Source organism: Scomber japonicus, chromosome 10 (genome assembly GCF_027409825.1).
Source record: "Scomber japonicus isolate fScoJap1 chromosome 10, fScoJap1.pri, whole genome shotgun sequence".
NCBI classification, from domain to species: Eukaryota; Metazoa; Chordata; class Actinopteri; order Scombriformes; family Scombridae; genus Scomber; species Scomber japonicus.
The window spans coordinates 16,300,058-16,372,146 of NC_070587.1; the positions used below are offsets into that span (position 1 = coordinate 16,300,058).

The window sequence follows — 72,089 nt, forward strand, 5'->3', positions numbered from 1 at the left end:
TCCCATAAAGTGCACTATGGTGGAAGAGCCACCAGCCAACAGCCATTTGGCCCTATTAATGGCTGTTTAATATAATTATTATTTGTGTTTTTGATGGACAAAATCACAGAGTGAGGGGCTTAGGAATATTGTTTGATTTGCAGGTGAATGAAATTCAGGGTATTGTTTTCAGTTGTCAGTCATGATGTGACTAAAATCATAAGCAAAAACAAATCACTCATGTAAAGGGAAAATGCACATACTTAATCCAAAGGGTTAGACTACAAACAGAATAATACAACACACTCAGTGATTGATTGAATGAATACAACCTTCACTTAAACCATTCTTATATTACAGAATAATTATGACAAATGCATTTGCTTTGCTTTCTGTAAGAAATTATTTCAAATGCTGAACGTTATGTAAAATATATTTAAGGTGACACTGTTCAACATTGGATTAAAATAAACTACATTCTCATGGTCTAGTAAAATGACTGTGGACAAGGGATCTTAAATCGGGCATTTTGAAATGGATAAATAAGTAATAAAACTTTATACTCATGTTTATTCCAATATAGAATACCTTTCTTATCAGCTTCTGGCATACCGGACAGAAAAGATGTCTCATGTCCCAGTGTAACTGCTGAGTTGCTGCTTATGTAGGTCACAATGTCCTGCCAGGCAGTCAGGTAGCATTGCCCTAATCTAGTCTCTGTCCAAATGTTCTGCCAACCAGGAAAATAAGTCTTACCTAACAGAAATATAAGCAGATAATTATAATAATAATAGATTTTACTAAGTTAACTAGATGCCTACTGTGGCAGAATTTTACGACTTTATGTGTGAATGATGTGAGTGTACTGAACCTTATTTCCCATTAACTGTGTTGTATGTGGGATTAGCATTTGAACAGCCTGTGAGCCCAACACACTCACATAACTGAGATACACACGGTGTGTAAGTGTGGCATGCCATTAGTATAAATGTCCTATTGTTTCTTTGCTCTATGACTAATACTCTCTCCCAATTCCCCCACTCTCTTTTTGCTCTCTAATGAGCTGTGGTCTGTTATCAGTCATTACAGGAAGCCTGATTATCCGACTGGCATTCTGCACACGCTTACAGAGAACTTCCTGAAGGTGACCTTTTCACGTCGCCATAGAAACCGCCTCTCTCTGCTCTGAGATGCTCAGCTAGTATACAGAGTGTGAGAGTAGGAGAAAGAGAGAGAGATAACAGAACATCTACTTCCAAACAAAAGTGTATTACTATGCTGCCAATGAAAGCAAAGGCACAAGTTTTTTTAAAGAATTGATTATTGTGTTAACCAGTAACACATATTTGATCTCATCTGATACAAAACATAGGACACTCTAGCTGCCATTTCTTACACTTTATTGCATCTATTCATCTTAAAGTAGGATTGTAAAGATCCATTATCTCCTCTGGCCAGAAGGCAGTTCTCACAAATACCATTATTGTTTGAGCTAATGTAAATACATCCTTAATCTTAAGTATATATGTATATACCTCCAGGAGTGCCATACAACAAGATTTAAGTGATCGGTGGCTTAATAACACAAAATAAATACTAACTTGAATTAGACCTGTCTAGACCATTCATTTAACCATAAAGTGTCTTCTTCTTGTCCCTCCTCTTTAAATACTCTCAAATCCATTGTGAAACATGTTTTCCTCTGTATGTGTATGTTTTGTGTGTGCACTATTTTGTGTGATTAAACACACAAATGCATGTGTCTGCAATTGGCAGTTAAGTTAGTGCTATGGAAAGTATTCTTGAGTGTATTCCAGAAGCAGTAATACACAAGCTTAACAGTTTCTACTTACTAATATGTCATATTGCCGCAGTGGTCCTGCCTATATTCAGCCAGCCTTCTGAGTCCTTTTTTGGGTCACAGATCTGTGAAAAAAAGGAACAAGTGGAAATGCCTAATTTCAGAGAGGCAGTAGTACTGTGTACTGTATATGAGGCAGTAGAAATAAATTGCGAAGTCAAATACAAAATAGGCCAATATTTCCATAGACATCATATAAAAAATGTATGGAACTAATCTGCTTACATTGATGTGTGGTCCTCCATTGCACAGTATAGTGAAGTTAGTTTAAACTTTAGTTCTAGCTTGATTAAAGTTTAAAGTTCTAAAACAAAGATTTTTGTACAGAGGGATTCTTTCTGAAAATCTGAAATAATACCAGGGCTCATAATATAATACTACAGTTTCAAACTAGTCAACTCTTACCACATAATCTCAATCCATTCACTCTCCATAATTTCCCATAGGTCCAGAAAGCTGAACATTTAGAAAGCTGACAGTATAAGTGAAAAAATTAAATTTTTAGAGGTACTGACTCGAGTACTTTGACTTTGAGCAGCGGTTTCATTCTCATTATTTATTGAATGGGGATTTCGTATTTGAGTCGTGATGTTGCTTTTTTCATTGGGTCATACCTTCCTCAGGAGGAGTACTGAGGCAGTGACTCCACGGTGTACGTCACTGACAATGCTAAAAATAGACTATGCTGGAATGTGACTGGAATTCTGGAAAATGTGTGTGTGTGTTTGTGTGTGTGTGTATGTGTGTGTGTGTGTGGTGTGGTCACATTACTGTGTACCTGTTGTGGATTTGGAAGTGTATGACTCAGATTTGTCTCTTCCACCCTCACTTTGTTTCCCCTCTGGCTTTGTTCACTATCTTCATTTGTGAATCTGTGACTGCATTACATCGCACTGAGCCACGCTTTAAGTGCAATTTATTTTGAGCTACCATCTGCGTCATTTAAGGCTGTCTGGTATACTTGCATCAGTTAGTTAAAATGGCACTGATACTTGCTGTAGCAGCTCTAACATAACTCTGACATAACATATTACTGCAAACAGGGGACAGCATTCAGGGGACTATAGTGAGGTTTGCAGGGACCTTTTTAAAGGTCAACATCCATTGTCCGTTTTTCATTTAAGTGCACTAATCTGTAAATAATGTGATAAAGCCTTACACGTTGTCTAGGCTCATACCTGTCCCTGGACTTATTTCCACTGACACTGTCGTTGTCACCTCCCCTGAGAAACAGTAATTGTTTTTGCTCTCTGTTACTGTGGAAACATGTCAACATATATATATATATATATATATATATATATATATGTTGACATGTTTCCATGTATATATATCCGTTCACACGTCTTTCTGTTTAGCTTCCAACCATTCTCCCTGGTTATATATATTCGTCATTGAATCATATATTGTCATGGATGTGACGCATGCGCAGTAGACAGCGTGCAAATCTGAATCATCGATAGAAAAAAAGATAGAGTGAGGCAGTGAGAGAGGGGGAGACAGAGAGGGAGAGAGAGAGGTGACTGTAGAGTGATGGGACCCGGCTGAGGGAAGAGCAGCGAGTGATCACTCTCCGAGCTGGTAATGACAGGTAAAATGCGATTTTATTGTTTTTCAAAAATATGTCTGACATTAAGGCAGCTCCTTTTCACTGTTGCCTTTGCAAATAATTACCGGGAATCTGTATTTCCTTCATATATTCTTTCAACGGCATCATCTGTGCACAGAATATCATCTTGCACATCTGGAAGTCGAGTTCATCTGGGAAAAATGGTCAAAAATGTTTGCACTAAACTTATTCTTGTTAGATTTACCCAATTACCTGATTGTCGTTGATGTCAATGTTCATTTATAAGCATTTTGGGCGTTGGTATACAAATCAAATGAAATAAAATTTAATCCAAATGCTTGTAGCTTACCAGCTAGTTACAGTTTTATAAAAATTACATTTTCTTTTCTCTTTTTTTCATGTCAGTCGACCGGATTTGTTAAAAAGACGCAAAGTCTCTATCATTCTTAGTTTAATTGTTGTGTGTCTATTTACGTCTCATGGGGGGCTGGGCTGGACGAATAGATGAGGTCTGTTCTGACTGGCGTCACCTATTACGTCTGTGTGTTTTCCTGCTGTGATGAGGGCTGGATGGTAATAATGGCGTTCAGCACCATGGCCAGCTCCCGGTTAAACGGCTGAAAGGACATATTTATTGGTTGGGTCACTAAACCGTTTGGGCATTTTTATCTTGATTTTGATGATTGATTGTGTTTATGTATCATCATCATCATCATTATTATTGTTTAAAAAACGTGGGTTGATTTAAGATGTAGGTCGAGATTTTAGTTTGTTTGATTTGGATAGTTTAGTTTTATTTTAGTTACAAATCACTTTATATGACGTGGATAAGGAAAAACGTCATAATACGACAGCATGCACCCGTATGAGAAAGGATACCAGAGTGATACCATATACTGTATCTTTGAGATGTTAACCTAATCTGAATTTTACATTTGCAATGACTTCTAGCATTTTGTTTGACTGGATCTCTCTTTCTTTATGTATGAATGTTTTGAGCATGACGCAAATGTGCTGTTGCTAATGCAAAATAATAACAATAACCATATACAACATTTAGAAATTACTTAAACACCATTACATATGTTTCCCACTCAAGGTTAGGGTTTGGGTTAAATAATCAGATGTGGTAAAGCCTCTTTGGCCTCTTATTATCTAAATAGTTAATAATAAACAGTCATATTTTCCATATTTGCATTTTCCATTATTTGGCTGGATGATGAATAATTAAACTTCCTCATATATATAATATATGCAGATCTGGGCAGAGCCAGATGTTCATGAGAGTCTTCAGCAGGTACAAATTAAGCAGTAATGTGATTAACACAGGGTAGCAGGGAACAGTGTGCCTCATGTTAATGGAGCATTTCACTCATCTCACAAGTATTATGTAATCTGATTGTGACCCTGGCATATCCCATAATACAGTGCGTGAATCCATGCTTTGTAATTTACAGAAATGAGACAGATAATATACTTTTCAACCCTCTCTACATATTTACAATTTTTGCATTTCCAAACACACGTCCGAAGGAAGACCATGAGATGAGACTGAAATCTTCTGAAATAGTTTGTGAGTTGTCATTGTGTGAAGATTTTGTTTGACTGATGTTTTGAAGGTCGAACATGAAATATGATGCTCAAGTTATAAGTATAGCCAGATCATATAGAGACAAGTGGCTGTGGAATATAATTATAAGATGTTACAGCTATTCTGAAACTTGTATTTTTTTACTTAGAAACTGTTAACATTTGTTCAAACTAATGAAATAGGAAAATCCAGGATCACAAGAAATTGTACTTTTGAAATTGTCAGATTCTAGTGATAAGCAAAAGAAAAGGCAGTTGGCACCAATTTGCTTCGTATAAATTGAAATACATTTTTGGAAGCATTTTCTTTTTTTTTGGCTTCAAGAAGTAAAGGATATAATCAGTATAAAGTCATATTCTTATACTTGTCTTATGTACACTATGTGTTTTCCTTCTTTACTTACTGATTAGTTTAAACAGCACTACCCTTGTAGATCTATCTGGTTTATACTGTATATCTATCCTGAAAAAACAAAAAGCAAATGAACCTGCTCGTTTCTTCAAGTTTTAATTTAGTGTAGATGCTTCAGTTAGAATTATTGCCTATTTGTTTAAGGCAGTTTTAGCTTATGTTTCCCATTTGTATCATGAGTATGATCTTTTGATAAGTGGTTCCATTACAAAGGTGCACTTGAACAATAACATAAACATGTTGGGATGTGTGTCTTGCCTTTGTGTGTGTGTGTGTGTTTTTTTTTACTGATGTTGGCATTTACAAGAAAAACTTCAACACTGGAATCATTGTTTTCATTCCCACTTCTGGTCTCCAGTCTAATTCAGTTGTGGTGCAACATAAACCAGAAAAACAGTTGAGATGCAGTGCAAGCTGACAACAACTTGAAACATTGCTATGTCTTTGTGTTTGTGTAGAGGCACTGAGCCATGAAATGCCTCTGGATCCCAAACAGATTCAGAAGGAATTACAAGTGTGTGTACCATCATATTTCACAAAGCAGATCTTTTGGTTTTTATGTGCATTTTCTTTTAGAATGCAACAGATTCATAGCAACATAATAAAGAATATTTAGGAGGTATGTGTGTACTGTATATGATGAAAATGATGGATACTGATAATGAGCTTTATATGAAACATTTTAGACCTGTGAAATACATGGGTTTGTGTAAGTGAGTTTCAACTGCTCATAACTGATCTATTAGATCTAGATAGCATGTAGAGTGTTATGAGCATTATGAGATGTATTTCTCCATTTGTAAAAAAATAAAAAATAAAGTAATTATTGTTGTCCAGTAAGGGATAAACTTCCGAAACCTTTCCTATATCCTTAATTTATGTCTTCCATGAAAGCTTTGAAGCATAATATAAAATATATTACTTAACATGTTCAAATAAATGTGTTACACAGGTTGTTAATACTGCAACTTTTGTATGAAACACAATAAAAAAAGAAACGTACACTAATTCTGTGCATCTCAGCACTCTGTATTCAGCTGACACAATATTGAATCTAAAGAGGATGGCCAATGTAATATTTCATGGCTTATTTCATAACAGTGCAGCAGGAGAATGCATCATTAATCTCAATGTACTGTACTGAGGCATCCATGCCTTCAGTACAATGTTACATAACTTTCTAGCAGTGTGTGTGAGGGTACATGCTTGTGTGTATGAATGTTTAAATGGATGTATGTATGTGTGTGTACTTGTATAAGCATGGGTTAGAGCCAGAGAGACTTTGTCTGCAAATTCTGTGGGTGGTTTCTTAATGTACAGTAAGTGTGAAGTCATGCATTCATGCGTGTGTGTGTGTGTGTGTGGGTGTGTGTGTGTGTGTGTGTGTGTGTGTGTGTGTGTTTGTGTGCCTGTGTCCTCAAGCAGGCAGACAGATGTGAAGGATGACGTCTTGCTCAGAGATTTGTGGGTCGGAGTATGGTGAGCAAGCCCAAGCCAGCAAGAACTACCAGCAGTATGGAGTCCGCTCCTACCTACACCAGGTACAGCACAGACACAAACACACATTCTATATTACACTTATTCACAAACAAGAGAGAGAGGGTATTGTGGAAATACCAACAATTCTCCCCTATTACAAATCCTCCTTGAGCCTCATATCATAATCACACAACTGTTTCTTTTTGAAAGGTCTCTTGTGGGTTTCAGCTTCCATGAATTGTTAAAATCTCTTTTATGTTATCCAGTTTTATGAGGAGTGCACAGCTTCTATCTGGGAACGTGATGAAGATTTTCAGATTCAGAGATCGCCTAGCAGGTGGAGCTCTTTACTCTGGAAGGTGAGATAACCCTTCGGCTTGCTCAGGCTATATTTTACCCTAATGCTATATGGATAATCATAGTGCAAGTGAAGATGAAAAAGCAAGCGATATAATCTGTAATAAAAAGAGGACTTCGGTTTCCTTTTTCTCTTCAGGTCTGTCTCGCGTTTGGAGCCCTGATCTTGTTTGCAGGACTTATTGTCATCATGGTGGGTTACGCTACTCCAGCCAGGATCGAAGCATTTGGCGAAGATGATCTACTTTTTGTTGACAGGTATAACAATACAGTATATGAATGTAATATACTAAGCAGCTATACCATGGATTGAACATTAACTGGTGTAATCTGAACTACATTTGCATTTATCTCAAGTCAGAACATTGCCTCTGAGACATGACAATAAGAAAGTACAGTTAGTATGTTTTACATACATGCACAGGTTTAGATTGTAAATGTGAACCTTATCCTCTTTTTTGCTATTAATTGTATGCTCTGTAGCATTTGACAATGATATTGTAGAAAGTCTTTTGAGTTTGAAGCAATTGTCCTCTTTTTTAACAGCCACGCTGTCAGTTTCAACAGTGCACTAGATGTTTGTAAGTTGACTGGTGCTGTGCTGTTCTGTGTGGGAGGCACCTCCATGGCTGTGGGTCTCCTGCTGTCTGCCTTTGCCAAAAGCTACTCCAAAGAGGAATTGTATCTGCAGCAGAAGTTTAAGGAGAGGTTGGCAGATCTGCATGCAACAGTTGGTAAGGACTCATTTGATACCTTCCAATACATTATGGAATGGATGTTGGAAGTAAACTTGTCAAGGAGCAAGTTTAGCAAGAGCAAGGGTTAGTTTTGTTTACTTTGAACAGTGTTTACTGTTCTGTATTAACTGAAATACTATTTTTGTCACAGGTACCCCCATAATGAGAGCACCAACCCCTGGGGAGGGAAAGGTGCCAGTCACACTCTCCAAAGTCCAGAGTATCCAGCCAGTGACCACAAAGTCGGAGACCTGACAGCAATCTAGTTGGAAGGGGATAAAGTGAAGAAGTGTGTGTGTGTGCTGACTGATAGGTGTGCAGACTGTGAGTGAGCGCTCTAACCAATGTGTGCATTTTCTCTTTTGAAAGGTCAGCTTACATGACTGATAGTATTGGTTCCTCATCTTGCTGTGCTTGCTGTGTTTGACATTAAAGCTTGACTTTAGGGTTATATACATGAAGAGCTAATATAGCTGGACAAAGTTTAAGGCTTTTGTTTAAACATCAGTTGTATGAGATTTACTCTAATCTGACAAGCACATGCCGGTCTCGAGCCCTAACCCGAAAACAAATCAATAGAACGCAGCCGCTGAACAACATCAATGTCTTTTTTTTGTTTTGGTTTGTTTTGTTTTGGGTTTTTTTTGTAAAATTTTGTAAAAGAGGAGAGCGTTATTGCTGGAGGGTGCAGATGTAGCAGCAGATGCACTGTTGTTTGGCGGTATTGATGATTAGCCCCTGTTCCCAGCAATGATCAAAAGAAGCACTGAACACAAACACAATTATCTCTGCCCAGTCTCTAAAATGATATCAGAGGATGGGTGTTTCTATGAACAGAATACTGTATGTCTGTGTGTGCATATATGCAGCTCAGCTGTATGCATCCAAATACTGACAGTGAGAGCTGTCAATCACAGCTGCACAGTATACAGAAAATACACATGATTTACCTTATGAAGGCTTCTTGTAAATACTGTTTACATGCAAGAACAAGCCAAGAGAAGTCTCAACCGATAGTCTGTAAGACATCTGCACATCATTAGAACAGATTAGACCAAACAGAGATGAGAAGAGACATAAAGGGTAGATTTCACACACTGACATTTTCTTCTGTCTTCTTATGCCTCTCTGACCTTGTCTCCTTCAGTAAATATTCAGACAGGATCGATACATGAAACTGGACAGACTGATGAGTGGTAAGTCGAATGAGACAGAACATGAGGAACAGCATAGCCTGTCACTTGCAAAAACACTTAATAAGACATATTACTTTCTAGATAACACAAAAAAGCCATTCATCATATCTTCTGTCTTTTAAAATTATTATTTTTTGCTTTCCTAAGCAATTCAATACTCATGCCCTTCTGTTCTTTGCCCCCCTCTCTCCTCGTGACAAATGCAGGCATGTACACATACTGTAGGTGCATCCCTATCTATCAAAGCAAGCATATTGCCTTACATTCTGAATCAAAATGCTAAGTTGAGAAGCTGTCACGCAGCTGCATCAAGAGAGGCTGTCAACATGACAGATATGTTACATAACAGGAGGATGAAGACAACACATTCATCTTCATCTCTCCATTGAAACCACAATAGAGCTCCTTGTTTTCACTTTGTCAGGATCCAGAGATGTTTCAGATACAACAGCTGCCTTCCTTCACTAACACACAAAACTTGAAATTACTAAGACATATACAGTACAGTATACATTATGTAATACTGACAATATGGTGAGATGTTGCATCATTAAAGCTATTCTTTCTCTTTTTACTTGCATATTCACTTGCAGTCTGTACCTGAAACAGTACATAAGGGTTTTTATTTTATTTATTTTACAGTAAATAAGCTTAACACTCTCACTTACCTGTAACTTACAAGCACAATAAGCTGTCAATAATCATGTTTGACTCCTTTTCTTCAAATCTTTTTGTCTACATGAATATCTCTTTTCAATATTGTGACCATTCTGCTTATAAATTGTGACCATATTATATTGTTAATCTTTTGAATTAATTACACACAGAACAACATATTTTTGTGCTTTACTTTGTTAGAACAATGTTACAGTGGTCTCTGTCAAAGTGCCATTAAGAAACATGCCTCCTACTGTGCATCATTGCTGCAGGTCTTTTCAAACAACTTCTCCTTTTCAAATCCATGCACCATATTTTTCTGTTTCAAAATGAACTGCTATACTGGCTATTGTACATAAGCTTGTGCAAGTTGACCTTTTAATACCCTTCCTACAACCTCCACTCTCCTCTTTATCTTTTTCATTTACTTTGACAGAAAATGTGCAATGTTATTTTAACACACCTGGTCTCAGAAAAATGCATAGCTATGATTATGAAGAACAACATACTAATAATAAAGACCATTTTAAGAAACTTATCTCAACCACTTGTAAGCTGCAAACCTACAGTACCAGAAGATGTTCAACAAGTTGTTATATACCAACCCTCCAGTGTGGTCAAAACATTATTCAGTGATCAATAAATGTGACTTGTAGTTCCATGCTGTGAATTGTGAGTTTATTTTTATCCTTTAATTGACCAAAGTTCTTTCTTAAAATCCCAAATCTACATTTTTTTCTGAGTTTGACCAACAACAACAACAACAACAACAAAAAAAGTATCCCGGGTTAAATGTTTTATTCCTGTGATTTTAACTTTTAAGTGTCTCATGATGTAACTGTGGAATCTCCAAGTAAAATAGAGAAAGTATAATATATACATAAATATTTAAAACAGTATAAAAGTATGTCTATTTTTTAAAGAACACAATAAAACTGAAATATCTGCAGCTCAAAAAGTGTGAAAATTGTATTTGTACTAGTATCTGTAATGGCAGAGCAACAGTAAATTAACATTTGCTTTCCGGTCAATATAATGTAAATGTAAAGGGCATGTTCTGTTTTTAATCAATATACTTTGTGTATAAAAGCATAGGGGAAAAGAGTAATGCATACATATTCATTCATAAAAGATACCAAACTGTCAATGGTGTTCCAACACAAGCCCTCATTACACCATGGAGGAGATCTTACTGTCAATCAGGGGAGTTATTTAGGTAAAGGACGTGCAGAAAGGTGTCTGTGCTATTCAGGGCCTTATTAACACACAGCCACATGCACACACCCACCCTCTGAAAGGGTCCAGAATTGATGATAACTCCAGAAATAACACCTTGAGGATCATCACCTCGACCAGTCAGGGTGTATGACTCATATACACACTCGCCCCCTCCCCCTCCCCCTCTGCCTTTCTCTGTGTCTGCTGCTCTTTGGCGCTCTCTTCCTCTTTCACCCTCTCTCTCACCAATGTTCTCTTTCTCTCTTGGGACGGTGACTCACACACACATTGACTACATGAATCCCAATTTGAGCAGCTACAGGGATGCGAGGGTGCGTTAAGGCCATCATAGACACTGGATTTGATCACAGTTCAGGCTACAGTTTCCTGCTTGTGGGTGGCAGTTTGTAGTGGCTTTATGCAACCTTGTTCCATGGAAAATGAAGCAAAAATACTAAACAAAAATGAGTGCCACAAAGGTCAAAGACCCATGCTAGTCTTTGAATCTTGGTTCCTTGAATACAGACTTGCAAGCCAAACATGTTATGGTTTGTAGAATTAATGTTATATGACTTGGTGGTGTACAGTAAGAGCTGAATTTCACAGTGAAGTTGCAAATCTCCATAGTACATCTGATTATTGGAGAACTGATGAATAATGATGACATGGTCATTATGTTTCTAACATTTACTCACCTTTCACTCCATGGTTCTGTTAGGCCAGCAACATGAGCACCATCACTATTTCTGTTTCAACTGGAACTGAAGCTGTTGACGTGTTTAGCATTTGTTTGGGCCCGATAGCTGCCAGGGCCTTTACTTACCTACCATTTAAAGGTGTCATTCATTTTCAGCCAACATTAATAAATATTGTATTGATATGTAGTTTGAGAAACTCAAGAACTGTTCTTAATTAACATCTCCACTTTATGCAACTTGTAGTTTGCATGTTAAATATACGATAAAGTCATTTTGATACTTAAAGTACATTCTTCTGTTAGTGCTTTTTCATAATGGTCTAACTGTGATGGGGTAGTAATTTTTCATCCAAAATGAAATGAAAAGCACTTAATTAAAACAACTGAGTAGTAGTGAAAGTACAAGTTTTTGAAATAAAAAGAGGCATTCAACATTTCCCATAGGAGTATTGCAGTACTGCAGTAGACGTAAATACCTTACTTTTCATCCCTTCACATAGATTTACCCAGTTTGACAAACACTGTCTATAGTCATTTACACTTTTCCGCTGCATCAAAAAATTACCACATTTTCAGGATCATTTTTATTTGCTTTTTTTGTGGTCAATTTGATAAACTCATTTGATAATATAATCATAAGGATAGAGAAGAACAAAAAAGATTATTAAAAGATTATTTCGAAAACATACATATTGATAATATAAGCTCATTTCTTTTCAGGGGGCTACATGACATAGGCTATAATTGAAGTATACAGCAGTGCTAATGGCTCTGTAAGGTATAGTAGTGCTTTGAGCTAAATGCTAATATTAGCATGCTAACATGATCACATGTTGATCACATTAGACAAACATGTCTAATATTTATCAAAATTACCATGAATGTCATTGGTTGTTGACCATGAATGTCATTGGTTTTTCGGTTGTTTTCGTAATAAATAAAAATATCGAAAAAATGAAAAGCTTGACCTAATGATGGTGCAAGAAGGGTCAGAGGAGCACCAGAGCTAAAAGGGTGATATTTCACAAGCTGAATGGTGCCAGAGGATCACAAAAGTCATTATCCTCAGAATATCGTGGATATCTTTACAAATAAAATCATGGCAACCCATCCTGTACTTGATGAGATATAAAAGACAAAAATGTTAACTTGCCAGTGACACTAGAGGGTAAGTCACAGGAACACCAAAGACGCTGCTAGCATGGCGAAAAATAGACATAATGGCTGAACAGCTTCACAAAGAAGACTTTCAAAGTAAATGTTATTGTCATATAATTTAGCTGAACATTTAGACATATATGTTGAGAGCATTCTAGCTTATGACATTTCAACCATGTGATATATTATATGTATAAGATGTATAAATATATTTTATAATTATTTTAAACAGTTAATATTTGATGTCATGTTCCCAGTATCACTCACTATAGTCAACACACACATATTCTGAAATGAACAAGCAGCCCAGGAAGTTGAAGTATAAGATAATATTATTATAACTTTTGTCTGTTTCAGACATTGTTGTCATGAGTAAAGTTAAAAATAAATAGAATTTGGAATATTTACAATACATACAATGTTTCTTTCTTGCTCTGTTGCACTTCATTCAGCAGTCAGCCATTTAAAGACTTAAATTACTTGTATTTGAGATTATTTGAGACTATTTTCAGTACAGAATCTACAAGGCCTTTTAGTTAGAGTCCTGATTGCTTTACTTTCTATTAATCTGCACTACCACCATTATTTTAGATTGCATTGTAAAGTATTATTTACTATTTTCAGCACTGCTCTTTCTGTCCTAATCCTCTGCTTTTCTGCTTTTATCTTGATTCTCCCCTTTCTTTCCATTTGCTGTGGCATCTTTGTGACTGGCTGAGTTTTCCTCTTCCACCTCCTGCTCTCCTTCACTTTCCACCTCATCATCTTCTCCACTGACATCTCCATTTACCTGTCTCTTCTCTTCTACTGCCTCTTTGGTAGCATCCTCTTTTGTTTTGCTCACATTTTCCTCCTGGTTACTGTTTCTACTGCTACTTCTGCTGTTATTGTTCTCTTTTGTCTCATTATCTGACTGAGTCTTCCCTGGGTCATTGCTGTTTTCTTTCTCTTTCTGTTCCTTCCCTGTGTCTACATCATTAACTGGGTCTTTGCTGCTTTCCTGTTTGTTTCCACTGTCTTTATCTTGTGTCTCTTCAATAGTTTTGTCTTGCTTATCGTTCTCACCCCCAGAAGATGAATCCTCTGTCTCTTTTCTGTCCTGAGTCTTATCATTGTTGCTACTGCTGGAGCTCTGCTCCTTCTCCTTCTCTTCAGGTTCCACAGTTGCTTGTCCTTCTTTTTCATTATTTGTCTCCTCATTTTCTTTCTTTTCTTCTCCCTTTATTTGACTATTTGTCTCCTCATTTTCCTTCTTCTCTTCTCCCTCTATCTGACTACTTGTCTCCTCATTTTCCTTCTTTTCTTCTCCCTCTATCTGACTATTCGTATCCTCATTTTCCTTCTTCTTTTCTCCCTCTACTTGACTATTTGTTTCCTCATTTTCCTTCTTTTCTTCTTCCTCTATCTGACTACTCGTATCCTCATTTTCCTTTTTCTTTTCTCCCTCCATTTGACTACTTGTCTCCTCACTTTCCTTCTTCTTTTCTCCCTCTACTTGACTATTTGTCTCTTCATTTTCTTTCATCTCTTCTTTGCTGGCTGAAGTATTGTTTTCAATGGTATTTTCAGCAGAAGTCTCCTCTTTCTCCTCTGCCTTTTCACCATTTTCCTCTGAAGCTTTTGTATCAACGGCTGCAGGTTTCTGAAATGCAAAAATACCACAGAAACAATTTGTAGCTATAATATTTGAACAGGCACACAGTATAATTGGATTGTTTACAATAATTATCTCTATGACCTCCACTTCTCTGAACAAGTGACAGCACTGTTGTGTCATGAGCACTTATAAATCAAGCGGAGTAGAAGCATTACATATATTTCAAGACCTTTTTATATTGCATGTCAATCAATATTCAACAAGTAGTGGAGAAACAACAGATATATGAGCACTCAAACATCCCATGATATTTTAAACAATAGGTCATTATGTTGATGAAGGTATGTATTGAGTATATCATTTTACATCCACATGAGTGATATCAGCATGAATTCTACATCTGAAACGTAAAAAAAAATATGCCTGCTGTGTGCCCTGGTGGCCTAACGTAATATACACCTATAATACTTATTTTTAGAAACATGTCATTGCTTAACCCTGCAATAGTCTATTGTATGTATGTTCATACCTCTTTAGGCTGCTCCATTTGAGGGAATTTGCCCTCAGTGTTTTTGTCATCAGCCTTTGATTCCAGGTCATCTGAGAAATCGAATGAAAACAACATTTTTTTCAGTACACTAATCAAGTAAATGAAATCAGAGAAATGTGAAGACATAATTTAACATAAAGGTGGCTGGTTAATACAGATTAATATAATGTCACCCAGTTATGTACTGTAAAAGATTGCTTTTATTTGTCATTCTCTAATGTAATTTTACTGATTAAATATGCCTTTATGTGCTGACTATTTTATGACCCTAAAACCTGAATCCTTCAGACAAAGCCCATTACATCAGAAATCTATAAACTGTGACAAAACTCCATAAAATATGTCCCACATATAAGTGCATTTTTATTCAGCCTCCAGTAAGTGACTTGTTGAAATTATACAGCTTTTATTTGGCAGCTATTCTCAGCCTTGGACAAACAAGGCACAAGAGTGACATCTGGTGGTAAAAAGGGAAAATACATCCAACAATATATCATGCAAGTAAACAACTTTTCCAGACAATGCAAGTGTGCCAGTAAAAATGTTACAAGCTTACAGGGAAAAGTACATAGTAAAGAAGCTGTAGATCGTGGGCAGATTCAAAACACAAATGTCATAAAAGCAACACTGTCGTTGCCATCATTATTGCCATCACTGCTTTAATCATGCTGATCCCCAGGTGGAGATGGTGAGCTGTCTGTGTTTCCAGTTCATGTCTTCCTTATTCAGTTTGTCTTAGAACAATGAAATTAGGAAATACTATGAAAATGGGATTTTACATTAGACAATGTGAACAACTGCAGATCAATTATACTTCATGTACCATAATTATGTAATGCTTAACCTACCCCACACACAAAAAATACATTACCCAGTCAAGATTCTCTGAGGTTCCCCCCACCAATAGTGATGTTTATCCTTGACACTGCTTTTCAATGTTGAGGTAGACACTCAAAATTGTCGTTAAAAGAAAAAACAAGTGCCAGGTTTTCTTTGTAGTTTGGATAAATCACTGGTTTCTTCAGTTGAGGCTTTTCAGTTTACTAAATTGCTAGCTTTGGTCAAGATTATTTTCCCAATACACAACTGAGGCAGACTGAATGAAGTCATTTAAGCTAGTAGATTGGTAGCAAGGAAAAACAAACATTTTGCACCAGCCTCCAGAGCAAACACCTGTCATCATTTCCTGTCTAAATAGCTGCATAGTGATAGTGTGAATCCTGGTGTTTAAATGGAGACATCATACTGAGACTCAAAAGCGGCCACATACTCATTTCAATTGAAGCAAGGCAAGTTTGTTGGAATGCAAAATTCAGGGTTTTTAATTTTCATGTGAGCATGTGCATCAAAGGCCTTGGAGTAATTAACCCTAAACATCATAAGAGGAATACAACTATACGCTCTGATAAACAACATAATTACACACTTGTTTTGAAACACTGGATGAGACTGAAATTTCCAATCAGAAATAAGCACCAGAAGAGTGGGGAAAGAACAGAACAGTGTAATTAATGTCTTTAATATTAGTTTCCCTTTTTCCACATACCAGTTAAAGAAGAAAAATGACTCTGGTAGAGATTAGAAGAGTTTACAGAGACATTTAATGCATTTCAAATGCAAAACTGATTGAAGTTTAGCTATGGTGGAAGATGAAACGTTATGGTAATAATAACAGACCACTTTAAGAATATTTTATGGAAATCGCCTGCATTCATTAACAGCGAGGGCCAAAACGATTGAGTGTAAGCAGTAAGCAGTGGATGAGCCGCTACGATTCTAAACATCTTAACATGATTTGAGGATGAGGCACAGGCACATGAAAATGCTAAATCAAATTAAATGTAATATTTAGAATCTCCTCTCTTCCTGCTCATCATTAAATCCAGTAGATTTGGGTTCTGGCATTGCAAAGAAATGGGCAGTTTTGTGTCTGTGCTTCCTGCAAGTGTGTCTGTTGCAGTTTTTCTTCATAATCAGCCCAAAACACACACAAATTCCTTTCACTTATATGCCATTGGCACACACACACACACACACGCACACAGACAGAACACACCCACATTTCAAAAGTAATGCGACATCTCATCCGTCAGTGTGAGGTAAAACAAGGATGCAACAGTAAGTGAATATAATTGCTCATATAAATGGCTCTTGCTGCCATTCTTATGAAAGGTAAAGTTATAAATGACTGTTGTTCTGCAGAAATGTAATAAAACACAACTGAAGATGAAGTGATAGCAGGTAGTAAACTACAATAATCTCCCACTCCTCAAAAAGAAAACCCCATCTCTCTTCACACACACACACACACACACACACACACACACACACACACACACACACACACACACACACACACACACACACACACATTCTGCCTTACTGCTCCCAGATTTTAGTTTTAGGGGACAGGCTTGTAAGAAAAATATCTGGACTTGTGATCTCCATCTCTCCACTTCCTTCACTAACATTGTGGTACATTGCTTTGATTTGTGCTTTTATTTGATGTGCCCATCCAATTCTAATACATTGGGGAAATGCAGCGTGCAGTTTGCATCAGGTAACATAATGTAAATATCATTCCATTACATATTTATGGATTATTCAGCGTAATTAATAAAACAATAATATGTATCACAGCAGAAACAACCCCCTGTGGTTCCTGGTGCTCAGCCAAACATGAACCTGAACTATACTGTCAACAAACTGCCAAAGCACTCTTTTTTCTGTAGTGTATGCAAACATGTACATCTCATCTCTCCTACAGGATAACCAATGTTTGTTTATTTGGAAAATCTCCTTGCCTTGTTTTTGCAGAACTTTCTCAATACATTTACACAGAGGAGAGAGTTAGAGAATGAACCAACATGTAAGTAAAGCATTCCCTTGATTGGACAGTATATTTTATCATTAGAATTTTCATTTTGTGACATTTAACTCTGACATGACAGGATGTGATGCACATTACATCTGTAATTTCCTCCATTGCAAAGCTGGAGCCTAGAAGAGACTTGCAAAGTCTAATATCATTTTTAAAAGCTTTTCTGCTTCTTTGTGGAGCATTAGGGAGAACAGCCATACAGTTCAAGTTCCTGACTCATCAGGAAATCTGTAACAGACCAGAACTGGCATACATTTTCCTTTTCCTCGCAAATGGACTCCACAAAAATGTTTATTGAGAATGTATGTTGCTTTTAAAAGCTGTGATACAACTAAGCTGGAGAAACCCACACAAGCCAAATCAGCAGATTAGCTCCACAATGTTAAATGAACTCTCAAGTCTTGATGTTCTACTTAATATACATCACTCTGCATAACACCCCCTGTGCATCACCATACAGTATACAGTATATTGCTTATTTACACCTACTGTAGCTGATCTGCCCCACTCAGCACATGGCTGAGTTATGTGGTGTGTAAAACAACATGGGTGGTAACTCTGACTGGTAATTATGAAATGTTGCCACTCAGCAAGTGTGCTCCAGTCACTGACCAGGGTCTTGTTAAAAGCATTTAATGACCGTATGGCCTTCATCCATGAGAGAAACCCAGTTGCTATTGAGTTTATAGTGATGTGACACATACTGTAGAGGGGGGGAAAATCAAACTGCTCCACAGGAAATATAATAACTGGAAAATTTGCTGTTCCATCTGTTTCTGTCATTCTCTCACTCACTCTCTCTCTTCTCTCTCTCTCTCTCTCTCTCTCTCACACACACACACACACACACACACACACACACACACACACACACACACACACACACACACACACACACACACACACACACACACACACACACAGTTAAATAGTTCAATATTTTAATAATTCATGGAGTTGTTGTCTCTCACTTTTCTGCCTGAAACCTGACCATGCAGTGTCTTCATTATATTAAAATGAGATTTTTTCTAATTTATCTACATAACAAAGTGTAATTGAATTGCATGCTTAAAAAGCAATATTTTGATAAGTATTATAATGTCTTATTGACCATTAAGTTCAGTGTCATTCACTATGCTTGGCTATTTGATTTTGGAAAGGAACCTCTAACACAATAATTCTAATGTAGGTCACTGTAAATAGCCCTTATGTCTCCTAATTCAAGTTCTATTAACACAAGCGGAGCCCTCTGTTAAATAGTTACTCTTCTCATTGATCATCTAAACTCTGCATTGCAACAATATTATCTTTTGCAATAAGTTATCTTTGCTCCCTTAAACTGGCAAATGAACATTTAAAAATGCAACATTTAAAAATGTGTGAGCCACTGTACTAAAAGTAATGAACACAAACCATTTTGCTTTGGCAGTACATCAGCTTCAGATGGCCCGCTTAAAGCCCACCTCTGACATATGATGTAAACTTTAGATCTCCACAAACGCAAGATATTTCCTCTTGCCATTTGGATTGTACTGTATGTCAAAACTGTTCCAGTGTTTCAGGCAGATACAAACCCTGCAGATGCTGATGCTACTATCACAACTACTGTGCGTCTGTGGGCTCAGCCTCAAAAAGAAATAAAACATGCAACGTGGGGTAGATTACAAGTGACAGACATTAAGAAAATGTATGTCAGTGAAAGTGTCACATGGTACCCTAACCCTATACTTTGTCTGTCACAGCTGAAACACTTGTTAACAGATTAATGTAGCAGATTAGTACAGCTACCCTGCTCTTTAATCCAGTAATCCTGCATCAAAGGTTCATGAAGAAACTTTTTCTGCTGTCGTGAAAAGGAAAGGCATAATGAAGGAGGGATAGGGAAAGATGGCTATATTGTCTGAAATGTGACATATGGGTATCCACGTACAGTAACACACACGTATATTTTAATCACGGTCAACAAAAAACCACAATTTCTAAGAACTCTGCCAGAGAAAAAAATTAAAACTTCTTTTAAATATTGCCATCTCTCATCCTTTGCCGCTGAGCCTCTTTTTTTTGACACAGGCACACGATTTAAAACACACAACCTCTTTGTGTACATGTCTCCTGCCTGACGTTGTTTTGAACCCTATTTCACTCTGACAGGCATTATAGATACATATGCTAACAGGGATAATTCCCCAAGGCAGCATCACATTTTATGACACCAGAGGCAGAGGGCTGATCTGGCTGGAAGTCTTGTGTAAGTGAGAAGGCACACACGTGAACATGAAAACACATACACACACATACACATACACACACACACACACACACACACACACACACACGCACACACACACACACACACACACACACACACACACACACACACACACACACACACACACACAAATGCTCACACATGCAAAAGTATTCCTTCTATCACATTCAAGTTGCTAATAATACCCAGAATGTTTCAATTTGGATTTTTTAAATGACTTTTTAGAAAAAAATCCTTAAATTCAGACTTCCTTGACTTGGAATCAAAGTCCCTTTGAGGGATGGACTTAATGTGGATCTGTCATGTAGCACGAATTGAATTGGCTCCTGCTGAATTGAAAGATGGAGCCTAGCACATGAAAAGGAGGCAGAAGGCTATTCAATACATCAGGTTCTGAGTGGATGCCCTTGTGGTTTCAATGCTAGCACTGGGTTACCTGGGTTTTTTCCGGGTTTATTTCCACTTCTTCATATGAATCAAAAGGTAAGATGAACCATAGTCAGATACCGAGACTCCATAACAGAGCAACAAACAAACAAACAAGCCCCAAAACCAAACAAACTATTTGTATGGAATAAAGCAAAGGAGAAAGACCGTAGTAATATGTACTATTAACTAGTGTCATTTTTAATGCAGATTTAAAGGGTTTGTAACTGAATCAGTCTTTTTTTTAAAAAAAACGAATCACTAGTTTTCAAGCTTGAATGATTTGCCAGAGCAAAACTAGAGTTGATATGTGGAAACAAGATCTGAAAAGATAAATCAATAACCATACACACCATTCCATCAGCTACTGATATGTAATTATTGTAATCCTGGCTATCATCCACTGCAGTCATTGCAGTGTGCAAATCTACAACCATTAGTACAAAAACATGCGTGCACCACGTCATTTTATATGCTGATTTAGCCTAGGGAGCAATTGTTCAATTTAGTCAAATGATTGCTGCAACATGCTCATCTGTGCCAAAACTAACACTGCACTGCTACATTTATGTCATACCGTATATATAAGTAATTATAGTAGTGGCTGAATTATCACCTAAAGGAGGACAATTTCCTTATTTTAACCAATGGCAATCATATTAAGGACAGACCTGAGAAGCACACACTCACAATCAAAAAGCCTCCTAGGCTACAGTAGCATGCCCCTTCATTAATGCGTGCATGGAAGCATGTACACGTAATCAGTGGACACATTTCCCATTCTGTTGATAGACCCCCTTCCTCTCCCTCCTGTTGTTCTTTCCCTCGCTCACTGCTTTCCCTCTCTCTCCTCTTGTGCATACCTTTCTGTGTCTCTCTCCTTCTTTGGAGTACCAGGCTCTTTTGTTGGTTTCCAGAGCAGCAATTTGGCCCCAGCAAGGGGCAGAGGCAAGTAAAATTCTGCTTTGATGACTCTAAATGGAGAGATTATCCAAATGAAAGGCAATTATCCAAACCCCACCCATCCCTCTACCCTTCAAAATCTTTTTTCCCTACCAAACACTCACCCTCTACCATCTCAAGCTATTCTTCATATTCACTATTTGATTGCACCTGTACTCTCTTTTCTTCTCCTTCCATATAATACTCTCCTCCCTTCATCATATCATACATTTTATTCCCTCTTCTTTAACCTTCTCATTTATCTTCAACTCGCTTTATATGATATCTTCCCTCACCTGTCAAAACACATCCTTCCCCCTTCTCCTATGTTTTATTCTTCTCCCTTTTCCCATTCCAGCTGCTTGTTTTCCTTCTCCTCATCTTCCTCCTCATCCTTCTTCTTCTTCATCTTCATCTTCTTCTTCTTCATCTACCAACCTGAATACAAGGGCCCTTTAAGAAAGGACACACTGATAATCACCCTATTTCTATTTTGAGGTTAGCAACAACTGCTTATTGGTTAAATCCAAACTGAACATTAATGTGTTTTTATAAGAAACTTGAAATTCTCCCATTTAAAAAGTGCAAACTTTCAGCACAGGGTGAAATGTACAGCAGGCAATGTGTCTTATTGCTTAAGTCTTTTAAACCAAATGTCTTTGTTATGTAGTGAGTTCAAATTCATTCCATGACCTTTGCTGCATGAGTTGTCGCACCACCTCCCCCTTGTCTTTGCTGTCACTCACCACTGTGTTCACTCTAATGAAGCAGAAAAGTCAGAAGCTTTACAATACACCAGACAGAAACTGCTTGAGTTATCCTCTGTCTGGTTCCCAGCAGCTGATAGACAGTGAATAATGGGGACTGGCATGCCGGCACACACAGAGACACACACAAAAAAACTGACCTCCCTGTCACAACAGAGTCAGCACAGAACAGAAGGAGAATCTCAAGTTACGGGGTCATTTGTCTTTTTTCTCATGTCTCTCTCTCTCTTCTGCTTGTTTGTCATGATGTATCTGTCTGTACATTGTTTCATCTCTTTCTCCTCCTCATTTTGTCACAAATACATGTATAATTGCATGACACCTTTATAATAATGTTTTTGTTAATGCTCCCAAGTTGTAGCACACCAGAGATCTGAAGTGTGGGTTTCATGCTGTGTTCTTTCCACAGCCTCTGCCAGTCAGCCAACTTTTTTGGCTGTGTTCCTTCTGGCATTAGAATGGGATGTGTTTACCTCTTACACAGCCAGGGCAGGATTTCCCAAAGGGAAAATAACGGCAAACACATCTCTGTACTGTAGTAAATCACTAAATAGAGGTGATACGAACATCGTGTTCCTGTTGGGAAGCAAAACTGGACAAACATAAACACAACACTAAATTTAGTTGCACTGGGAATGCTAATGGGTACAGAGCTAATTTGTTTTTGATGGGCCAATTGCAAGCTATGGTTTCAGCATTGATTTGCTTTTGAAACACCAAATGGAAGCCAAATTTTAACACCAATTTGCTTTTAGAGAGGCAATTAACAAAAAAGGATAAACATGTCGCTGGGAAACCTCAGCCTACTGTATTTTACACTAAGTCTGTTCAGCACCATGGACAGAGACACACTGTATCTGCCATACAGATACTGCATCAGTTACACTACAGCAAGAAAAACAAGAAAGACATTTTATTTCTTGTAAACATGACAGCATTTGGCAGAAGACTTTGTAGGTCAAATAGTGAAGGGTGCATGAGAATGTGATATGCTCTTCAAGCCATTCAAACGATCTTGTCTAATGCCTGATCTTGTTTTCTGAGCTGTCTCTCTGTTAATTTAATCTTTGGTCAATGTCACCCAAGGGGACCAATAATGCAACATGGTTTTCCATGCCTGTAATATGACATGCCACACAATCTGCTGTACAGAGGATTTTGAGGGTGACATTACAGGTTTCAAATAAACAGGCAGGCACACAATCGCACACACAGACAGATATAAAGGTACACACACACACACAGACACACACACACACACACACACACACACACACATATACAGGCATATTCCTCATTCCTCTCGTTTGATGCAAAATGCCAGCTCCCCTGAACCACAGACACAATTCTCCACGCTCCTTTTGGCTTCTGCTGTCAACTATCCTGCCAGAGGAGAAAACAGGCAACATCTATCATGAGCCACAAGATGACGTGATGTGGTTCATGCCGCAGGAGGAGTTACAATAAGGTCAGCTGCAGTCTGCAGAAAATTAAAATCCCCTTATCTGCAAACTTCTGATCAGAACAAAAATGTTTTCAGTTCTCCCTCAAACTGTCTGACTATACATCACACAATGTATATGCCACATATGGAAAATATCTATTATGGATACAGAGCAAAAAAAAAATCTTAATATTGACAAGAATGCCAGCTGCCAGTGAGCCTTAAAATAAAGTCTAACTGAAAAGACCGGGTTTCAGTAGGACATTAGAATATACTGATGATAAAGCCTGGGAGATGACGTAATGTGTTTCTTGTAATAGTGTTTAATGTCATCATGCTGGACCCTCTTCCAATATTTGCTGCAGAGCAACAGTGCCACTAAGTGGGCATTTTTTAGCACAGCAGGTTACATAAGATTGCAAGGAGCAGGCATTACATCATATGTGTGTGTGTCTTAAAATAATAAATGTACCCAGGCCATATTTTTGACATATTTTGCAGTAAGTGTCTTTAAGAAGGACTATCTAATGTGCGAGGGACTTTTCTTCTGGATTTTGCAAGCAGATACAACCATACATGTATGATTGTATCTGCATGGATACAGCATATGCACTTTATCATGAATTTATAGGCAATAATGCACTCATTCTCCCACTTGCACATACACATATTGCACATATAGACAACTACTAACAGGAAAAAGTTCATTTTGAATAAAGTGCAGCTGATCTCCAAAACGATGGACATACAATCTAGCTTCATTTAGCCAATGAAAGGCTCCTGCTTGAAATTAGTTAGTATAAACACATTCCATATCATGTTTGCTTCTTTATTACCAGAGATGCCGAAGGTCATGCTTTGCCCACTCCTCTTCTTCCTGAGGGTGATGAGTCGGGTCTGAGAGATCTCTCTAATGATGGACGACAGGTGTTCCTTCTTGTTGCCACTGTGGGCTGGAGGAGAGCTCTTGGAGTCTCCATCTCCACTATCACTGCACCGGACCATGGATTTACTCTGTAGTAAGAGGAAGTCTAGTTAAGTTGATGAGAAAGCGACTAACAAAATCCCAAACAGTGAAGGTATAAACAGTATTATAAAATATTGACAATATATAGAAAATATCAGGGCCATCTTCCTATTGAGATAAAGATAATTTTGTCTCTATTTTTTGCGCATCTATTTATCTAAAGCTCATGACCTGGAATTTTAAGTTCTCACAGTTTTGCTTTGAGGTTAAAGACCAAACAAGGTAAGACAGCTGGGGAAATGAGAATTTTATGTTTAAATAACAATCATGTATAAAAACAATAGTCCCTTTACCTCATCATTTAGCAATTTGAAGAATGTGTTTTTTAAGTGTCTTTTTCTAGTCATCTCTAACTTGAATTGAAATAACTTAATGATGTAGAAAAACAAAAACAAGTATATGTTCAAGAGTGTAGAAATAAGAATTTGGATTCAAACTGGTATTATAATGTGTGTCAGCTATGACTGTGTTTATTTATCTGATTTTAGGGTTCATGAAACAATACATATGTATTTAAATAATTCATGAAATTCTTACATTTCCATTTTGCTTTGAGAATCTGTAGATTGGTGGTAGAGAATAAGCTTTCATTCTGTAAACACAAAACAGACAAAATTAATTGTATTTACATAAATACATGACATTACAATACTGATTCGTCAGGACAGTCACATGAAACAACTAGAGAGTACTGTACTCTACTGTACCAGTGGTACCAAACTTTATATAAAAATGAAAAACTTAAAGGTTGATTTATGATTGGGAGGTTTAAACACTGTGCTGTCAAAGGTTACTAATAAAACTGCACTGCTTCTTCTAACCTCATAGGTAATGTAATATGAAAAAGTCTCCTTAAAAAATATAGGTTTAAGATATTTTTTTGCTGCATGTATGTGGATGTGAAATAGTAAATGTTTCAAAATTTCTACATGATTTCACGTAAAAGTAATTTGAACATACACAAAACACTTTTATTCATATGCAGGAAATATTCATCTTTAAAATTAAATTTGGAGCTATGGGGTGTAGCTTTCAGGAGAACTGCAAATACAGGTGTATAAGTATAAAGACATGCCTCATTATAGCATTATGTTTGCATCTAGAAGAGCAAGGACAAAATAACAGAACACCCAAACAACCCTGTAATAAATAAATACTGCCTGGCTTATAATATTTAATGATATTATGAAATGTTATTTATTATCTACTGTAGTTTCTGTGGCGGTGGATAAAAGCACATACAAAAGCTCATTAGTACAGTAGTTTCTATCAAGTTTCCAGCTTTAAGACAACATGTTTTACACCATTATATTTCTTATAGTGTGGTGCCTACCCATTGACCCTCCGTGTCCCTCGAGGTTTGGTGAAGAGCAGGTCACTGTAGGGTAGCTTCTTAAACTTTTCTCTTCCCACAGCCACATACAGTTGACCACTCTCCAGCTGATTCCCATCAGTCACTTGGTGGCCCTCATAAGTGTAGAGACTAGAACAGAGAAACAGAGGCCCCATGGTTTCCATCATGTTTGTACCAGTTTGTCAACACAAGACACTTGTGTTGCTGTAGGTTCTCCCTTTATCACCTCATGGTCATTCATTAAACTAGTTTATCCAATATTAAAAACATATGTATGGGTCAATATACTGTTTCTCTCCAAATATGTTTGTTACATTGCTGACTTGAAGCAGAAGAAAATGTTCTTTCTCATTAAAATACAGATTTTTGAAGCAAGGTGCTGGAAAATTTAATAAGATCATCTGCTATAATGTGAGAACATAGGGTGTCAGTTTGAAGCTTCTATCATGTATTGTTTCTGAGTTACTTGTTCAGATTATGTGTAAAACATACAGTTCATATGTGCAAATAGTGCAGCATTTTTTTAAAAGTTGTACCTTCGCACACCGCCCAGGACTCTCAAACCCATCTTCTCTGTGATCATCTCTAGTATTTTGTCAAACTGGCTCAGCATCCTCTGGTGGATCAGCAATCTCATTGCAGGATTCAAGACATCCCCATTTGCGACCATACTGAGTAAATAAAATACACCTTAGCAAATACTGTGACACTGTGGCAGAATGGTTCCTATTTTCAAGGATCTTCCTATGAGGAATCAGCTGTTTGTGACACCATATGCCACTCACACCACACATTTAATGTCAACAGTTACATTATTATATTATACTCAACAGATACATTCATTAACTGAGGAATAAGCAAATACAGGTGATGCATTCAAATTAAGCTAAAACATTGCAGGTAAAATTATAGCATAGATTGAGATTGTGGCAGAACAGTGTAAAATGTTTGACCTATGAAAGGGGAAAGTGTACTTACAATATTGGACATGGCTCCTTGATTGGTTTCAAGAATCGAGCTGACACAACGATTCGATGCTGTGGTAGTGGTTTAGCCTAGATAATATGAACAAAGAGTGAATCATGTCAAAAGTTGCATATGACAATCATACAGCTGCCCAAAATCACCAATATGGCACACAGGTTTAAGTTTCAATCCACCACAAAAGCCCATGTTTCAACTCACTACACAGAGTCCTCCATCTCTGTATTGTACTGCAACAAATGCAATTAGCCATGTTTGCAGGTGTGATGCCATTATGTGAGGTTGGACAGGGTGCCTCCACAGTCGCAGATGGAAGGGGGTTGTCACCCGTGATTCACTATGTATGAAATGTACAAGAACTTGTTAGCTTGTTAGTGTCCAGTTGGGATTTAAGGACGGGTCTTTTTCCAACTGGTGACTCAGAACAACAGCTGCGCATACTTTAGGGACTTTTACTTCAGGGATTAACGCTAACACTGGAGTCTAGACTGATAGTCTAGTTGGTGTGGACAACACTTAAGCAACCTGCACCTGTTATATACGTATGGCTGCCCATAAATTTCAATAAATGGCACAAAAAACAAGATTCTGTTAAATCAAAAGCTTTTACCCCTACAGGCAAAAAAAAGAGCTATTGTACTGGCTAAATTCATCTATGCCATCTCTATGACAGCAAAAGAATGAGACCTATGTAGTATTATGAGATTGTAGTGCTGCAAAGAGGGTACTCTACAGGTCCAGTCCCATGACACCTGGCAACCCACAGTGACACAGGGACTTAGATTTAGATCCAATGACAGACACATACTGTATAAGGTAGGCGTTTTATTAAAAGTCCTCTGGGGTCTTTGCATGCACCATGGCAACAGAGGTGTAAAGGTTAGAAGTAAAAGTTAAAAAAACAAACAAACAAAACTACTTAAAACAAAAGGTGTAGTACATGATCAGAGGTAGCCCAATAAAAAAAAGTTGAGACATACTGACATACAGTCACTAGAGACACACTCTTGAGTTGCAGCCCTGTGTGTTTGGCTAAAAGCAGTGTAAATAGCACAATCGTGACAAAACATCTAAAATGGAAGGACATTTAAATAATTGCTTACATAATAAAAATCTCCAAAAATACTTGTTAAAAGTGTATTATGCTTCTTTTAAAACCATTTGCCTTTTATGTACAGTATAAACCATAGAGACTGCCATAAACCACAACACTAGTAACCAATCCCAGCTGGAAACAAACAGAAACAAGAAAGACAAGGTAGCCTATAGATCAGTCTTTAGGGACCCATTAGATGAACTAGATTTGTTTTTCTATTGACACTAAATTTCATTCAGATGTTCTCTAATAATACAGTGGGGAGAAAACTCCCCTCAGCTTAGTGTCTCTTCGTGTTAACCAAGAATCTCTGCCTCTCTTGGTGTCCTTTCTGTTAGTGCAACACCTATAGATCCCATAAGCCAAAGATCAAACATATATTGGTTATCAGGAAACCAAATGCAGACTTTACAACCGCTCATTGCTCAGTCCAATTTTCACTTTGCATAAATACTCAGACTAACATCATTGTTTTCTCATACCAGCAGGGTGAAGCACTGCTTGAAGTCGGCTCTCTCAAGCCCATCCAACCAAAACAGAGCAAAAAAAGCAAATTACTGAAAGGAAAGTGTAACGACAACAGAAGATTAAGTGTAAGAAAAAAAGGCTTTGGGCAGGGACCAGCATCAGAGAGTGAATTTTGATCTATGAGCCAAATAGAGAACAGTTCTAAAACTTCCTATAATACTATGTTATATTCTAAATCAGTACAGACAAGAAACTAACCTGCCAACCATCCAGCCAGCAAAGAGTTCTTATCATTAATTGACACAATCAGGCAGGTTAAGTAGGGTACTGAGGGGGAAGCAGGGCCCTTGTATACTAGATTGGCTCTTTTAATGCTCATAGGTAATCACAGCAGCAAAAAACAAGCCCCCAAGGGTTATCTGTGATGAATAAGCTTTTTGCTAGCAGGTGATAAGACCAAAACAAGGACACAGAGAGAAAATCCTGGTTCTCTCTCTTTTTTATAATTAACATGTTACAGTGGACAGAGGCAGAGCACATAACCAGTGCTTCTGAGGATCTGGCCACAAGGGAGAAGACAAAGCCCTGTCAGACCTTGTGTGACCTATTGATTATGATTAGCATGTTACAATTTTGCACCTATATTTTTGCCACATTGTTTTAAAACTGATCTGACACTGTCATTCAAATTATTTAATGAAGAGCAAAGTTATAGCTGGTGCCCAAAAACATCTATTAAAAAAAGAAACACAATTATACAAATGCATTTCACACTTGAATATTGTGCATTCCATGCAGTGTGTTTAAGATAACCTTAAGGGGAAAAAAACTCTCATTTGGAAAGAGGACCTGCAGTTGACTTTCAAAATAGATGAGCATGTGGGCTCCCTGACTTTAAGCCGCTCTAGATTCGGCTGTGACTTCATAGCTGGTGATTAAAGATGCATTGAAAGTAGGGATGATTATGATCCATAAATCAATAATGCATGGCCATTGAGACAACAACAAAGTAATTCTTCACAGAGAACAATAGAGAAGATTGCTAAACATTACACCTTGCTTAAATGATCTTTCTCAAACCTTTACACTGTGGTTGGGGGCAGGAGTGCGGAGCTGATGTTCCAAATCCTCATGTATCTTGCATTTAGTGGCAGTTTCAAATGTTGACACGTTGGACTGAGTAAGGATATTGTAACAGAATCCCTACCTTGAAAACATGGCTGGTGAAAGGTGTCATTAATCTCTAAAACTAAATATAATTTAGGCAATTCGCTTAAGCTCCTCATTCTTATGTGGCTACTGAACTTTTTTTGTGGTTGAAAAAGATATAGCACTGTATTTGCGTCATGCACCTGTCACTAGCTCACTATGAAGACATCCAGTCCACAGTGAGTTAGACAGCAAATTAGAAGGCGAAATATCACATCCCTGTCCAATCAGGTGAGGCTGGTGCCTTTCACTGCAGAACCAAAGGACTAGTTCTAGTAAATTATATTTGTAAAATGCCAATACCAGGAAAAGCTATTAGTAGGTGTACCTTCATGAAAAGCCACAGCTTGACTGGATACATGCTGCAAAGTGAACTCTGCAATTAAAACTCACCTCTAGATCATTTCTCTTGTTACAGTCACCCAGTTCAGGCTGAGACATTGTATAGGAGCTTGCTTTTTCTGACTTACTGACAAACTGCAAAAAGCCTTAATAACATTCATTACATTTGCCTTACCTGCATTGGAAGAGTCTGCAACATCCTCTTCCTTCTAGAGCCAATCTCCAGATAACTACAGAAAACAAAACATAAAGTGAAGTGAGCCTAAGTTCATACATACAACACTCACTCATAAATATTACTATGACATCTCATCAGTTAGGGATGTGAGTGTGCTGATACTCATTAACTTTTAGTGGGAGATAATTACCATCCTTCTCCATTCCCTGATTATATTTTTATAATGTAATGATAATATACAACCATGCAGTAAAAAGTGATACAGTATCTGCCTTTTGTCTAAGCACTGTTCAATTAAAGCAGAGTACGTAGCTTGACATTATGCATAATAAGTGAAAACACACAGGTAAAATGGCTTGTTAGTGGATTACATTTGACTACTTTTAGGTCACCCTGTACCACAGCTCCTGTATAGAAAACATTTTCCACACAGTTCCGCAGGAGAACAATAGTGTGGTGTACAGGAAGAGGCATGACTATGGAAGTGCAGAATCTGTTTTATTAGTACTGCAGTAGAGGATGTATGCAGTACTTACGTCATGCTTATACACCAGGAGTAAAGTGACAGCTCAAAAACTTCATGGTTCCCGAATACCTGCTAACTTAATTGCTTCACGCTGTCTTCTATGAATAACTTGCTGCACAAATCTCATTATCTGTGGTATAAGTCCACTTATTTTTAGGCCAGGTCACAGCCCACTTCTTTGTTGATCTCATCTGCCTCACGCTGTGACTCAGCACGGTTGTAAAGCTGTTGTGACACATAAACTTTAAGACTATGACTCAGAATGGTGCTCACATTTCACAATTATTCACATTTCTATTATGTAGGCAAATATTTATAACTGTAAGGACACATTATGGAACCTAGTTTGAGTGTTCTGCCTACTGCTGTGAAAAGTAAAAGTATGTAAAGTCTAATTAAAAGTTAACAAGTGAACATCCTTTCCAAGTGATGCAAATCACCCAGTGTTGCATTTAAAAATGTAATTAGTCTGTATAACAACACATAATTGCCTGTTCTATCTGATATGGGCTGAACTAGTAGGCATAGTCTTACTCCAGCTTTTTAAATCTTTCTCTCCCAGCAGCGACGTACTGCTCCCCGCTCTGTAGACTCTCCAAACAGTCCACCTTGTGGCCCCCTCGCGGTGTGTAGATGTTTCTCACCGCTCCAAACGGCGCCTGGATCCCTCCGGTCACCTCTCTCAGCAAAGTCTCAAAGTTGCACACTCTCTTTTGGTTAATCACTATCCGGCGAGCATTGTAGTATGGGTCACCGTTGCGGAACATGAAAACGCTCTTCACAACTGGCTGTGACCGAAAGTTTGGCTTTTCCGAGCTCATCGTTGTGCGTAAAAGTTAAAAAAGGGGTGCGTGACGGCAAATGAGCGATCTTTGTTAAAATAAAGTCACAGCAGGTTGATCCTAAAGAAAGGCTTATACGCCATTATAATGACATTACAGCAGGTCCATCCTGGCAAAACGTTAAAGGTCGAGAGGAGCTGTGAGTAGAGCGCGGCACACCGTTCTTCATTAGGGACAGATATGCATCCAGTGCAAACGGCTACTTACAGATTAAGGAAAAGGTTGTTTAATTAAAACAAGACCACATGCATGAAACAGCTGATGTGTATCTGCGTACAAATATCAACTACCTATACTTTTTTGCAGAATGTCAATCCGCCACAGAGGAAGTCGCCGCTGCGTGTGCACCGGTATGCTGCAGGTGAGGTGATGTTAAAAGCCATACAGGTCTCTGTAGTTTCCCCACGATGTAGGCTGGGTATCATGAGAGTTCATCTGTTGGGATGTATCTATGGGAACACACTCTCACCGAGTGCCAGGGGCCTCACAATCAGGACAACGGATAGTCAATCATTAGCTGATGAGCAGCAACACACTTATTTAACAAAATACACAATTCGAAGTGTGTAACGAACATTACCAAATATGCACGAGTAGCTCTGTGCGCAGAGTGAAAAAGAGGACAAATTTGTAAAAATTTAGACGTTTAAAATCCAGCAACAGCTGTGTGATAGCTAAAGATAATTGGGCATCAGGAGACCAATTGGAAACCCGGGTTGCCAGTGACATCCCAAAAGTAGGACAAAAAACATGTTTGTTTTGTGTACTATAACTGTGTTGCTCAACAACGGGAAGATGTGTACTCTATGTCCTTTAGCTCATTATTGCGAAGTGGGACATTTCCTGTTGCATCGATTACAAGACAGTGGAATTCACAATATAAATATCTCGTTTAACTAGTTATTGTTTTATTCAGATTCGTGGGTGTAAATGCATGTAAATATTTTATCATCAGATGAAACCATAAAATGTCGTGATTGATTGATTGATTGATACCATAAAACGATACTGGGACGTATCTACAACATTCTGCCGTTTAAATTGTGTGATTTTTAATTTTATTTATGTATTTAGTCTATTCTCTTTTGCCAGCAGCTGTATGGTGCCAGTGCAGCTAATAATCACCAATAACCTCTTCTTACTCCTTCACCTTTTTTTCATCATGAGATCTTTCGTCAGCAGCAATCAGCAGCAACATTGTTGTGTTGGAGAGTGTTGGACGGTGTGCCACAAATAAGGTCAGTCAGGGCCAAAAGCCCCAAATAAATAGTAGGCTACTGCATATATGTAATGTATATAAAAGACTATTAAAAAAAAGACAAGTCAAGTCCATCGGACTGAGGAAGGTTGGCAGCTGGCTTGTGCGAAACAGCTCTATCACAAATAATAGTGTCTTCCATACAGGCCAGCTGCATCCTGTGTTGTATTATTTCTTTAGATGCAATTCTTTCTTGACGCCACCTGATGGTGCTATAGTTATGTGGATCAAGAATCAGAAAATTGTTTAGCTGGGGAACAGCCACATAACATCTGAATAATAATCTAACATTACAAATGAAAAAAATACAGGAGCAAACTGATAAATAAATTGTAATCATACTTTAAAAGATGATTATGAATTACTGGATTTAACACAGACATACTGTTGATCAAGGTGAATATATGTTCTACTGTTATTATGTTATAGTGTTCTGGTCTTTTGACAGTAGAGAGTGAGATAAAACATGGAGATGTAGAAGTCAATAGCTTCTGTATCCTTTTGAGGAATTAGCTATAATTGTACAGTAATACAATGTAAGTTTTCTGGATGATTTTTAAATGACATTGATGAACATCTGAGCACAGTTAATATAGGAAAGAATATGTCCTCACTATGATCCAGTAACACTTTACCAACACCTCTTCTGACATGGGTAAATCAAATGTTTGAATGTGACTCAGGCATCTGGGGTGTTGTTATGGCGATAACTTTATGATAACACAATGATGACATGATGTTTTTCAAAGATAGACTTCTTTACTTAGAGTGTAGCGCCTTTGCTGTGTCAGTGGAGGGCAGTGTGTAACAAATAACAAGCCAAACTGTATCAACACATATTAAAGTTTTTAAGCAGCCTTCTAATTTTCACCAGTGAATTTACATTTCTTGTAAATTAAGAAAGTTGTCTTGTTCTGGTCCTTCTCATGTTTTTCATATACATTCTCAGCATTATATTGGTGTCTCCACAGGAAATCATGTAGACAGTGTGACAAGTTGTGGTTGCTTCTTCTATTCACCCTGTTTGTCCAAAACTTATTCTCACAGACGTAGTATTTCTCAGACTGTGGGATACAAGCCTATGTATAGCCAGTTCTGTGAAACTAGAGCTAATGGTCATCTATTTGAATGTCTATGTTTTATTCAGAGAATATCCTCATTGCACCATCACTCAAATGATGCATACTTTTATATTTATCTACAAACATACATCACATAATGTATAAATATTTGTTGATTTTCAGTATTTGCAGAGCCAAAGATATTTCCATTAATGCCACTGGTTGGTTGCTGATTGTGTGCATCCTCTTTGACACAATGCCAAGACAAAAACAATATCACATAGAGTGCAGTGCACTTCCAAATAAGAAAATCCCATTTCCTTCTACCTTTCCTTGTGTATCTTTCAGTTTCAACGTCAGCAGCAAGACATGAAATTATACATAATAGCTGTTGTTTATTGGATGTGATAATGGCACCTTTTTAAACCCTATCCTCGCATGGCTAAAATTGTTTTGCAATTGCTCTTGCTTGACAACATTTGGAAACCACCCAGGAAAGATCTGTCATAGTCTTTCACCTGTGTCAAGGTTGTTCAGTGTCAGCTGGAGGCAAAATTAAAAAATAAACAAAACAAACGTTTTACTGACACAAACATTAGTCGTATAGTAACACATTCAACAGGTCAGGTCAATTCATTCTCTCAGCTTAAAGCTAATGTAATATTTTCAGCTCCTTGTCTTGTCTATGAAAGCTGTTTTGTTTCAACCTTAGAGACTTGCAGAGTGGGTAATCACCATTAATGTGATTAACTGATTAATGCATTTAAAAACAACAACAACAACTATAAACAGGAAGACAGTTTGAAACAAATCTGTATTTTTGCTGCTGTTGTCAGCTGCAGATTATTATAGAACACTGTAAGCATACAGTATGAGACACACAGTGTGGTCATTTGTGCTTGGTCAGGTATGAAATAGGGGAAGAATAAAGAAGATGACACATACATTTTATCCACAAACCTAAAATAATTCTGTCTTTTCCTCTCTTAAGAGTCAGATAAATAATCTATAATAAGAAATGGTGAACGAGCCTATATTTAGGACACTACTCCTACACACACAACAGGAGGCTTGACTTCCATGTTCAAATGACTATGACTGGTTGCTTAGTGAGTAAACCTTGGATAAATACCTAATTCAAAAGAGATGGTCTGACCACCCATTGATTATATAAGATGTCTATGTATCCCAAAGTATTTTAGATAGTAATCAACCCTAAATGTTGTCTGCTACGGTTATTGGGTCCTCTGTGTGTGTGTGTGGATTGTCCCTAAGACAATGTGTGTTGACTCTTTGGTTACTGTAATGAACACTCTTGATTCAGGGTCATGCTGACCAATTTTGAAAAACCCCACAACAATTATAGGCACTCCATGCTATGTTAGGGCTGTGCTTACTTTTCTCAATTTGTGCTTTTATTTGTTTGGATTGAAGATGTTACTTGCATATAGATTGGTTTGGAGGCCAGACTACCAATGTGCCATTTTAGATTATTGAGTGATGGATCATTGATGTTAAGCTTTCAGGAGATTTAAAGAGGAATTTTAGTATCTATTTCTGCAGCTGCTGACAGAAACTTCTGATGTGAAATGTCCCTGAGAAAGTCTCACAAGTTGTGGGATGATATACATTTAGTTTCACAATATGACTTTGTTGACTTGACTATGTTGATAAGTATTTGAATGAGCAAATAATGCTACATTTGACATACTTGCTGAGCATAACCTAACAAAAAACATTCAAATGGGGCAATGCAGACCAGAGGCCATAGTGTACAATGATTCAGCAACATCAATCCTGTTGAATGTATGTATGTATGTAACTGATATATTGCAGATTTTGTTTTCCATTTAGGAATCACACTTCATGTAATTTCCAAAATGTTAGAACAACAATAAAATGTAATTTCCAGGAGAAAAAGAAAGAGGTAATTTTCAGTTGTCTTATGTGATCTTACTGACTTTTTAGAAAACCACTGCAGTGAAAGGGAAAGAGGGATAGAAAGTAGTACAGGAAATGTTTTTAGAGAAGAAAAGAGAAAAAGCTAAAACAGAGAGGGACATTTTAAATATAATAATTTCATTAATTATACTTTATTTGACAGTACAAAACAAAGTCATACAGTCAGAAACACCACAAGGCACAGTACAGCAGCACAGGCATACAATTTGGGACATACGGTTTTACGGTTTCTGATCAAACATAAGTTCATATGGATTTGTAATGTAATTCTCATCAAGATCCTTAAGGCTAATATGTATTAACTTCACAGTAACAAAGCAATAATCCATATATATATATTATATATGTATATATATTATATATATAATCTTGTTGGTCTTGTTATTTAATATCATACAATACAATACGATACAAGCCCCTCTACATTACATTAACTTACACAGATATACATCTTAATTTACTTCATAAATGACATGACACACCTATTCATTTGCAGTTCAATAAAAAGCAGCTTTTTAAACAGTCTTGAAATACTGAATGATATTTTGTAAACGGTAAAATTAAAGCTTTATGCTTTCTGGAGGAAAAGTGACAGTCTAAGCCTCCAATTACCACCTGCTGAAACTTTGTAGGCATATTTAAAATTTTAAAAAAGTACACTGGCACCAATTTGTGAAAACTTGGGAAAGCGAGAGATTAACCTGGTACTATAAAGTTAACAATCAAGTGGTCTTCCAATTCAAAAAAAGAAAATCCCTTGGCAAATATTCTCATGTGAGGAAGCCGTACCCGCATTTCTGAGTTCATTTTAGCCTTTGGTTGATTAAATCAGCAGTGTGGCTGACGATTTTGTCAGAGACAATTACTCCGAAGTTGACAAGTTTCAAATGGGGTTTTGCTCACTCATTAAGTTTCTATGGTTCCTAAGCAATTGTTCAACACTATGTAAGTCTGATTATGTAAATTTAATATAAACACTGACATATTGAATTTTACACTTTAACACTGATAATTAGGGTTTAACATTAGTATTTTTTTCTTTCATAGAATATATTCACCCATCAGTCTGATTGTAGTATTTCAATTGACCCACTCATGATATCATACTAAAAGCTAACAACCTATATTACTGGTCAGATGTTTTTGCTGTTGTTGGTCAATTCAGTAAAAGTAGAAACGCAGGAAATTATTTTTATTTTCAGACAATCAATTCAATTGATTTGTGACTGATGACTCATTGTAGTTTATGGAAAAAGTAACCAGCTGTGCGAACATTTACTTAGATATAAACAATAGTAAATATTTTTTCAATATGCAGTGTCTGCAGGAATTGTGTGTATCATAACAGTCATTAAAAAGAGAAAGCTAATAATTTATTAAATAAGATATGACTAGGATTCAGATAAACATGTGGCACTCATTCTATGGCTGACTGCTAAGCACTTTAAGAGTTTTGACCTAGAATAACAATATGAAAATAAAAAAATAATGCAACTGACTGCTTAAACATTAATAACTTAATCAACAGTATTGAGAAAAAATCAAATTGAATTAATTGAAAAAAAGCCTATATCTGAAAACAGATACTGCATTTTAGAAGTGAAGTGTTCCTGATGATGTGTGTACCACTGCAACATCTTCACCCCTGTTCAATAGCAAAATGTGTTTTCATGTGTCACTCTGCACTTGACAACTATTCTGCCCCCTCTCAACTGTGGCTTTCACTTCAAATTGTTATGAATGGGTGAACAAAATAGTTACAAGTGCAAAGTGAAGATAACCAACACGCTAAAAGATAGCATCTCTTTGAGGAATTCTGTATTTTTGGAAGTTGCCAGATAAACACCACATTACCTGTTTGATCCCATTCATCAGTTAATAAAAAAAAACAGTGAAGAGAGTAAATACACAGCTTCACACATCCACTGTTAAAATTAAAGCACACTGCAATTTCTATGGGTTTTTGTCGGCACTTTTAAACTACTCCCACCACCGCCACCATTGTGATCAATTTAAACTATTCTCCATCTTCTTCTTCTCCTTCTTCTTAGCTCTTCGGACTTTTGCTGTGCATGCATTCACCCACCCAAACTCAACACTGCATTTCTCTCTCTTTTTCTCTCTCTCTCACTCTTTCACTCTCAATTTCTCTCTCTCTCTCTCTCTCTTGCTCTCTCTCTGTCTCTCTCTCTCTCTCTCTCTAGCTTTCAGACCACCAACCAGTGATGCAGCTGTAGGAAAAGTGGAATATGGCCATGAAATAACACATACAGTATAGTACTAGTCTGAAGTAATTGTAATTACTGAATTAAACTGAATTGAAATAGGCTAAAAATCCTAAATTTAAAACTGCAGACATGTAAAGTTTCAACTTTAAGCTATAAACAAAAGTGAGTATGATAATGATAAATAGTAATCAAGTCAGCACTTACTGTGAACTGCCGAACCTCCCCATTGTCTACCAAATGATGCTCTGTCTCTGGGGTGATGGCATAAGCCAGTCTCTGTTCCAGTAGAATGGGAGAGGAACAATTGAGTGATTGAGGGGCAAATGTTTGATCTTAAATCCATCATAACAAAGCAAGAGATGTTAAATTATTATTTATACCACTAATTACAACAGTTCATTTTACTTCACCCCACTTTTGCCAAGACGTACTATAGCTCACACTTACATCGCAGAACTTTCCAGGCAATGTGCAGAGTTTGTAGATGGCATAGAGAGGCACCATGGTCATTGATGAAATGGCCAGACACCACCCCACCATGTTAGCCCATGGAGGAAACATGTAGGAGCCATAGTTTGGAGGGTTGAACATGGCAAAGCTCACCACCACCATGAACTATGAGAGAAAATTGTTACAAATCAATGCAAAAGACTTGAGAAACTATTAGTTCAAAGATATACTGGTAATCTTTATGAACAGAACGGGTATACTAGCCAGATGTCCCCAAAAGCAAATTAATTTAATGGTGCTATGCTAATTTTTACACAGGATGTTAGCATTGTGATTTCCACATGTGGTTAAAATGGTGGCAATTCTTACTGTTGTTAAACCTTTAAAATTACCTAAGGAGTGGATGATGTGATGGATGCTAAGCCATATATTCCAACTAAATTCTGCCCAAGGAGGACTTCTTATCCTCCCCATTATTAAAATCAAAATAATTTCTTACTGCCATCTAATGTGGATATAATAATATTTGATGTATCTTGAGGGGGGTCCTTCAAAAGTTCAGATGCCAAACCTGTCAGAGCAACATGCAGTTCCAGACTGAGACACACGCGTCAAAATAATTCAGGCATTAGAGACGATTAGACGGCAATTAGTGCGTTCTTTTGTACAAGTCTGTGCACAGACTCACCAGCAGGAAGCAGGGGCTGACAAACTTCCAGCACAGCCTCCAGTACCGACCTGGTCGCTGGCCAATCATCTCTTCAATGTCGTCACTGAAACGGTCCACTCCTGAAACACACATAAATATTCTATATTACTTGACTGGCCAGGACAGTAGCCTGGCCCGCCTGGTTTGCTTTCACTGTAGCTGGTTTATATCATGTGTATCAAATAGACAATATTCTGTAGTGGTTTGTGATGACATGTCTGATGCTGCTGTATTGAGCTAGTGAGTGTGTTCAGGGTCTGTTTTGGTCCACATTTTTAATTTTTGATTTGCAGTACTGGTACTGTGTATGCTAAGTTTGGGCCTTTTAATTAATTGTTTTGATATATATATTGTCACTAATATGCAGATGACACTCAGATGTACTGGCCTGTCAAACATGATGCAGCAAACTAACTGATCTGAAGGACTGACCCGTATGAGAAGCTGAATGTCTCAAAACTTCCTCAATTCAAATTATGATAAAATGGCCCCACTTATTATTGGCACAGAGGGTGCTCAAAAGACCCTGAAGCAGTTTCGGCGACTTTTAACTTCTAATGTCAAGCTGCTAAGTATTCAGGTGCCACTTGACTCACTGGATCACTCTCAAATTTTAATTTTGGGAAATGCCATATAAATGAAAGTTTACAACAGGTCAGAGGAGCACTGTTTAAAGTTTGGTACATTCCCACTGGAGACTATCAAATATTGAAAATATTATTAAGGCAGACAATGTTTTTGTATGCTCTCTATAGCAAAAATACAATTCACAATTAAAGTTACTGAAGTCACTCTTCTGCAGAGTCAATTTCAATAAACTGCTGCACCATATTTACCTCATGACGTTTTCTCTTCTCTCATACCCATGGCTGTACATTTTTATTGTGCTTTTCTGCCTGGAAGGCATCTCTCACTGCAGAGGAACATATCCAGGCTGACTACCAGGTATTCAGCACAGCTAAATGTACTTATGTAGTGGATAGCAAAGCGAAAGACCACAGTGGCCAGGGGTCATGGGTTCCTGTCAGCAGTTTTGAGAATGGGGAAAAGGCCCACTGAAGCCTTAGGCTTGATTTATCTGGCTTGCCAAGGTCAGGACCCACCAAAATGGGGCAACATGCTGACCCCACTGCCTGAGGCCTGGTTACTATTTAGCCCTTTATGCATCTCTCCACAGTCAGGTTCAGTAGACATGAAACAAGAAACTCAAAACAGAAGTTCAGGTCAATTGTTTTTTCTGACCTTCAGATTGATTTTGATCATATTCTGTGCCTGCTGGTGTTTCAAAATGGGGTCAAGTTTTCACACTCCATGAAAATTCACTTTTTCTTGTTCTCAGCTGGTGGTGCAGTGAGGTAAAAATACATGTGATTGCAAATATCCGTTATCTTTCATTATCAGCAGTTACCATTAGGTATTAATTTACAAAGACACATAAACAAAAGTAGCTCAAGCCAATCTACCTTCAGTGAGGACAACCCTTATGACTATTACTTTGTCAAATTTAAAGAACAACAAGAGGTTAATCAGCTCAGCACAGGGCCTAAGCAAACAACTTTTAAAAAATCAAAGTACCTGAAGAGAAATTGACTATTGAGCTCACCCCCAATTCCAGTCCACAACAATCCACAATCCAGCTATTAGACAGCTAACTCCTGGTGTGTCAGTTCATACAAATGAAATGCCATAAGTAACTGTTAAATTGAATGTCTTTCTTTGGAGAGGGGATGAAAATAAAGAAAGGGAATGTGAGCTGGTTGAACAGAACACTATTCAGTAATTTAGTACACACACATACACCTGTTGATTTACTATTCTGGCAAAATTTAGCATGATGACCAGATTCATTATTTCCTGGATTGTGTATTGGTTACAGTCATCCATAAATGTATGTAGAAATGCAGGACATGGGATTCAAATCACAGTTTTTTTGGGAGGTAGGGCCCCAGAGACCCCTTTTTATGTCCCCCTTGATTTTCAAGCCAAAGTTACGAACTTGTCTTCAGCTGCAATTATCTTTATGTGGTGGCTCAACAGTGCTGAGTGAACACAGAGGTAACTCTGACAGCAGTCACAGCCCTGGCCATTTCATCTCCCTGAGCTCTTATGAGTGCTGCAGCTAAAGTATAGCCTAGCACCTTGACAACATGAACATGGAGCTGGCCAGACACTAAAGAGTAAAAAACCTTTAGTAGGAATATAACTTCTAGTTGCAGTAACCTTATGTCTAATAGAACTGTGTTACATTGAGGCACAGCACACCTCAACCAACAGATTTCTTATCAAACCCTTAATATAGCATCTGCATGGCTGGCCATGAAAACATGTCTATCTTTCTCACCATAGAACCATGCAATGCCGATGGTTTCAATAAGCACTCCAAAGAGAATTGATGTGCCTGCTGCAAAGTGGTCCAGCAGAGTAAACACATACATCCCACCCTAGAGAGAGAGAACACACAATGAATTGACAATACAGCATACTGTATATTAACAAGTTAAGGGTTAGGGTTATTATGTTTAAGTAAACAGGTTACATTAGGCAAAAGAGAGGCACAGTCTTAGTTCACACAGCCAAAAATCTCTGAGGTATGATACTTGCATTTGTAACACAGAAGAGGGATATGAGGAAGGTGGCAGTGACAATGAAGAGAGTGAACAGTTCTCTGTGCTTGTGGAGGAATTTAAACTCGTCAATCAACCCTGTGATCACTGACTCCATCCCACCCATCTACAAGAGAAGACACAAAAATGAGAAGGAAACAGTGAGTGTTGACCAAACAAGCCACAGTAGAAGTCCTTTAATTGCTGTGCTATAGTATACAGATCCATACTCACAGCACTGTCAATGCCCAGTGTCAGTAGCATGATGAAGAAAATAACTGCCCACACTGATGATCCAGGTAATGTTGCAATAGCTTCTGGGTAAATGACAAACACCAACCCAGCACCTAAAGAGCCAATAATAAAAAAGGGAAGTAGGAAAAGGAAGCACATAAAGCAGAAAATAGCATTAAAGAAACACTCAAATTTGTGATTTGTGTTTGGAGTAAATCTTCTTTACAGCATATGCATGCAGTAAGGGGAAGAGTTGTCATTGACTTTGATGGATGACTCGTGGCATTTGAATTCAGTCTCTGGGTTCACTGTGGATTTTCTTCATTGATTACAGTCTTGGAAACTGAAGCTCATCTTAAATATTGCTGACTTCTGGAATAAATAACATTTCTGGCATTGCTATCTGTGGGGTGTTTAAAACAATATGTAGTGTAATTACAAACTCAATTGAACAGGCTTGAGGAAATCTATAGAAATATCTACACCATGTATATGAACACTATATTACATACCATCTCTGACAACCTTATCCAGAGCCACGTTGTGTTTGTGGGACATATACCCAAGGAAGGAGAAGACCACAAATCCAGAGAAGAAACTGGTTAAGGAGTTGATGGAGCTGGTAATAATGGCATCTCTGTATTGATAAAAAAATCAAATAAGATGAAATAAAAAGAGCTCTCAGTCATCAGCCAACACATACAATAGTCAATATTTACATAATTGTCAGTCATTTAAAGAGTATATCAGGAGTGGGTCAAGAACAGTTTCTCTATATGAAAAGCTGAATAACTTCTAGAACATTGCTTGATTTTATTGATTGTTCTGTCACTCAGTAAGTGTCTCTAAACCTAACCTATAAGTGTCTATGTGACATAGTGCCCTGTTGGCCCAATGCCTTCTGTTGGGATAACCTGTCCAAAGTAATTTTAAACATATTTGAACTCACACATTGTCTTTAAAAGTTAATATAAATACCATACATTCTCAATGATTTGGTGTTATGCTCAAGGAGAAATCCTCAGGGTGGACATTGTCAGACATGTGTCAGATATTAGAAAAAGCAAAACAGGCAAATACGGAGATAAAAGCCTCCTGTGAGATGCTGCTGATTTTCAAAGAGTGCGACAGTTTTCATTGGTGTTATGGCTGTCTGTTGCACAGCATGGTGTCAAAGACATAGCGGGTTTCAAGGAGCTTCAAAGGTTATTGTAATTCACCTGCTGATGTTGCATGTGTGCGTTTATGTGCGTGTGCATAGAAGCAACTCATCATCATAATCTGTCCATCTCTGTGAATCTCCCCCAGTCTCTCCGTGTGTGTCTTTACCTGTAACAGTTGTTGCTGAATTTGTTGTAGCTGGAAAAGGCAATTAGCACACCGAATCCCACTCCCAGCGAGAAACAGATCTGCGTCGCTGCCTCAATCCAGACCTGGGGAGCGACAGAGCAAGTACACTTGTGTGAAGCGGCAAACAAAAGGCACAGGAGAGGAAAAAAGCCATTATTAGGGATAATTGCAGGAAACTCATTCAACGGCAGTAGATGAAAGACGCTTGTGAATACAGGGGGGTAATTTTGCAAATTACTGCTCCATGCATCTATCTAATCTAATTCTCCAATTGCTGCCATGCATCTTTCTATCTCTCTCCTTCTTGCTTTCACTCTCATTCTCCATAACTGATACCTTTAGTCCTGCATGCTTACTTATTGAGCTCCTTAGTGTCTGCTATTAAGGTAAATAAGATGTTATAAGATGTGATAGCAGGTTTCACAGATAAGGAAAATATTAGGAATTGGTTACACAAACAATTTTCTCACATTTGTCACTCAATTTTATTTTGCCTGTACTTAACATTGAATGTTGTGTTTGCCAGTAAGCTCTACAGCAGACAGACAGTTAACATAATGTAGATTGTATGCATTAATCAAACTGTTGTGTAAATTAAGTTTACAGGGATGATTCCACATCAGGCTTTTGTCATTCAACCATGCATATCAAAATGAAAGGTTTTTCAGTTTGGTAGTAGAGGTGGGGAATCATTGTGTTGTGTATACTTCTTATGTGTGTTCAGGTTGTTTACTTTTGCTGCCCCCTGTCCCGCCATCATTATGTCTTACACATTCTTCTTAGCTCCATTCTCTCATCTCACGATTCTCCATTCCTGTCCTAGCATAGAATTTAACATTTCACTAAATGTGCTGAGTAGGAACAATGCCCTGATTAATTTTTGCCATCTGTAGAGCTGCAGAAAAATCTAAACTATTTTGATAATGTATTCATTGTCTTTTTTTAAATGCAAAAAACAAACAAACAAACAAAAAACCCATTTGGCTCTAGCTTCTTAATGTGAATATTTTCTGGTTCCTTTATTCTGGTTTCTTCAGTTGTTAGTTATTATAGTAAACTGACTATACGCCCATCTCTCTTGTGTGTCCCCCGCCCTCCTGTTAACACTCACCTTGGCGTCACAGAGTCTCAGGAAGTCCACCGAGAGGTAGGCCTTAATGCCATCGATGGCTCCAGGCAGAGTGACTCCTCGGAGAAGTAGCACAGTCAAGACCACATAGGGCATGGTGGCTGTGATCCACACAACCTGAATGGGTCACCAAAGACACACACACATACAGAATAACCACAAATTTACGGAGAGAATGAAAGTCACACAAACGGTCAGAATCACCCACATGCATTCAAGTTAGGGTGAAAATACACACACACATACACACACACACACACACACACACACACACACAGTTTATTGGATTTAAACTGGAGTGGAGTATTTCCTTGCTACATATATCTTTAAAGTAAGTAAAGTATTGTTTCAAAGGTGTTAAAACTCACTTGGACCATTTCTCTGGTTTTCTTATTATCTAACATGACTACTGCAGTATGTAATTCCCTACCTTGCCAGAAGTCTTGACTCCCTTCCAGAGACTGAAGTAAAGGAGAACAATCACCACAGCCAGACAGGAAGTCAACTGCCAGCGTGGACGACCCAGGTCATCAATACCGTTACTGTCCTGGATGTGTAACACTCCTCGTCTATGGGAAGAGAATATTATTAAGAACCAAGGCTACAATGGTTTATTTCAAATATCAAATTTACCATTCCGCAGTCAAAATCGGTTAGACCACAAGTCCTTACAAATTTCAGCACTATAGTTACTATCCTTATTGCAGAAGGCCTCCTCTTGACACAAAGTTCATGCTTTATGGCCCCAAACAATGCACAGCTCAATGTAATACATCACACTTGGGCCTCCACTTCTACTTCCAAATGAGATATGAAAACAATTGCAGGAACAACTGCACCAATGGTTGATATAAAAGGCATACTACATGACACATGCAGTATAGTATTCGAAGGAGTTCAGGATGTCCCACTCTTTGAACACCTAAGAGATATTGGATATTTCCCATAAAGCCATTGAATGGCAGTCCTAATTCTGACTCAACATGATCAGACACCAGCTGTAAGTGCTCATAAAAGTGATGGACCCTATGATAAAAAACTGCAAGACTGTGAACTGCAATGTTAGACAAACATGACATAAAGCTCCTTAGATTATAAGGAAGTAATGGAAGCCTGGTTTAAATTTGAAAAAAATTAAAATCTGTCATAATAGCTCTTTATGCAAGCAAAACTGTAGGACTCAAGCACAAGAGAGCACTTGGACAGAGAACTAAGATGTGTTCTCAGAACTTTGAGTTACATTGTCGTTGAAGTTATGAGTTCTACTGAGCGCACTTTGACTTTCACTAAGGAATATTTATAGGTTACCTTGATTGAAAACATTGCTAATGTGCTCCACTAATACCAGGTGCATTCAGGATCCATATGGCCATAGTCTAGCAAATGAGGATGTATGTACGGACACTTTATTCCTGGACCTGAACCTGATTCTTGATATCCTGGGGGTCCATCATTGTAAAGGAACATGTGAGGCCCCAGAGACGTTGACCAGGAAGTTGTACATCTGTTGCAAATGATGCAAAATCTGAACTCAAGATGGGAAGCTGCAGACAGAGTTCCAGCAATAAAACATATGTATAATAGGTATGAGAGTACTTTTGTATTGCATCAGATAAAATCAAATTACATGTGTCACTTGAAAGACTAAAAAATCCCTGTACATTGTTCACGCCTTGATTCAGATAATTTCAGAGACACACACTGTATTTGAATAAGATCAGTCAGTTTTCAACTGATATGGTCAAATTGTCTGCAGGTGGTTGTATGTAAATAGCACACTGCTATTTCAAACTAGCATGGATGATATGTCTCAACTGTCTCAACTGTCACAACAAAACAGCCCTCACTTGGTGGAATAAGACACACCTGGTCAGCATCACAGAGAGGGAGGCTGTATGAGGTAAATGCAGCCAAACTCTGGATCCATTTTGAGGAAAAATACCTGATGTTCATTTCTGAATATATTCATTTGTTATTATTCACAACTACATATTGTAAGGTATCACTCAGTTATTCCACAGAATTAGTGCATTGAGCCAACTCTGCAACACTACATATCATTATTGCATGAACCCCTGCAATTAACTGTTCAGTTTTAATATAAGCTTGGCTATTATAATCATATAAATGAATAGATGCTAAATCATAAGTTCAGATCCACTTACTCAAAGTACTCCTGAGCAGGGGTGGCCTTGTAAATGTCGTTAACTGTGCTGTTGTCAGCCCAGTCAGAGCAGTTTGGACTGTTCCAGGAGTTGTTGCAGTGAACCCAGGGTAGCTCGGCGGTGAACGAGGAGAAGAGGTAGAACAGCGCCCAGGAGATGATAACGTTATAGTAGAAGCCAACGTACAGGGAAATGAGGATCACTGTAAAGCCTACACCTATTAGAAAAACATAAATATACATTTCAGACAGGGATAGTCCAGGTGGACATTCAAGTAAACAATCAAACATATTAGTGTTGTATGCCTTGTTTTGATTAGCTGTAGCTGATCAGCAAAGACCTAAGAGTGTTGCTTATCTCTTGGATGGTTATTACAGAGTCACTTTTTTCACTCATACTTCCAACACACATAAAGCCCTATGTAGAGTGAACAAAATGGAAATGGAAGTGTTAATCTTACATTTTGTCTACTGATCTATGTGTGATTATAAAGAAAAACATATTCTTATTTGTTTGTTACTTTCATGAATGTTAAAGCTAATCAAGCTATAATTTTGGGGTATAAGTTACTTGACAAACCTTTACGAGTAATTAAAAGAGAGACTGTTCCAGATAAGGCTCAAACTTGGGCATTTCTCAGCTGAACTGTGACTGTATTCTGACATTCTGCAAACAGAGTGCACAATCTCTCACTCAGCATGAATACAGTAGCCTATGATACATGCCTGCGGTCTCAAAGAAAGTCTCCCAACTTCTAAAGATTGCCTCTTCATGCCATAATTATCAACATATCTACCCTTCTATAAAAGTGAAACGTGTCCACTCTTCTAAGGGTGGATGTAATTGTTAACCTTAGCTGAGAGGCATGACCACAACTGTGCCTTATTGATTCCTTTGTAATGTGGATGTGATATTTGTCCAGGGAGCGATGCCTCTTATTAGCGCCACATGCGGCCATGCTATCTCTCCATCTCTCCCTGTCTACCCTCCTCAGTCCTTTTCTTCAAATGCATTGATCCTGAGAGGAAACCAGCTTGTTGATCAGAATAATTACTGTCAATATGGGCATGTGTATGTGTGTATTTGAATAATTACTGTTATCCCCCTGCTGAGAGACAGAGAGCGAGTGAAGCGTGTGATTAGGACGTCAACGTACTCAGTGGGTCCCTGACAGACGGCACATGTTCACACACAGGAGGCACATGCTCAGACACACACACACACACAGAAACACATTGAGGAACACGTATACACTATGGGCCACCTTCACACCAGCAAGGACATGATCTGGCAAAAGACAGCCGTACAGCGACATATAATGAAGCAACAGGTAGTCTTTTGGTAATGATGACATTTCTGATGTCTCTTTAAATACACATCGAAGTGATCAATATGGATTTAAGTGAAACACAACATGGATCCATGTGAGACTGTGATTTTTCAAAGTAATCAAAGGAAATTAATATCAGAGCAGTATATATAGTAAGAAGACAGCAATGGATAAATATCAAAAAATAAAAGGTTGAACCAAACAAAGTGTATTATTATATTTCCAACCAATGACTTTGCTCAGAAACAGGAATTGATTTTAATGTTTGTTTCTCCATTAATGTGTGTTTGGATGGCATTCTCCTAAACTGTGCTTAGCTTATTGATGTGTTGAAAAGTACCCACGCCAGTGTTTGACAGACGGATTTGGACAATCAGGACAAGAGTCTAAAAGCCCAATTTTCATTTGCTTTCCATCTGAGTGCCAACAGAACCTGCTGTTCTGGGAGGATAAACAATGCCTGTCGCTGCTCAACACAGAGACGAGCAGACAAAAGAGACTGGCATGTGGACGGCCAAGCATGTGGGCAGACAAGCAGACAGAAAGACATGTAGATTACTATCAGTATACTATCAGACAGACAGGCACGTAGGTAGACAGACATGTATATGGAGGGAGCTCATGCCATGACAGACATATTAAGGGGACAAGAAATATAAAAATATCCAAGTGCTTGCATTCCTGTGAAAACATGCAGGTGTCAAGAAAATCTATTTGCATGTGTGTACCCTCCAGTGTTCGTGTTTGTGTGTGTGTGTGTGTGTGTGTGTGTGTGTGTGTATTTGATGAATATGTGTCCAATACATGCACATGACATGTCACATCCTACCTTTAAAAATGGGACATATCTTCCAGACCCCTGCAGCCCCCTCTCTGTTATACTGTCCCAGAGCCAGCTCCATGTAGAAGAGAGGCATGCCTGCTATCACCATGAAGAACAGGTACGGCACCAAGAATGCACCTGTACAGACAGACACACACACACACACATGCAAGTGAGATTTCATCTCTAAATAAAGTTTCCTGATCTTTATACATACAACTGACATCAAGAAATTGATTTAGATATTGAGAATAATTACATAAACCTACATAAACAATAGGCTGACACAGGAAACAGAACCATTTTTATTTTCCACCAGTTAATGACTCAAACCAATTCTCTTACTTCACACCAAATGCAAATTATGACATATCATGGTTGATGCTGAGAGCCCACTGACGAGAAACTCCACAGCAGGGGAGTGTCAGCTGTGGCAGTACCTTTTATTACATCACTTATCTATGATAACAATCTTTGTTAAACTGAAAAAGTATTATCATTATATTTTTAGATTAGGAATTGCAGTAATATTCAAGATTTATGGAAATATTATACTGCAACAAATGATGGTTTACATAACACACCAGTATCACCATGGAGCAGGGCACTTTAGTGGCTTATGGGTTCAGATGCTGACCATGAACCAAAACATCTCTGGTTTGCATCTGGAACCTATGCTGAATTTCTTTTCCCATCTGTCTCTCCCATCGTTTCCTGTCATCTCTCTATTGTCAACACACATAAAGGCATACAAGGCCCAGAAAATCAATAATTGATTGCCCCAAATAAAGTCAGTAATATTTCTATAAATACAGGTATGGCAACATGCTAGGTTTGAGGACGCACAGTGTCCCTTGGAACATGGTGTCAGTCTTGGCTGTGGCCACAGTATCATTTAGAGCTCTTAAACATAATGAGAGCTCTATGTTAAACAGCCATAATTAGTGGCCGTGGTTGTTAGAGCTAATCTATTTGGAGCAGCTGTGGTGGTTTTTCCCCTATTTTGATCTCTGTAAAGGGTTGACAAAATTTCAAACACCAACCAGAATACACAAAGAGCTGAAACACACATATACACACACATAAACAAACAAAAACACACCTGCATTCATGAGGAAATACTGTGTGTAGACACATGTGTGTATAGTACATGCAGGTGAAAACATACAGTGTGTACATGTGTGTGAATAAATTCCAGCTTCATTTCACCTTTTTCTCTCCTTTTTAACACAAACATGGACATATACTTAGCCATCATCCCTTCAGTTTCTACCCCAACTATTCTTGTAGATGAGAGGAGGATGATTTTATTTTCTCACACACCACACCTCTTTCTCTTCCCACCTTAGTCCCCTCTCAATCCAGCATCCACCTCCCTCAGTGTAGGGGAGGTAGAGGTGTAGACGTCTTTACACATGGTCCAACACCAGCTCTCTCATCTCACTGTATCTCACCTCCTCCATTCTTGTAGCAGAGGTAGGGGAATCTCCACACATTGGCAAGGTCCACCGCAAATCCAATCACAGAAAGGAGGAAGTCAATTTTTTTCCCCCAGGTCTCCCTCTCCTCCTCTCCACTGGCGTTGGTCTGAGATGGAGCTGGAGCCACTAGAGTGGTTGAGGTAAACTGAACCCCATTCTGCTCCTTCACAAGGATCAGCTCCACCTGAATGGTTATAAGTCATGGAGTTCATAACCAGTCAGATACAATGTAGAGTCTGCTTGAAACATGGGATAATCATATACTGTGCTCTTGTTCTTCCTTTTGATTCATTATGAAAGTTGATTTTGGTTTATTACACAATGTAAAGAAACATAAAGGGCATATATACAATAAACACACATGCATATCCTATACATTTGCATGCATATAACTATTCACTTGTACACGCATACATACGTAATTAAATGACTGAGCACAGGGTGAACCATCGCTTTCAGTCACAGTCAATTATTCTCTCACTTCGCCCACATGACAGTGACTATAACCCTCATTTCATCAATGCTTCATGCAACAGCTGAGGTTTTTTGGTAAGCCATCTATGCTATTGAGTAGGAAAAAGGAAGTTGTATTGCTTAAAATTTGAAGAAGTCAATAAGTCACTTCTGGCTTTTAGGTCTTTGGCTTTAATGGCCATTATGGTACTTTTTACTACCCCAAACCCAGTTATGTCTGCAATAAATGGAGTCAGACAGCCAAAATCAGTGAGAAAAACAGTCATTTAAGAAGCTTGCACCACATGGTGATTGAAGATTTTTCAGATTGAATCTCATGCCATGTATTCATTACATGTGATCATCAGATATGCACTGACCTCTTTTGGGCCCATGGTGTTGGCGGCTGGGGCTACAACTGAGGACATCAGGCCAACAGGGACTTTCTCTGTCAGCATGGAGGGTGGCACAGCCTTCAAGAGTAAAATAACAGTGGTTGTGGTAAATGAAGGCAGGTACATGTAGCTGAAGAGGGGAATCAATTTTAAGCAATGAAATCACCTTTAATAAACTGAAGAAATACAATATGAAAAATTATGTTTTATAAATTTGCTTGTGAAATTTGTGAAATACAGAGAGAGCAAGAGGAGAGTGGAGAAAAGCAATGGTGAGTGATGGGATCCAAGCGGAGGGTAAGAAGAGGGGTGGGGGAGCATCTCTGCAGGGCCATCACAGCATGCTCATTTCATTTCACACTTGTTGATCGCCATTTTGCACACAGATTTGACCCAGCGACAACTAACCCTTTATTGCCACATTACACATGTTGTAGTTCAGAACTTTTCACTAAAATGCTTTTTGAGTACAAGTATCCGCATAAGCAGTGGAGTATTGTTCAAACCTGAAAAAAATATTTTTTAATTTTCCAAAGCAGAAAAATTACATTTTAGTTACATTTTAGAGTTTTTGTTTTTTAATATGTCTGACTGTTTTTGCTGAAACAAAATTTTCATCTGCTCTCATAAGGATTTTATGAAGATTTTTATCAAACAACTGTTACACCAGCCTGTCAAGATAAATCATACAAACCGTGGATACCCTACTGAACTGTTACAAATGCTGCCAAATCATATACTCCATACATTCTACCACAAGATAACATACAGTATAACCCAATACGTCATTCTAAATAAAATTATTCTTCAAATAAAATATAACACATTTAACAATAAGACTTTTACTCACCTTGGAATAATAACAGGTGAAAGCTCCTCAATTTAATTCCAGTTGTGCTGATGTTCTTCAATTTGCTGCAAATTGATGCTGACCATATTTACGCAGACCTTCTTTTATAAGTTCGACTCAAACCCCGATTGAAACAGGAATTCAGACAGTGAAGGAGAGATGAAGTCGCAAAAAGACAGAAGATGAAGATAAAGACAGAAAAAAGAAAAAAAGATGAGGGAAACTGGTAATCTGTGATGAGTTGTAGAGAACCCTCCCACCCTCTTCGGCTCCAGTAACAGACACGCAGAGACCAGAGAACCCTGCAGTCTAGTATGGAGATCTGTCTGCGGGACCACTCTTGAAATATGAGAAACAATCAACAACACCCCCCCTCACTCTCCTCCCTCCCTCCCTCCCTCCTCACTCGAGCCTCATCTGTTCCTCCTCCTCTCTCCCATCATTGCATATTTTCTCACCTGATAAAAGCATTATCCTGGATGACTTTTCATTCTTCTTTCTATGTGAAGGTAAATTAATTAACCTTAATATTTTTAAATATATACACAGAGGTTCCCTTCCAGTGCATTCTTCCTATACTGTCACCTCATCCTCATAATTATTAAGTAACAGTAAATTTAATCTCTGATCATGTTCTTAAAATTCTAATCTAAATCTTTAATCCCATATACAGTAAAGATGTGTATAAAATCAAGAGGTAAATAAGCCAAAGATCAAAATATTGTTTCTGGATTTTGGCTCAAATGTATAAACAAATTAATTGTTACAAGATGATATCCTCTAGAAATTTAAATCAAAACGTACTGATTTGATTGGAGAACTTAATTTTGCATCTAAGTTGTCACTTTGGGTGGTATAACAGTGTGGCGGCTGTAGCTAAAACTTAAAGCTATAAAGTGACTCAAAGCAGTAAAAGGATCACAGACAATAACACAAATAAACATTTCTGTTAAAATAACTAACGGCTCATAAGAGTCCTGTCTAAATCCATTTGTTAATTTTACTATGTAAAACTTTAAAGTACCTCCCCAACCCACATTCTGCTCACCATGAGACCACAGTTGTCCTTTTTTCTATTCCTCCCTTCTTGCTCCACCCCTCAGTACATCTCAAAGTCCCACTCACCCATCCTGTCAATTGGCAGAAATCTCATTACCTGTAATATCCGACAGGCCTAAACACAATCAGTCCTGACACCCAAACCTCACCCACTTTCAAACTCAACCCAGACAGGACTGAGGCATCAAATAACACAATCAGCCAGCTCCCCACGGACAGATTTATGATCCTCATGTGTACAATGACAGCTTGTTGTTTGCAAGCCAATCAAAATGATCAATCGGCCACAAATCCCCAACACAGACACCAGTGTCACCGCCACCAAAACTCTCACAGCTTTAAAGTGCTATCATCTATCAAGCCTCAGGCCTCATATCAGAAATCGTTGGGTCGATGTTTGCTACGGTGGATGTATGAGGTTTCCGATAGAGCTCGAACAAAGATGAGGTGAACATAATCGAGTGTCTTGTTTTCATAAATGCAACAGCTGAGGTCCAGAGACAGGGAGGGCAAAGAGGAGGAGGAGGAGAGGGATGGATGATAGGCAAGGAATTGCAGAAGGTGAGATGAAGCAGAATGGCAAAAAGGGGATGGGGAAAAAAAAAAGATTGCATCATAGTCTTTTCTACAGCCTTTAGGGTCACCTGTCCTCCAACAAAACCAAAGATATGTTAAATATTGTGCCTATCAAAAGCTTTGCCTCCTAGCTTACTGATAAAGTACCTCCCCTCCACCCTAATGAGTTGTGTTCAAGCAATGTTGAAAGGCAGAAAATACACTTAGAGACAGACAGGTGGAATGAAAAGATTGAGGTTTTGCTTCTCAGTTTGCTTACTCCTGCAGCAAGAGGGAAAAAAAAGATACACAAAAAGAGGAATGAGGACAAATTCTTGGTCTATTGAGTCATGACCATAACCACTGATTCTAAACAATTCTAACTTTGCCCCCAAATGCAGACTACAATTTTACCTGCTGAGCAACACAGTGGGGACTCTTGATTAAATCTCAGCCAGCCATTAATGATGCCATACATAAGGTCTGGGTGAGAGAATAGTTCTTGATGAAAAACAAACATCTAATTAGTGAGTGTTAATTTTAAATATTCACTGTAGTGTGTGTCTGTGTGAAGTTCATGAGAAAATGTCACATGTACTTTGTGTCAAGTTGCATTAAGTTACAATCAAAAATGCATACACTGAGAATAACCACAGGATCTCCCTCAATCACTGTCATGAAAAAATCCACCTAGTGCCACCCAAGAGACAGGCCTGGTAAAGAAGAACTCACATATCATTTCAAATATTGATGTCCTTGTCAACTAATAGTCATGGCAAGGATTACATGCTCACTGTTACCTCCAGAGGGAGACATTTATGCAATTAGCCATCTGGTGAAGATGGGTCATTTTTTCTTTTTAGTAGATGAAACTACACTACAATATATAGGGAAGTCAGTGCAAAGATAACTGCCAAATTGATACAAGCATTAAACTACTTTTTAGTCCTTTATCTAAGACTGATGATGCAGAGTCATTTTGGTATTGTTGTTATAAAGTGTTAAGATAAGACGCATTTGTGAACTGGGAGCAAAGAATAGTTAGAGTCCTTCAGCCATCATTTACTGGTGACTCAATAGCATTTCCTAACCTGATAATGAATTAGTACTTTATGGCACGCAGGTGGTCCGGTGGTTAGAGTGCATGCCATATACGCAGCTGACCCCGTTTCAAATCCTGATCGGAGGTCCTTTGCTGCATGTCACCCCCCCTCTTTCTCCTATGTTTCCTGTCTGTCTACTGCTTAATAAAAAGGTGTCTACGCCAATAAAATAATATATAATATATAAAATACTGCTAACATTCTGCTGAGGGTAGTATTTTGGATCCAGTATGGTTTTACACAAAAGTTAAATTACACCAACTGCTTCTCTGCCAGATACAATTATTGTTCATATAGAAAGCTTTAAACACACAGGATGTTATTTCACATTCTCAGTGTATGTGCCAAGGTGGCTTCGGGGTTTCCGCATCACATAAGTGTAACTTGCACACCAGACCACATGTGGCTTTCTTAAAGCCGGTGTCACACATCATGTTGAACTACATGTCTAATGTTTCGCCTCAAACAGACCAATGTGAAAACAGCATTCTAGTATCAAACTCTGCAGTCATGGTGCAGTGTGAACACCAGAGTGAAACGCCAGTTTTTTGAGCAGAGGGGGGCTTTAAGATTAAACTTAACTTTGCTATGCTTTTGACAGTAACATTTGAGCAAAGGGGATTTTCAAAGTGTTGTTATATAACTATAACAGTCACATCTTACCACATCATGCTATGAAACAAACACACTGTTGCTACATTACCATTGTAACAGTGACACAACTGTGTTTTAACCTTTTTTTAATTAAATCCAAGAGTCACATGAACAAGTTATATCATAGCAGTCCTAAACAGACAAATTCAAAGTATCTTGCAGTAATGACTCTTCATCATCAAAATGCATTAACAAAATAAAACCTGTTGAGTATAGAAAAAGACAGGAAGAAAAGCTACAGAGACAACAGTTCAGTTTCTTGGTCCACATACAACAAGCCATCAGAAAGACAATATCGCTCTGTCAAGAGTACACAAGTCTTTCGTCTTAGGCTCACTGCCGGACAAACTGGTAAGCAGGCAGCAGTAGCATAAATACAAGTTTCTCTCTTACAAGTTGAAATTTTCTCAGATTGATAGCAAGTAAAAAAAATGAAAGATTCACCTCCAATGAGGTCCTTGAAATAAAAGTGAACAGTTGGTAAAGAAATACAGTATTTTCATACATCTGTATGAATGCAGACTCTTAATGTAGATATTGAGTATAAAATGTATTTGATTGGCTGATGAAAGATAACTATGATAAGAACGTCTTTTAGACTTTCAAAAAGGACATTTTCTGATGTTTAAAATAAATGAACAAATCTGCAGTAGGGGTAACTGTCTCTTAACATATTTCATTCTGGGTCAGGTTAGTTCTTTGTTTCAGTAGTAATTCAGAGTCAGATTTCCCCTCACCTATGTACAAGAACAGCATGGTTTCCTTCATACAGAGAGGGTGAATTGTGAACTAACCACCTGTTCTGAAATCACATCACATAAGGGTACATTAAATACTTTTTCCAATCCACGGTGCTAACAGTTTGTCGTCATTCAAATCTGTACAATGTTGCCAAGTCTTACATTTTTACAAAGCCATTCTCGAGCTACTACAGTTCAACAATCCTGAGACAAAGCAGACAAGTAGGTTTAAAAAGTGTTTTAGATGTGAACTAACCAAACCCTTACAGTACAAAGAATGTGGGGCAAGGGACAGCGTCCTTCAATTTGCAATCCCTAATTTCCTCTGTGCTCACATAATTATAGCAAATATATGAATGCAAAAACTATATTCATATTAACAAAACTGAGCTACAATACTGTAACCTACTAACTTAACATGCTTTACAGCAATGTGATATTTCTTTGAAAAATAAAGAAAATAATCTAAAGTGCAAGCACAAATACATACAGTTTTAAAAAGGACAAAGTAGTAAGGGGGAAATACTAAAAGCATTGTGATTTAACATATCAAAGGTTAGTTTAAATGTGCGTACAGTCTGGAGTGTTTGTGCAATGCGGCCTGTCATGTAGTGGCAGACATCACCTCAAGGCCTGGCACACTTACACACTCACACTCAGCTTAGTTCAACCTGCACGTCTTTAACATTAAGTCGAGAGAGAGAGAGAGAGAGAGAGAGAGAGAGAGAGAGAGAGAGGAGAGAGAGAGAGAGAGAGAGAGAGAGAGAGAGAGAGAGAGAGAGAGAGAGAGAGAGAGAGAGAGAGAGAGAGAGAGAGAGAGAGAGAGAGAGAGAGAGAGAGAGAGAGAGAGAGAGAGAGAGAGAGAGAGAGAGAGAGAGAGAGAGAAAGAGTTCCAACAGGATAAAAAGTGTACATTTGAAAACCATGATTTCTTAGGAAAATGTCCACTGGAGATCAGCGCTTTAAGTAGCTTCTGATTGTGACAAGATTGTCTATACATTCTCTTTTTTAGAATAAAAATTATATAGATTCAAGGCTATCAGTTTCCATATGAAATCTGCATTTTGTTTCTAAGCAGTCAACTCAGCGATAATAGTAATAATATAACAATAAAACTTTACACTGTGTAGGAAGAATACAGCACAAAACAATTGCAGTTTTATACAAAGAAAAAAAAAAGAAAAAAAGAATGTGGCTCATTTTTTTTTCACCATCGATACAATCTGCAGAGGAGAGAAGATCACAGATCTTTGTCATGGCAGTGAAAATAAAAATCATTCATATACGTATATCAAAAATTCGCTAAATGTCCTGCATTTGGAATATTCAAAATACATATCAGAACTCTTCAAAAGCATAAATCTTGAGAAGGCTTAGATGATGAAATGTGAAATATTGCTTCACTGAAAGCTATAATCGGGAAACATGTAAGTATGGTTATGAATCTGGTGGACACGTGATGCGTCATGAAGGGAATGCAAAAGTTGATATCCATTGTCAAAAAGTGAACAAAAACTAACAATGAACGCATGCATCACAGCTCCAACTGGCTACAAATAAGTTTCACTTCATCAGCGAAGGAATGGTGTTCAATTCCCTTTTTACACATTACAGTGTTTCTATCAACATGTAAAGCACTGAAATTAAAATAAAAATATTTAAAAAAAATAGCCAATTAATCAATTTTTGGCAAATGATTGAAATTGTCATCATTGTGTTGTCTAGAAGAAAGCACACAAAGTATGATTTTTGTTAACACTCTGAAGTTGTCAGTTGATTGTAGTTTAAGATTTGTGACTAAAATTTCTCAGATTAAAATCAGACAAAAAAACAACATGGAATGGAGAGCTGAATAATGTCGAAGGAGAACTGCTTCTTTCCAGTATCAATGAAGGTAACTGTACAAATTCAATAATGTAAATTTATCTTCATTGAAAGGAAAATAAGAGAAATATTTTCCAATTTGACATTTCATCATTCTAATTCAATTTGAAAGTAAATATCCACCTACATTTGAATATGAAACATTTTAAATTAATTCTGACTGGCCACGGGCTCTATATTGGTGTACTGAGAAGTAATTCAATTACTTTTATCAACACATTTTTTCTTTTTACCAATTATTTTAACATCAGCAAATCTGAAATGAGGCATTATTATTTCCACAGCTTCCAAGTTTCATATGAGATTAGGTGCAAAGGTGCTTAGATCTCTTAAAAAAAAAAACTCTTTTGGTGAGTAAAAAAAAAGCACAGTTTCTTCCATGCATATGAGCTATCTCACAGCAGGAGAGCCATTAGCATGAAGGTCAAATTTACAGCTGACTGAATGTTAATTATTACATCCTTCAACACATACTGGAAGAGTGGGAATTTCCAACAGACTGACTTATATGCTGTGAATAAGGAATGGTTAAAAACACAGACAGCGGGACAAATTAAAGGAAGAAATTGGTACTGGTCTGAATGTTTGACTCCTAGTGAGGGGATCTTGTGGTTCTTGTTATTCTGTTGGGCCCATTTTGCTATCATGGTTTGGGTTCACTATTCCCCTCTGAGGGAGGGGCAACGTTGAATCAATACAAATCTTTCTGAGTGATGAAGAATGTCTATCCTGATGGGAGTGGTCTCTTCCAGGATGACATAGGGCACTAAGGGTCACTGGAAGATTAGACAAGAATGAAAATGATTAATCATATGCTATGGCCTCCCAACTGAACACCTATAAGATATTTTGGACTGAAGTGATAGACAGTGCTCTCCACCACCATTATTAAAACACCAAATGAGGGGATATCTTTTGGCAGAATGGTGTTCCTCCCTCCAGTAGTGTTCAGAGACTGTAGAATCAATGCTAAGCACACTGAAGCTGTTCTGGTGCCACGTGGTGGCCCAACACCATACTAAGACACTAGGTACATTTTTCCTTTAATCTGTCACCCGTCTATATGTGGTAATGTAAGGCAGAAAGGGAAGTATCATGACCATGCCTTTGGAAAATCCAACCTAACCACCAAACTGAATGTGCTTTCAATGGTCAAACATTGTGAATTCCCACCTTAAAGCCATTACACCACTGACTGAAAAGGACAGTACAGACATGAAAGATGACATTAAATCATCTTATGCATTTTTGGTCCACATTGTGTAGTTTCAGCAATTAAAAAAAGACACTTTGCTAAACCTGACAGAAATAACAAGGGTGAAGTTTATGTGAATGAAGAATGACTGGGCAGAAGAGTACTGATGTCATTTAAAAAAAAAAGAAAAAAAAAAAGACATGCATGTAACCCAGTGAGCGTCAAAAATGATGACATCATACGAGTTAAATTTCTCATTTTTGTCACTGTACCCTGAGCTAAATCAAATATATCATTGTATATATATGTATATATGTATGTATGTATGTAACAGGCTCATAGCAATTATGCCTATCAACCTGCAGAGACCTGAGCTCACCTCAAATGTGGCCACTGCAGCAAAATGCTCCAAGTGGTCAAAACAGTTGTCACTGGTACCCTCAGGCCTTCCCTCTTTAAATAAATATTCCTCAATACTGCTAAAAATACCATGAGCCCATTCATTCTGCAAAAGGCAGCTACCATTTAAGAGAAGAAACAGGTAAAAGTTACAAACAAAAGAGAATTGAACACTGATTTCACTAAAAATTAGTTCATTTCACTCTCGGGGCTTGTTTTTCTTCTTGCTCCCCCCCTGGTTAAAAACATGCACAGTCAGTACAATGTTGGAGGAAAAAAAAAAAAAAAAGAAGAAAAAAAAAAAAAAAAAGACTTTTGCCCCAGGAATTTTAATAAGTGCTTGCCCTTCAAGTATTTAAGCATTGTATCTGAAACAGCCATTGTTTGGCATTTTGACGGTCCTCGCTATGAAAAAATTAAAAAAAGGAATTTATAACAAAATAAACTGTTATCAGGCTGAAAATTACCTCAGAAAATTTCATGGACACAATACTAATAAAAAAAGCTAAGGTAAACGTCTTCATTTTTGTAATTGTGGTTACTGAAATGTAGTCCCTTACTGTTCAAAAATGTAACTAGCTACCCACCACCTCTCACATAACACCCTCTCACCAGGAGAGGTGTTTGGTTTCCTCTTTAACCCATTCAGTTGTGTTTCTTGAGGAGTCCATCTATTGTGCTAACACGGTCATTGGGGCTGAAGTCAGGGCAGATACCATTAGCTGTTTTGGTGGTGGCAGTGCCTTGCAGGTTCAGGGAAGACAGGCTGGGCTTTGTTTGGTGATAGTGGCAGGGACCACTGTGGAGGCCTATGTTTTCTGTGTACAGGTACTCTTCAGAAAAGTCTGGGTGCTGCTCCACGAAGCTTCTGAACTTTTCTGTAAATACACCACAAGAGGGCGACAAAGACAAAAACAATATTGTAAGAGATGCTTTAATAATGTCCAGAGACAAACTGTGACAAAAATGACAGACAACACCATGAACTGTTTTAACAATGGAGGTCAAACATTTTTCTAGCCCTCACTTTTTGAATTTTTAATATAGTGTATACTACCTTGACCCAAATATTGCTAATAGAATCCTAATTTTAAACTTAAGTTGGTTATCAATGACTTGAATTTGTTAGGATTCTTACCAAATGTGATCTTCCCTGTGTCTTCAGCGTCGATGGCGGTAAACAGGTGTGACACACTGAGGTGAGTCACTCCTAAAGCTGTTTTCAGAATAACAGCCAACTCCGTCTCTGTGATGGCACCATCCTCCTCTGCCTCAAACATCTGGAGGTAAAATGTCAAGAAATGCAGATGTCACCTCTGACTTTGCCTTTGACCATAAGTCTCTGACAGGGTTGGCAGGTTAGGCGCCCGTAAGGTCAGTTTTTATGAAATAATCCATGCTATTATAAATACTAAATCTGTGCTCAATGGATTTCATGAAACCCATGGTCGCAGAGCTTGCTCAACTCTTAAGAATGAGGTAAAGCAATTCAAGTGAAAATATGGAAGTGAGTCAAACTCAAACTATTTTGTTTTCTTGCAACCACAGCAGATGATCTGCGATGATAGCCTCCAAAAGCATATTTAAACTGATGTTATGCAGCTCTGAGCATTAATACTAGAAAAAATAAAAACACTATGTGTAAACATGTGTCACTATGTTGTATAGTAATGATGGAAAGAGAACAACTTTATTCCGCTGCCGTGCAAAACCTAAGAGAACCTCCTGTGTATGACATTTTAATGTGGCAAATGTCACGCTGATCCCAACCAAGCACAGAAAACTCTATTCAGCCTGGTGCTCAGTTAAGCGTGAAGCTTGAAACAGAACATACCTTGAAGGCCAATTTCATCGTTTCCAGAGTTTTGGCAGGTCTGCATACAACAGATAAGGCTATCACATATTCTCTGATATCCATGCAGTTATCTTCATGCTGAAAAAGTGAGAGAAAACATAGTGTTACTAAAGATGAAGACAGGCGATGTGAGAAGTACACTCATTTATTTACCTAAGTAGCTGCAAGTGCTCACTGTTTAGGTCAAGAGCACATTGTAGCAATAAAACCTTTATTATTTGTTTGGGTAGTATATTGGAAATGTATCCCTGAATGAGAAGAAAGATGATGTGCTTGGTTACAAAAAAGTATTTGGCATTCAGTCCCTTCCGGTCTTGACAGGGTTTTTATAGAATAACTTGACTATATATCTACGCTCCAAAATGCAGCACATTATTGTTTAATACACACATAGAGGGGTTAAAGCAAAAAAAATCCAGAGCCTGAACTTTTGTGTGTGTGTGTGTGTGTGTGTGTGTGTGTGGTCCTGTGGCGTGGACACATTCGCAGGGTAAAAAACAAAACAAAAAAAACAACAAAACATTATATGGAAATGGATTGCAGATTATGGTGGGCCTTTTGAAACTGCAATAACAAGAAAGGTCAGTAGTAGACAATAGTACTCCACCTCCCTACAATATGGTACTAACACATGTAGCATTTAGGATTACTTTTGAAATCAAGTTTTGCTGCTAAGCTTTGTCCTTAACAGGTCACAAGATGACCTACAATCACAAGGTGACATATTATAAAAAGGTATGTGAAATTCAGTCAGGCATTGGAAGAATAAGATTTGGTTTGCAACCATTCAACTGAGGGTATATCAAAGGACATCGGTTCACTTCTTAAACAGAATATGCATCATTTACACTAGAGGTCGACCGATACCGATTGGCCGATATGTGCTGCCGATTTTTTTGAGCCGGTATTTGGAGCCGATATTGCTTTTTCTCCTTCCAGATGAGGAGCAGTGCTCACACACACACACACACACACACACACCACTGTGATGGCTGCTCCCTCCCACTCTCAGTCAAAGTGTGAGAGAGAGAGAGAGACACACACACACACACACACACGGGACTCCGGGAGCTGAATTGTTGTTGCTTCCAAAACTTGCAACAATGCATGCGCTGCACACGCGTATTTTCAAGTCGCACACGGTCAGTTATTGATACTGGTACATCAGCCGTGGTTGTTGCTCCCAATAACCGCGTTGTGTGTGTGAGAGCGCCAACAGCTGCACTGTGAGTGGGGTCTGATTCAGCGTATACTAGCTTTCTGGAGCATTAAGTGCAGAAGCAAGCACCTGCTTCTCCTAACGTTTTACACCAGCTACCAAAAGGCTTACCGTCTTTTCCGACCTCTTCTATGCATCCATTTAGTTGGAGTGAGATGTGAAGAGATGGTTATGAATGAAAATAATGTTTTTACCTCATCAAAAAGAGCAAACATGTCTCGTAGCAGGTCTGAAACTGGCACATCCAGGAACTGAGCAAAGTCATCCAAGTCCAGCTTCTGACCCTCCAGCTTCCTGGATCTGTTCCCATATTCCTGCAGAACCCTCTCAGTATTTTGGGGCTTCAGCCTGAGACAGTGAGGGAAATAAAGTGTGTGTTAATAACTTGTCCATAGTGTGCAAGTACATTTAGAAAACCAACCATCAAAAAAACAATAGAAAAACACATGAAGAAGAGTTAAGTTAATACAATGCAGGCAGTAGAGCAAAGACTGCTCCCATGATCATATCCTCACAATTGCCAATTCCACTATTGGACAACTAAGAGAGGTGTCTACCATGTTATACTATGTCTGATATATGCAGCCTTTCTAACTGCTTCTTTTGCCAGGAGAAGTTTCACCAGGAATGTGTAGCATGTGTGAAGATCACATTGTCCCCTCTACAGCCCTTCCTTTCCAGACACATGACCAACTACTACTAATGTAGAAACTACTGGCACAACAACAAGAACATGATCCCTGACTGCCTTCCCACCCATGCACACAATCAGTTGCGTACACTGATGGTACTGCCAAAAACTGAATCTGGATCCCTGTGGTGTTGGATGAGTGTTTTACCTCTGTCTCACCCTCATGTCCGTTACTTAGATCTCATTGATAGGTGCAATGTATCGGAAGGTTTGACAGACTCACCTCAGTCTCCTGACGAGCTTGGCAAACTCCAGCAGACAGGTGTCGACTGGCAGTCTCAACTGGCCTTCTGCCATGGCCAGCTGGCAGTCTTCAAATGAATAGTCTGTGATGGGTACCCCCAGGGCTCTGATCATAGCACAAAAGAAACAATGACAGGACATCAGTGTGTGAAAATCGATAAAAGAATTTGCTTTAGACTTGTAAGACCAATATCGCAGCGGATATGGCTACTTTGATGTTGAGAAAAATGCGTTGATTTTTTTGTCTGTCCGCAAGACTTCAGTTTCCTATCTCAGGCTTAAAGTGGTGATTCACATAATGTGGTGTATAATTATACAGGTCCTAAATGCAGCACAGTGTAAGGCAGTTTATGTATAGCAAGGTTGGGTAGAATAGAGGCACAACATTATTATATACTCATATCAGCATTACTAAAAAGGTACTGCTAGGAGATGAGCCACCCCAGAGCTTTGTCCTTTGATCGCTGTAACTGACAAAACCAATCAATTAGGTACTAGGTTGTCAACAGTAACCTTTTTACTTTTGTACATTCAAAGGATTCACTGCCAACCACACAAACAATACATTTGAACTTACTTAGCCATGATGCGTCTCACATTGATAGCAAACAGAGCAGGGTTATTTTTCTCCTCCTCTGAGGGTGTGTAGATAGGGAGGAACTGCAGAGAGAGCAGAAAGCCCAAACAATTTACAATATATGTATTGTCTATTGATTATTGACAAATATGTATTTTATTGCATGAAATGAAGCCTTCAGACTTCAGATATGGACACATTTACACTTACCTCTATCTCAAACTCGTTGTGCAACTGGCAGAGTGTCAGCCACAAGATTTTAAACCTGGATAATAAACAGAACATCATCAAGAAAAATAAATAAACAAACAAAGAGCCTTTATCAGGGTCCATGCTTGACAGGGTTAATAATCTGACGGTGAGGTTATGAGGTCGGTTTTAAAATTCCTAAATTTTTACAATGTGTTGTAAAATGCATCCATCAATCCACATACAATACCCCACAGTGATTGTGTGTGTGTGTGTGTGTGTGTGTGTGTGTGTGTGTGTGTGGGGGGGGGGGGGGGGGGGTTGTCTTTAACTTGCTACTTAAATGACAAATTTGTCATCTTCTAAAAAGGTATGATTTGCTTCTCACAGCATTGTTTAAGTGAGTAACTATTTTTGCTAAAATTGATATTGTGATCTGATAGTAGAACAACATACAGATTAGCTGTGACAAAATCCACTGTTTCTGGGTCCATCCAGTGGTCGTAAAATGATTTGTAAGAATCCACCGCTCCCGAGTCAAAACAACCAATCAGAGCCCGGAGGAGTGTCAAGTGCACAGCACATGCTCTCACTCGACAGCGCTCCTCCCCCGTGCAGTACGTGCTCTCACTGGTCAAACAGGCTTCCTCTCTTACTGTGGAGTCAAGCCTTCACATGCATACAGCATGCACCGCAGGTTCCTCAGTGGGGAGGGGCTTAGGAGGCAGGGCTGAGAGAGAGGAAGAAGGTGGGACCTAGAGGCTATACTCGTTCAAATTTTCTCGCCAAGTCCACTTTTTTCTCATAACTACAGGCTACAGCTTTAAGATGGGACACTTGACAAGATGTATACAAGTAAAAGCATTAGAGTAAAGAGTATGTACACATTTGTTAGTATGAAACCTGAACATGTCATTCTTCGAACGAAATGTCAGTTTATACTCTATACTATGTGCCTACTGCGTTTGTGTTTATGTTAAAGCAATGAGTCAAATTGCATATAGTTCTGCTCAACTGAGCGGACAGACAGCCAACAGTATATAGAGATCCACCATGATGATGGAAGCCAAATCATAACAGGACATAGTATTCTAAGGAGGCTACTGAGACCGATAACAAGGACAGTCTTTCTCCTCCAGCCACGACTAATTTGCTTCCACTCTACTTGAGCGCTCATTGTGGAGATTCTGGTTCAGACCTCAATGTTCGTTTTTCCTAGATAGTTGCCTGCATTTGTGTTGTAGAATTTAATTAATGACAACATATGATACATGGTAGTGTGATATAAGAACCACATATGCTTTGATTTAAAATAAATAAATAAATGAAACTTCTTGAGACTAGAGGTAGACACCATCATCAACCCAACATTTTTTGTCATTTTTCATATTCATTTTGTGTTTCAGTCAGAATAGTTTTGGTCTAAATAATCATCTTCCTGTTCAGTGTGGTTGCTGGATGTCGAATGGGTGAATAATTTATTATATCAATAAACTCACTTTGGTGATAACTGACAAGAAGAACGCAAAAAAAGAAGGTTTGGGCATATTCTATTTACTATAAATCTTAAAATATGGTGAATGTAAATTCATATATATATATAAAAAGTTTCTTAAAAAAATAGTACTTACGCTCCAGGCCCTTGCCACGTCCATGTGATTGTGTCCTGTCCAGAGCAAAAATAAATAAATATTAAATATTTTTTCTCTATGCCTTTTACTTGCACAATTATTTATGGTTGTCTGCACACTGACTGATTACTCAAACACACTGGTTTACATGTAGTTTTAAACAAAAACTACTTGTGTAAACAAAGTCATTCTTAAGGTTTCTACAAAATAGGGGAACGTTGCACAATGACTGCAAACTTTATTTTCATACTGATGGGATGTGACCCTGGGGAGTTCAATAGTTTAAGAAGTTTGAGAACTGGCACCACTGTTAAGATTTGCAAACAAGGCTTATTCTGCACTGGACCCTGCTTAAACAGGATTGGGAGTTTTTATTCGTATTACTTTTCTCTGCAGTGTAGTGTTGATGATTAATTATGGTGAGTGTGTGATGAGTGTGAGAATGATTAATATGATGATGATTATATATTGGACTTTTGCAACAGGCATGTTACAAAAGTCAAGTTATTGCCACTCAGACTATCGGAAAGCTGTCCTTTACACTTCTTTGAATTCCTCTCATAACCAGACTGTGACCACTTCAATTAAATCAACCCATTTAGCCTGAATGTGAGGCACAGATGAGTTTAGTTGACAAAATCAGCTTCACCAAACATCCATATTGAGACCTTTTCGCTAGCAAGCTTTCTCAATATACCTAAATGTAATCATTTTCATGGGTAGTTTATTTAAATGTAATGGGAAATACATTTTGAGCACAACTTGAGCTTAACAAAATACACAATCTGACCACAAAACCAAATGTTGGCTGAAGTGGTTTTCACAGAGTTGTATGTGTGAAAAATGATTTTGCTTCGCTCGTAACATTTTCTCCTTCATGGATATATAAGTATATAAATAAATATATAATATATTTCTTCCCACCATGCAAAAACATCTACACACTGAGTGAGACTTTGGGAAGATACCTAACAACAGGGCATGCTATGTACCGGTATATGTTAAAACAGGAAACCAGAAGATTGCTGACAGACTGGTGGGCAAAAGGTGGGACATTTATTGATCTCAAAGGAAAGCTATGTTTGAATTTGTAATTAATCACACAGTTTACCTACTGCATGTTGGCAGTCGTCGTGTCTGTGCAATGTTTTAATACCAAACAGATATTGATTTGTTGATTGGATTGAACAAAAATGTGACAGCATTTTTTCTACAAAGCTGCATTTCTGAATATATTCATTACACATCTTACCAGTCTATTTGGGTAACGAAACACCACTGGCTGCACTGGTACAGCTGGGATGAAGGCCCCTACAGAGCAAAAAAGACAAGATAAATTGTACTTGAAATTTGATAATACAGATGTTTAAACAATGAATGGGATTGAAAAAAAGAGAAGAGCGACTGCAAATACAAAAAAGAGAACTCAATGATAAAATGTGGTCAGCCAGTGTAACAAATGCAGTTATATAAAGCCTCTTCTGGCAAATAAAGTCCACCAACCATAAAGACAACCGCAGCTCTACCTCACAACTATTTGACATTTATATATCAAATATCTTTGAAATTGAATATGTAAATTGGATATTAATTTAAATTGCCATTTAATTAATTTAATTGCAATGGTAATTTAAAATGCTCACCACACTGAATATGACAATATCAGTGCTGTGATAGGGGTAAACAGGTGGAACCATGATTTCAAAAAGAAAAAGAAAAGAAAGCTGTATAAGAAGAACAATGGTGAAAGAGTTTTACCTGGCTTAAAAGTGATTAGGCAGGATCTATTGGTGCATGTTCCCTCAGGAAATATCATTATCTGAGCAAGAGATGAGATTCACATATTACAGATAAAAGTGACCATATCCAAAATATCATGTTCTGACAGAATTGTGAATTGCTGCTAAAAATGTTACAAAAGAGAGTATGTATGCACAGTCCATCCACTTACCTGAGGCCATTCCCCTCCAGAGTGTGCTCTGCGTTTGATCTCCTCCACAGTCTTCTTCCTGGAGTCCTGGTCTGATCGTGAAACGAACACTGGCCTGATGTATTTAATCAAAGCTGGAAGCCAAAGAAAAAAGAGAGAATGGAGGAAATCCAATACATACAGATGCAATTATTCTTGTGACAGTTAAGAAACTAAAGCTTTTTTGGAGTAGGAGGGTGAAAATTCACATACAGGTAGATTGGGTGTACAGTATAAAACTATAATCTGCAAGAACACAGTCAGACCAGTCAGACATGGCTGGACACATGCCATGTCTGTATTGGCCCAAACAATAAATATTGCTGCAATAAATTATTATTACTGTAAGACAATCTGTTAGATTAAGTACCACAAACACTTCACTGTGCTGGCTGAGATAAGCCAACCAGGGGAGAGAGAGCAAACTCCTCTCTATATCAACCGCCACTCAAACAATGTCCTTAACAAAGCACTTAACTCCAAAATCACTCCAACAGAGCTGTACCGTGGTGAAGAGTGGAAGAATGTGGCTACTCTGAAACATTCCTGTGTGTAAATGTGAATCACATAATTGTAAAGCAACGCTGAATAAAAAAGACCTGTTATGTTGCAATATTATTTGTATAAAGACTAAAATAGGGGGTAAACAGTTAACCTGAAAAAAAAAAAATCTTAATAAGATGCTATATATTCTGTATTTAACATGGTCAGGGGTTCATGGGTGCATCAATCACATGTGTCTCACATGCAAATACAAATGCAAGAAAGGTCTGGCTTTCTCCTTTGATTGTTTCTTTTTGGAGGGCAGGGTGAAGAAATTCCCTTGAACGATCATTGGGAAAATTAACAATCAATTATCGACTGATCTTTTTTTTTTTTTTCCTTAAAAATGCCATGAAAATACAAAATACAGTGTGTTTTTCTTCAATTAAATCTTTACTCCAATAACCTATAGTTCAACAAAAATCCTCTTTGACAAGACAGTTAAAGTTCAACTGTTTAACTTCAACAAAAAAAAGGCAGCACTCCTAAAGGCAGCTTAGTCTGAGGATCCAAGTCAAACCTCTTCACATATCGATCACTACAGTGCTCTTAAACACAATTGAGCCTCTTTTAGAAACAATTCCAAAAAAACATCAAATCTAACAACAAAATAAAAAAATATATTACACAGGGCTGACTGTTTCTGCCAAAATATAACATTAAATGACTCCAAAATGCACCCAGCCGAGAGAGAAAGAAGGAGAGAGAGTGAGAGAGACAGTATTACTTCACAATTATGCTTATTTAACTTATACTAATTTGCAGCGTGTTTGACGTTTATGCATTTGTTTTTGTTTCTTGCAGCATTTTTTTTTATTTGCAGCGTGATTTTGTAGTTGCATTTGTTTTGACTTTTGTCTGTGTTTTGGAGTTTGCATCCTTTCTGTACTAGCCGTTTTCCCCCAAATGAAGCGGTTGGCCCCAGTCGGCCACTGTAGTTTTGTCTGTCTTTGGTTCTGCATTTCTTATGTATTTGCAGCGTTTGACCGTTGCTGCGTGTTTGCCCTTGTCTGCCACCGTAAAGACGTCTTATTACTGTCACATAGTAAAATTCACTGCATTGCTTCAGGACTCACACTATGCAACACAACCTCTATTTGATACCAGCGTTTAATCGATAAAAATGTAATTTGATCGACAAAAATCTTAACGATCAATTATCGATCATCGATTGACCATGCCCATCCCTAGTATCAACACATAAATCCATATCCGTACATTTCTTTCCATATATTTATTTCCCTCAACAGATTTTATTGGAAGCAGGCTTATATTAGGGAGGTCTGTATTTCTAACTCCCTCTGATACATATATTTGCTTCTCCTTGTTCATTGATCTGTTCCACTTGCTCTGATAAATTTAGTTACTGCATTACCAGTAATCCGTACCAGAGTCTTCCACTGACCAAGCCAACTAACTTCCGCTTTGCCCTTCTCCAACTGGACTGGAGTTAAACAAGTAAACTGATTATATGTGGGTACTGTACTGCTGGTCACATAGACCAAGCTATATAATGATGACACCTAAGGCTTTGATACCAGTTGTGATACTTTTTTTTTTTTTTTAAACTATGTCATTTTTATAGACAAAATGATTAAATCGAGAAAATAATTGGAAGAATAATTGATAATGAAAATAAGCATTAGCAACACACAACTGTCCACTCACCACTGTATAACTTCCATTTTTCTCAAGAACAATGCTACAGTCTACAAAACGTTTTCTCAATGATGTAACATCACTACTATCAATTCCACTTTCCTTCTTGAGGATTGGACTGAATAAAATAATAAACACAATTTTGTTGCATATGATTTGCATAATGTAGAATCTGGATCAAGTCAAAGGGTGTCTCTAACATTTGAGACCTGCTAAACAGAGCTGACCTACAAAGAGAAAAATGTACAAGGAAATGAAATGAGGAACTGTGACTAGACAAAGACTGGTTGTAGATACTCAATATTAGATCTGCAGGGGTGTTGTCAATCACAGAATCTCACCCTAACCCTAACACAAATGGAAAAAATAGCAAAAGCAATGTTTCTGCTGGCCCTGAGACAGAAAAATCAAAAAGAAAAAGAGAGACACAAGTGAGAGAAACATAAGATAAAAGGAGAGAGTGAGGCCATGAGAAGAAAAAAACTGATTCAAACTGTGAGCTGTCTGCCGACAGGAAGGGATTAGGTCTTGAGCTAGTACCCTGAGAGACACTACACACGTCACTGTGGCTGATCAGGTCTTAATGCTTATTCTGGATTCCACTTGGCCACGCATTGGTGCCTGGTTCCTACTACAAGGCTAACAAGACTAGTCAGTCTAAAGTTACAAAGGTACATTAATGGTTGATCTTCATTAGCATTTTTAGAACAGCCAAGTGTAGAGGAAGCAGACACAGACATACAAAAGAAACTTGACATTGTCAGATGTTCCTCCCTTGCTCACTCCCTCATCCTAATGAACAGTTAACTCAGGCACTGTGCTATAACCCTGAAACACTGTAATACGCACTGTACCTAAAACTTTTAGTCCAAAATACAAAATGTGCAATACATTTCACTCACTACTGTATATCTGAGTATGCTGTATACTGTACATAACCACCTACTATATGTATATAAATCACACTTTTTTTCTTTTACAGTTCAATACTAATGTCATCACTCCTTGCACTATTCCCTTATTTGCCCTGTTTGTATCCTGTTAATAGCTCACAGAAATGGTTGCGTTTGTTTTTATTAATTCCTTGTGGAAATTTCTGAAGCCTCTTGTGTTGTCATTCTGCTTAAGTAGAACCACTACACCGGAGTCAAATTCCTTGTAAGTATTTACTGTTTATTTCCCTTAGATTCCTTCATATTAGGTGATTGTATGTTGATGAAAATAATTTAACAATGAGCAAATGTGTCGAAATACACTATATTGCTAAAAGTATTGGTTCACCTGCCTTGACTCACATATGAATTTAAGTGACATCCCATTCTTAATCCATTGGGTTTAATATGACGCCAGTCAACCCTTTGCAGCTATAACAGCTTCAACTCTTCTGGGAAGGCTTTCCACAAGGTTTAGGAGTGTGTTTATGGGAATTTTTGACCATTCTTCTAGAAGCACATTTGTGAGGTCACACACTGATGTTGGACGAGAAGGCTTGGATCTCAGTCTCTACTTTAATTCATCCCAAAGGTGTTCTATCGGGGTTGAGGTCAGGACTCTGAGCAGGCCAGTCAAGTTCATCCACACCAAACTCTCTCATCCATGTCTTTGTGGACCTTGCTTTGTGCACTGGTGC

General features: G+C 38.0%; 4 protein-coding genes across 4 annotated transcripts in view; 1 reads left to right on the forward strand and 3 right to left on the reverse strand.

The window, feature by feature from the left end:
- The first annotated feature begins 6,854 nt into the window (after positions 1-6,854).
- Positions 6,855-8,240, forward strand: nrsn1 (neurensin 1). Its single transcript, XM_053327315.1, has 5 exons — positions 6,855-6,953; positions 7,158-7,250; positions 7,388-7,506; positions 7,795-7,982; positions 8,137-8,240. Exons 1-5 carry the CDS (start codon positions 6,855-6,857, stop codon positions 8,238-8,240), a joined length of 603 nt encoding a protein of 200 aa, XP_053183290.1.
- Positions 8,241-13,551: 5,311 nt separating this feature from the next.
- Positions 13,552-31,792, reverse strand: LOC128366844 (doublecortin domain-containing protein 2-like). The gene is made up of 9 exons (XM_053327611.1): positions 31,506-31,792; positions 30,443-30,497; positions 27,147-27,223; positions 26,705-26,839; positions 26,148-26,297; positions 25,352-25,406; positions 24,624-24,801; positions 15,038-15,108; positions 13,552-14,553 (listed from the first exon to the last, which is right to left on the reverse strand). Exons 1-9 carry the CDS (start codon positions 31,790-31,792, stop codon positions 13,552-13,554), a joined length of 2,010 nt encoding a protein of 669 aa, XP_053183586.1.
- A 6,509-nt stretch (positions 31,793-38,301) lies between these two features.
- Positions 38,302-51,480, reverse strand: slc6a3 (solute carrier family 6 member 3). Its single transcript, XM_053326537.1, has 15 exons — positions 51,430-51,480; positions 50,570-50,780; positions 49,122-49,253; positions 46,963-47,179; positions 45,228-45,366; positions 44,780-44,914; positions 43,648-43,751; positions 42,831-42,955; positions 42,319-42,431; positions 42,083-42,211; positions 41,823-41,922; positions 39,461-39,561; positions 38,770-38,937; positions 38,527-38,598; positions 38,302-38,325 (listed from the first exon to the last, which is right to left on the reverse strand). Exons 1-15 carry the CDS (start codon positions 51,475-51,477, stop codon positions 38,302-38,304), a joined length of 1,818 nt encoding a protein of 605 aa, XP_053182512.1. The 5' UTR covers positions 51,478-51,480.
- A 9,048-nt stretch (positions 51,481-60,528) lies between these two features.
- Positions 60,529-72,089, reverse strand: part of LOC128366845 (lysophosphatidylcholine acyltransferase 1) — a 22,302-nt gene continuing 10,741 nt past the window's right edge. Inside the window, exons 4-14 of the mRNA XM_053327613.1 lie at positions 68,240-68,352; positions 68,047-68,107; positions 67,541-67,599; positions 66,289-66,323; positions 64,679-64,733; positions 64,469-64,551; positions 63,872-63,997; positions 63,152-63,305; positions 61,718-61,816; positions 61,022-61,163; positions 60,529-60,761 (exon numbers count right to left, since the gene is read on the reverse strand). Of these exons, the coding sequence (XP_053183588.1) occupies positions 60,529-60,761; positions 61,022-61,163; positions 61,718-61,816; positions 63,152-63,305; positions 63,872-63,997; positions 64,469-64,551; positions 64,679-64,733; positions 66,289-66,323; positions 67,541-67,599; positions 68,047-68,107; positions 68,240-68,352 (1,160 nt within the window). The remainder of the gene's footprint in view (positions 60,762-61,021; positions 61,164-61,717; positions 61,817-63,151; positions 63,306-63,871; positions 63,998-64,468; positions 64,552-64,678; positions 64,734-66,288; positions 66,324-67,540; positions 67,600-68,046; positions 68,108-68,239; positions 68,353-72,089) is intronic.

Excerpts from the sequence above, each read along its gene's own strand:
- nrsn1 (XM_053327315.1), top strand. The coding sequence starts at position 6,855 with ATGACGTCTTGCTCAGAGATTTGTGGGTCGGAGTATGGTGAGCAAGCC. Across the intron at positions 7,507-7,794 it reads GATCTACTTTTTGTTGACAG|CCACGCTGTCAGTTTCAACA; the intron begins GTATAACAATAC and ends CTTTTTTAACAG. Across the intron at positions 7,983-8,136 it reads AGATCTGCATGCAACAGTTG|GTACCCCCATAATGAGAGCA; the intron begins GTAAGGACTCAT and ends TTTTTGTCACAG.
- LOC128366844 (XM_053327611.1), bottom strand. The coding sequence starts at position 31,792 with ATGAGCTCGGAAAAGCCAAACTTTCGGTCACAGCCAGTTGTGAAGAGC. Across the intron at positions 25,407-26,147 it reads GGGACACGGAGGGTCAATGG|AATGAAAGCTTATTCTCTAC; the intron begins GTAGGCACCACA and ends TTGTGTTTACAG. Across the intron at positions 15,109-24,623 it reads CATGACCTTCGGCATCTCTG|ATGACCTGGAATCAAAGGCT; the intron begins GTAATAAAGAAG and ends TCGATTTCTCAG.
- slc6a3 (XM_053326537.1), bottom strand. The coding sequence starts at position 51,477 with ATGTCCTCAGTTGTAGCCCCAGCCGCCAACACCATGGGCCCAAAAGAG. Across the intron at positions 47,180-49,121 it reads GATATGTCCCATTTTTAAAG|GTGTAGGCTTTACAGTGATC; the intron begins GTAGGATGTGAC and ends TTTTTCTAATAG. Across the intron at positions 38,326-38,526 it reads GGGAGGTTCGGCAGTTCACA|CTGCATCACTGGTTGGTGGT; the intron begins GTAAGTGCTGAC and ends CTTTTCCTACAG.